The sequence below is a fragment of the Malaclemys terrapin genome, chromosome 7 (assembly GCF_027887155.1).
Source record: "Malaclemys terrapin pileata isolate rMalTer1 chromosome 7, rMalTer1.hap1, whole genome shotgun sequence".
Taxonomy (NCBI): domain Eukaryota; kingdom Metazoa; phylum Chordata; order Testudines; family Emydidae; genus Malaclemys; species Malaclemys terrapin.
The window spans coordinates 73675281-73747369 of NC_071511.1; the positions used below are offsets into that span (position 1 = coordinate 73675281).

The 72089-nt window shown below is 40.9% G+C and overlaps 1 protein-coding gene across 1 annotated transcript; it reads left to right on the forward strand.

Moving 5' to 3' along the window:
• Nucleotides 1-2092: 2092 nt before the first annotated feature.
• On the forward strand, nt 2093-60404 carry CDHR1 (cadherin related family member 1). Its single transcript, XM_054036072.1, has 17 exons — nt 2093-2153; nt 2900-2995; nt 10813-10958; nt 12526-12576; nt 14205-14294; nt 14968-15054; nt 18138-18254; nt 20028-20171; nt 25138-25216; nt 30069-30169; nt 32353-32556; nt 36037-36189; nt 38989-39153; nt 41680-41747; nt 45517-45745; nt 46812-47066; nt 59740-60404. The coding sequence occupies exons 1-17, from the start codon at nt 2093-2095 to the stop codon at nt 60289-60291; spliced, it is 2598 nt and encodes an 865-aa protein (XP_053892047.1). The 3' UTR covers nt 60292-60404.
• The last annotated feature ends 11685 nt before the right edge of the window (nt 60405-72089 follow it).

Here is a 72089-nt window from a genome sequence, read left to right on the forward strand (position 1 = left end):
TCTATGCGTTTGTGGACCAAATCCCCTGCTATTTCCTTGAGTGGGATGGGGAACACTTACTACCCTCTATCACAGAACAATATAGAAGGAACTCTCAGTCTGATCCTATAGGAGTCTTTCCAATGACTTCAGTTGGCTTTGGATCAGGCCCTGTGAGTAGCAACTTGCAGATTTTCCTATTTCTTCTGCAAGAACAACACACATGGGGGGCAATTTAACCCTTTGTTCATTAAACCAAGCCTGGAAGTTCCAGGTGACAAGCTGGGCCGAACCCATGGCACTGATATGTTTCAGGAATAATTCATGTGCTTTTCACCCACTCATGGGACCACATCCTGCACTCCTTACTCAAGCAAAGATCCCACTGAAGCCAATAGGAGTCTTGCTGAGTAAGGAGTCGGGGTTTGGCCTGTCTAAAGCAGCTGGAAAGAACAGAAAGCTTGTTCCAAATGTTTAGTTAATAATAATAATAATAATAAAATGAATGGAATGATCACAAAAGTGCTGACAAATGGAGTACATCCACTGGGGCCCAGTCTGCAGCTGCTGCATGGTTGGGCCCTCTAGGACATGGACAACACAGTGCAAATTATTCCCACCAAGGATCAGTCCTACTCACATCGGCAATGGCTTCAATCCAGCAAAGCACGGAAGTGTGTGAGTAATCCTAGTGAAGGTAAGCACGTGCGTAAATGCTGTGTTTTGGATCCAGACCACGAGGCATGCTTTAGAGGGAAACTACCTTTAGGAAGAGAGATATTATTTCATTCTCCATGATCAGTCGGTATTCTCTGCCTTTACTGAGAGCTGCTAGCAAGAGTGCCTAGATAGTGCAGTTGTGATAACGGGTATGGTGACGTGGCTACCTGTCCACTGGAAATTGGACTGATCTCACCAACGCCGTCACTTCCAATTCACATTCAGTCCCAATGTATATAGTTCATGTCTGCCAGAAGAAAAAGTAACTTTGATCACACCTGAGTAGCAGAGTGGTTTATTTAAAAAAAAAAAAAAAAATTCTGGACAAAGAGAAAAAGGACTTGTGTTAATTTCTTGCTAACTTCTGAGGGGGTTATTTTTTGTGTGTGTTCTGTAAATTAAAAAATATCATTAAAATACATTAGAGCATTCTTAAAGGGAAAGAATTCTGCATCAAGCTGACAGCTAGAAGGCTGCTTAAACATCTCCCTTTAGGAATTATTACCATTTGCCAAGTTCCTCTTATGTTTTGTTTATATGCATTTTCCAGTGTGGGTTTCTTTCCCCCTGAATTTACTGAATAGATATATATATTTGTGTACCATGAAATACACTTTTAACTGTATGAAACAGAAAACAGAGGAAAAAAAACCCTATTTCATTAATATTTTCTTTGGAATACTTTTTAAAAAGTTTCAGGATGTTAATTATAAATTGTATACCAGCTATAAAAGATGCATCAAAAACTTAACTGAAATCCAAACATTTAAAAAACAAATCTTTAGGCCATCTCATGAATAAAAAAAAACCCATCGCTGGCTTCTGTCTGATATTTTCTGTTGTAATTGATGACTGGCCTCCTTTAAAGTACTGATATTAAAGTATTGATGCTTAATGTACCATGCATTTGTTTTGAGTTCCTACCCCCTTGTTTCTCAAAGAAGCCAAAATCTAAAATAAATAAAAATCCCTCTTAGTTCTGAAAAGCAGAGGAGTAAATTAGAGAATAAGACATATTTTTAAAAATTCAACTTTACCTGCCTTCTGGCTTCTATATTCGAGCAGTGAAGAGTGGTTCATTAGGCAACCTAAACACAGTGCAAACAACCGACCCTGTGAGAGTGATGTTGATTCCTCCCAACCTTGTATCAGAAATGAGTCCCACAGCTCCTTGCAAAGTAATTGGTCTAATTAGATGGTAGGAAGGAGCTTCTTTAAATTCCTCAGAAATTAAGACGTGTCATCCGCTTAACATCTTAACATCTGTTACTGCCTCTTGCACATTTCACCACCGCACAGGTCTGAAGGAGACTTTGCAAGTCCCTTTAGACAAAAAAGCAAACAAACCAAAAACCTTTGAAACAGAGAAGAAATTAGCCTTTCCTTCAGTGGGATGAAGCATGTAAGGCATTTCGCCCCATCTTTATTTCTCAATTTGGTGCATGTTTGCCTGGGTGAGTACGGCTTTCTCTTTGTTAATAAACAAAGAGAAGGACATGGCATATCCTATAGTAATCCTTACTGATGGGATAATGTGGTCCTGAATTGTTTCCTGAGAGATTGATCACTGTGCACGTTACCCCCTCCTCCTGTTTGCATATTTTCAATTTTGTTTCAAATGGGCTATTTTGATTTTTAACTATGAGTGATTAGAATGACAACTAACTTGCTTTCTTTTTTTTTCTTTAACTTTATTGTCTGGCAGCAAGTAAGTAACTGTTTAATTATGGCTTATTGCTCATTCAGTAGGTGTAATTTAAAAATATGTTTAGAATATTGATTAGGTTATTACTTAGCCATTGGCCAGGTGTCAGACATACACACACAGAGTGTATGGGAGCTGTATACAGAAATGGTGAATGGTCGTGAAGGTTACTTTGCAAGACGCAGCTTCTGAATGTTTGAGGCTCTTTAAATATATCCTGTTTAGTTCTTTTTTTCTACACTCATATTCTTTAAATGCTGCTGTGCAGTATTTATGTGAATTATTGGTACAACACCAGAGGGGAGCAATTTAACATATATATAATTTAAAAGGTAAAAAGTTCATGAGTGTAATTGGCTATGTTACATACAAACTCACATTATTTCCCAAAGGGCTCATCATTCTTTGTACAGAGAGAGAGGCAGGATAGGAAATCTTGAGTTACTGCAGTTTATGAAATGCTTTTCTTTGGGTTCTGCTTTGTTTTAATTGCAGCTCAGGCAAATTATGCCCCCTACTTCTTTGATAATGGAGCCAGCAGCACTAATGGGAACATGGCACTTCTCAGCCTTTCAGAAGACACACCTGTTGGTCAGTATCACAGTAAATGTGTTTAAATAAATTCTAAAATTGCTGTCCTTTGTTGCCTGAATCATTACAAAGGTATGGGAAAGCATACAATTTATTTTGTTATGGTGTCCATTAACATATGCCCAAAATGTTCTAGTACCTCTGCCTTTGATGCACTTAAATGTTATTCTTTCTCTCTTTATAGACCTCACTTTATTTAAAATGACTTGTTTGAATGCAAACTGCATTTTGAAATCCTTCTTCTTCTTCTCTCCCACACTATTGGTCACCTGATTCACCCAGAGCATCTGAGCATGAGTGTTGTGAGGTCATAAATGATTTGTGAAATTAAGAGAGATTCTTGTCTGCCCAGGCAGATGTTTATGGGAAGAGAACAGAGTTGTTGATAATTATTAATGACAGCTTAACTGTACATTGAAATGAAAATAAGAGAACACACATGAGGTTTTTCTTCAAATAATTATCCTTTTTATGTTTAAAGTAGAAATGGTTGAATATTTACTGCCACAATATTTTTTTTTAATTGAAAAATTTGGATGTTTTATTTCCCAACCAGCTCTACTTTAAAGGTTTTATGGTTTTAAAAAAATAGCATAGCAAATTCCAAATGCAGCACTGGAACTCTGTTTTGTGTTTACTCTTGTCTGGCTATAGTTACTAGCTTTTCAATGAGCCCCATAAAAGATAGGCACTATCTGTTCTGGTTGGAATTAAAGTAAACGAGATTTTAAAAAGTGCTCAGCATTGGCCTTGTTCTGCTCCCACTGTCATCAATGGGGCAACACCATGCTTTGGAAAATCTCACCCTAAAGTTTCTTTGGCATGTTTTGTAACAGGAGGTGTTTGTCATGGTGTGGTTGGGAAAGTATCTCCAGCCCACTCTTGTTTGGAGTGCTATGTACTGGTTGCTTCTACTCCAGACACATCTGCATTTCAGTGGTGGTGAAGATCTAGCCAGTGGAATTTCACTCTAACAAGAAAGGACCAATGTAGCAAAAATGATCCTTCTCTTCCTTTTGGGAGTGATGGCACGGATTCTCTTCAGTTTCTGCAGCTGTAGGTCAAAGGGCCACTCCCAGTGGTGGCAGACTACAGCAACACCAGCCTGAGGTCTGGTCTACACTTAGGTTTTAGGTTGGATCATGAATTTTAGGTTAACATAGTTACATTGCTCAGGGGTGTGAAAAATCCATATCCCTGAGCGATGTAGCTATGCCAACTTAAACCCCAGTGTAGATGCAGGTAGGTCAATGGAAGAATGCTTCCACTAACCTAGCTACCACTACTTGAGAGGTGATGGTCCTACAGTGATGGAAAAACCCTTTCCGTTGTTGTAGGCCATATCTACACTAAGAGATTATGGCTGCATAGCTATGGTGCCGTAGCTGTGCTGCTACAGTCCCCATAGTGTAGACATGGGGGATCAGAGTTTCTTCTTCAGCTCTTCCCACCAATGGGAGAGTGGCAACATCAACCAGAAAAGAGGGGAAGGAATGATAATCCCTTGGAATGCACCATTTAGCACATAGCTTATCATGTTAAGGGATGCATTTTCCAATGGAATTAGCTCAGCTGGAGCCTGCCCGTGGTGACCCTGAGTTTCACTATAAGCAGACTGAAGCTGCAGTGCCAGTGGGAATTTCCTCAGACTCCAGCAAACGAAGGCCAGCACCAGTGTACCCACACAAAGCAAACCCCCCAGTGCAGTCAGGAAAGTTGTGATTTGCATCCGTGGATACTACCCCTGACACTCAGGTAGATCCCAGCTTTTCTTGTCTACACTTGGGGTTTGTTCTGGGGAAGCTACATCAGTGGCTGGCCAGTGACTACTGGAATCGAGGCAAAATCCCAACACAGACCAAGCCTATAAGAGACTGAAAATCCATTAATATACAATGAAGCAAAATGGGACTCTCATGCCATTTCAGGCTGGATGAAATTCACCCTGATGCTAAGGGTTCACTCAAAAATAATCAAATCACTTAAACCCCAGGCAGGGGCTGCAGGTTGGTAGGTGGTTAGGAGCAAGAGAGGGAGAGGGGTTTTTTTTGGCTTAGATCTCAGGTGGTCTCAGACTCCCAGCTAGAAGTGTCTCTCTGATAGGCAACTAACTAGGCTCAGAAACTTAAGAAGATGCTGGGCAGCTCTCATAAGGGGAGACATGGGATTGCTGTCCAGAAGCCAGGAGATGGTGACCCTGCCATTTAAGTGCTTCTCTGAGCCTCTTTGGTCTGAGATTTCCTTGTCTGAGTGGGCTGGAAGTAGCGTGAAAACACCTATTCTGGCAGTACTTTGGTATGTTCCTTTCCAGTCTTGCTTAGAACTTGGATGTGCCTTGAAGAAAAATGAGAAAATAAAATCAGAGTAAAACAAATTTACCTGCAGGCCAATTCAATGCATTCCTCTGTTACTAATTTAACAGGTAGTCTAGATGTGTAATGGGTTTAAAAAAATCTCAGAGTAATTTCAATGGTTCACTGTCAAACAGGAAGGAAATATCTAGTGGGGTCGCGCAGGGGACTGTCCTATGTCCAGTGCTAGTCAATATTTCCATGGATGATACCAAGCTGGAAGGGGTTGCAAGCACTTTGGAGGACAGGATTAGAATTCAAATGACCTTGAAAAATTGGAGAATTGGTCTGAAATAAATTAGATGAAATTCAGTAAAGACACGGTCAAAGTACTTCACTTAGGAAGAAAACATCAAATGCTAACTACAAAATGGGGCATAACTGGCAAGGCGGTAGTACTGAAGACAAGCATCTGGGATGATAGTGGATCTCAGACTGAATGTGAGTCAACAGTGTGATGCAGCTGTGAAAAAAGCAAACGTCATTCTGGGGTGTATTAAGAGTATCATATGTCAGACACGGGAGGTAACTGCTCCCATCTCTTGGCACTGGTGAGACCTCAGCTGAGTACTGTATCCAGTTTGGGGTACCACACCTTAAGAAAGATGTGAACAAATTGGAGAGACCAGAGGAGAGCTACAAAAAATGTTAAAGGTTTAGAAAACCTGACCTATGAGGAAAGGTTGAAAGAATTGGGCATGTGTAGTTTAGAGAAGATAAGGCTGAGGGGGGACCTGAAAACAATCTTCAAATATGTAAAAGATGATTATGAAGAGGAGGGTGATCAATTGTTTTCCATGTCCACTGAGGATAGGACAAGAAGTAATTAGCTTAGTTTGCAGTAAGGGAGATTTAGGTTGGATATTAGGAACAACTTTCTAACTGTACTGATCCTATAAGCACCTGAACAAGTTACCGAAGGAGGTTGTGGAATCCCCATCACTGGAGGTTTTTAAGAATAGGCTGGCCAAACACTTGTCGGGGATGGTCTAGGTATCCTTGGTCCTGCCTCAGCACAGCAGGGGCTGGACTAGAAGAACTCTTGATGTCCCTTTCAGCCCTACATTTCTATGATTTTTTTATTCTAAGGCTCCCCCAAGGGAAGGATCCATGTGGGGCAGCTGCTTCAGTGCTAATGTGCTGTTTATTAAGCGCTGCCTGTGTGCTGAGTGCTACACTAAGCAAAGATCCCTGTCCTCCAGGAGGTTGCAGCTAAAGGGCCAAATTGTGACATTATCAGTTACTATTGTATTTTCCCTTGTCCCTATATGAATAATGCTCTATTTGCTTCTGTTTATGACTGGAGGGGGCTGTTTGCTTGTACCCACCGATAGGATTTTGGTTGGATTTTTAATTTACTACTTTTTCAGCAAGTGGAGTCAGCGTGCCTAGGATAGCTTTTTAATTGGCATTAACACTGTGCTGGGAAGTGTTCCCAGGGCGTTAATGATATGGAGAGCTTGTGCATTCAGATATAACTCATCCAATATTAGGAGCTGAGACCGAACTGGAAGAGAAATTGCAATCAAACAATTCAATTTCAATGGCACATTAACTGCCCAGTAGTCACATAGCCAAGTGTATCAGTTATACCCGGAAAACCAGCTCAGGAAACAGTAGGGCATAAAGATCAATGAACCCCATTGTTTCCTATTGGGAGACCTCAGCAATCTCAAACTTGACATGAATGTCAATGTTTCATGTTACTTTCAACAGAAATTTCCTGCTACCCTTATAAGAAAGTCCCTAAAAACTGCGGCAGGTAAAATGCATCAATTACCATAAGAGATTTTTTTATATGACTAGTGCATAGGCTTGCAAAGAAGATGCCAGATTATATGGCTAATATTTGATTTACTGTGGTGTTCCCTCCACGCAGATCCTCTTTTCCCCCCATAAAGGATGAAAACTGCAAAGGATGAAAACCTTACTGGGTTTTTGATCACTCGGTTTCCATCCTGCAGAAGGTTCAGTGGGTAGAGGTGGATTTGCACAAGTTCAAGTTGAAATATATTCTCACACACTTGCATAACATTCTTCTTCTGTAGCCCTTATGCTGCATTGTCTACTGGATGGTTATGTGTTTCTTGGGAGTGATATTATTATTGTTATTTATTTGTATTGGGGCAATTCCTAGGAGTCCTGATGATGGCACAGGGCCCCATTATGTTAGGTGATATACAAACACAACAAAAAGGAGATCCCTGTCTGTAAGAGTAGTTAGTGTATAAGACTTGGAGCCAGGATTTCTAGGTTGCCACTGGCTCGCTGTGAGATCTTGGGCCTCTTTGACTCAGTTTCCCCATCTGTACAATGGGTTTATTATTTGCTGCTCAGCGGTATTGTTGGGCTTAATTAAAGTGATTTGCTTTCCATAGACGAAAGGTATCACATATTGCAAATGTCAAGTGCTATTTTTATCACTAATGTTCATGGCATCTGAAACTCCCAGTATAGCTTTTTAAACAGATAATACAACTGGAACAGCTGCCACAGACAAATGTGCTAGAAACCCACAGCAGGATGTCTCAGAGAGGTAGAAGAAATCAGCTGGAAGGCAGAAAAACAGTTACGCATTTGGAGAGGAAATAGACATGATAGAGATATATAAGGTTGAAGAGACAGAGAGTGAGAAATATAACAGTGAGGCAATTAAAAAGTGGAAAGTTATAATGACATAAAAAGAGTGAGAAAAAGACTGCATTGACATTGAAGTCATTGGAGTTAATCCAGATATTTGCCTGTATAAATGAGAGCAGAATCTGGCCTGAAATGTGTATAACATCAAGATAGATTTTCAGAAACAAAAACATTTGAAGTCAATGGGAGCTGCTGGATGTTCATCTTTTTTGAAAATCAGTTCCCTTATATAGGAAGCTAAGTCAGGATGTAGACACCTCACTGTGACACCCCATTTTTTGAGAAAAATCTCAGACCAAGTTTTTTCTTTTTTCCCCTTTTATTTTATTTTGCAGTAAAGCAAAAATAACTTTGACTCCTCTGTGCCTTTTCCTAGTTACTTGGTGAATTACAAAGTTATATTTATAATTTTCCTGGGAGTTTTTAAATGGAAAAGCCTAAGGAAAACATTATTTGGTTTGCAATTTTGTGCGCCTGTTTTCCAAACTCTACATACTCACTGGGGATGGGTTAAGCTGGATCTTGGCAGTGTGTACTACCAGCATACCTCCTGTTCCTCTGTTACTCTTTGCAAAATTTAAACTTTTACTTTAAGAAAATACTACATATTTAGCACTTCCAATAGCAGAGGTTGCCATACAAATGAGACCTGATGCAGTGCAGTCTGACTGAATCTTCCAATAGCCTCTCAAAATAATCCCTCTATCCTTGCGGATAACCAAATATGCTGAGTGTCCGCTTCAGATGCCATGTTGCTTGATGTTCCATAGCCCTTTAGCCCTCTGCTCCATTGTGTTCTGCCTGTGATAGGTTTAATTTCTATATCTGAAGAGTGAGCAAGTGATCTTTGAAAAGCTTTTATTACAAAACCTGAGAAAATACAAGAAAACATTCATGGTGCATAGTTGCTACTGACAGCACCACAATCCACAGCACATCAACTGTAGTTAGGGAGCTAGTAACCTGCAGCAGCATTGTCTATCTCTGCTGCTAAAATAACCACATGTGCTCTATTACAGACATCAAAAAGATATTGAACCGCTGCATGATTTTAAGCTGCTTTATAACTTAGGGTGAAAATCTTGCAAAACTCAGTGTTTCTGAATGGTTTTAACCAGGAACCAGGCAAAACTTGGTGGTTTCATCAGACAATACACACTAACCTTGTGTGAATCCTTAAATCTGGAGCCCACCTCTGCCACGTTTATTTTGAGGAGAGCACAGTTCACCTCTGTGGCCTGTGCTTGGATCATTCATGCTGCCACTGACAGAGCCAGGAAAAAAGATCTTCCTTCTAATCACCTTGCCACACAACTTCATCAGCCACGATCCTTCCTTTAGGAGAAGGAGCTATGACTTTTTGTGGGCTGTCCGTGGTATAAGCAAATTTCACTGTTCACCCAGCCAGTAGAGTTACTCAGCTACAATACTTTTGCCACAATGTAAAATATAAGTTTCCATAAGCGTGGTTTTGTGTATTGAACCCTCAGAATTTCAAGGGAGAAAAGTTCTGAGCATAATTTTTAGAGTTGTTTGTGGTTCTTACTAGAAAGAATGATCTTCCTAGTGGTTAGAGGATTGGACTGAACCTCAGGACTCCTGAGTTCTACTTCTGACTCTGGCACTAACTTGTCGTATGATCCTGGGTAATTCACATAACTTGTTTGTGCTCAGTTTACCTACCTGTAAAATGGGGATAACACCACCTGTCAGGCCCAGTTAATTGATGTTTGAAAAATATTTTAAGATCCAGAGATGAAGGGTGCTATATAAATGCAAAGTAGGATAATGGACTTCCAAGGATTTTGCCCAGTAAATGCCCCACAATGTTTTGAAAATGTAGTTCCCTCAGGAAATGTCACTTTTGATAAAAGGAGTCAATTCACCACACAAGCTGGAACCGTCTTCTCAAGTATTTAAAAATAGAAATAATATCTCTTTTGACCATCTTGTAGGTGAATTAGACTGATTAGCTTATAGGATTTATTCATTTGTGTGCGAGTGAGTGGATGGTTGGGTGTGTTGTATAAAGAATTTAAATGAAGGGAAAGCTAAGTGGAAGAAAGGAGGTTGACATTTATTTAGTTCTGAGACTGGGTAAGCCTGTGGTCATTCTGACATCTCTGTCAGGGGAGAGTTCAATAGTCCAGGTCCAGCTCTTGTGGAAGTTGTCTTCAACATTCACGGGACTCCACATATTGACTTACAGTTCCATTGTTCCAATGAGGCATAGCTGTCCTGTGAGGATGGGCAGCAGTCTTCTTGTCAGCTTCAGATGGAAGTGGGCATTTTAATGCTCTCATGGCTGGCTGGGCATCCAATAGCATTGAGGATCTCAATAGTGTGGACGATCTTAACAATCTGGGCAGTTACCCTCAATAGTGGGGAATATTACAGAGGATACAAATCATTCAGAGCTCTTACTTCTTCCTACCAGCATCACCTCAGCCTTGCTTGGGTTCAGGATTAGTCAGCTACTCTTCATCCAAATGAATTGTATGAGGGAAGAAGATTGAACTTTGTGGTATTCTGCAGCTGAGGGCTCTGGAAGGGAAGGACCCGTTGCCCACACTGATTATCTGGGTTTAACCAATAGGCAGAAAATTATGAATCGTAACTATTGAACTGTATACTTATGATCTGGTGTTTGCTTCTGACCTTAAAAATCTGTGACTATGAATACATTCCTAGAAATTGGAGCTGGTTTACAAAACTTCTCTAACCATAAAAAGGAGCTAAATGCATAAGAAATAGTTCATTGAAGACATATCCTGGTTGAAGTTACCATTGGGAAGTCTTGTGGAATGACTAAATCTATCTTTTCAGGTACACATGTGTACACTCTGAATGGAACCGACCCAGAAGGAGATCCTGTGACCTACGGAATGACCTATGAAACTGGGTCAAGAAGTTACTTTGCCATTGATGCAAATTTTGGAAATGTCACCTTGATTGAGGAGCTTGATAGAGAGGTAAAGCACAATGAAATAGTACCTATCTGCATGTTTCTATAATGGATTCACGTTTTTAATTTGATTAGTAGTTTTAAGGGAAAGTGTCAATTCAGACCATGGTGTAAATGGTAACTTGAAGTCTTTCAGTCATGATTTGAAGACCTGAATTACTCAGTCAGAGGTTATGGGTCTGTTACGGGCATAGGTGGGTGAGGTTCTGTGGCCTGCAATGTGCAGGAGGTCAGACTAGACGGTCCCTTCTGCCCATAAAGTCTGAGTCTATTTGGCCTCCAAATCATGTAAACTTATTCTGCAGTCTAATTGTATCCATATTAATATAATGCAGTATATTATTGCACTTGTCACCTCCTTTTCCAGTTCATTTATAATATTGCTTCTACTACAGAATCTTTGAGTACCCAACTGTTAAACTCTTAGAATCACAGAATATCAGGGTTGGAAGGGACCTCAGGAGGTCATCTAGTCCAATCCCCTGCTCAAAGCAGGACCAATCCCCAGACAGATTTTTTGCCCCACATCCCTAAATGGCCCCCTCAAGGATTGAGCTCACAACCCTAGATTTAGCAGGCCAATGCTCAAACCACTGAGCTATCCCTCCCCCCTCTTGCCAAATAGAAAATTCACTGTTTATTCCTACTCTGTTTTCTGTTTAGTTCCTGATGCAGCTAAGCTTCTCTAATCCTAGGAGATGGAATCTGAATTTCTTTAGGATTCTCCCAGATGTAGGATGAGTTGGGTTCTCTGTAATTATTTTTCAAGGACAGATTGTTTATGATACCAAAAATGAATATTTCTCCGCATATATGCTCTTTCCCACATACACACAAGCATATTTTCTTAGGTGTCGGACCCTCAGTTAAGTGCCATGCTGCCACTGTTGAATTTCCTTAAATATTTCATTTGGGACTGATTACAAATAATGGAAATAAAAGTCACTAAAATGGGTTAAGAAACATGTATCCAGTTAAATGAAAGCCCTTCCTGTCAGCTCAGGATAGTCCCACCAAACATGGCATATTAGGCAACCTTGTTCCAAGATCAGATGCTCTAAACTCCTAATTTGACCTGTTTTCGGGGAAAATCCTTTTCAGGTGAGACTGCCCAATGTTTATTAAATCCCTTAAACCACTGTATACCAATGAGCAGAAGTTTCACACAATACCTTTTTAGTTAGTATTTTCTTGAAAAATGCAAAGGTTGACTTCCAGCAACTCACCCATAGGAATTGCTGGATCAAATTGCATGGTCCCGCTAGTCCAGCATTCTGTCTTCAACAGTGGCCAACACTGGATGCCTCAGAGGGAAATGCAAGAAATCCCACAAAATGCTGATGTGGGCTAATTTCCTCACCCCACCCCATGAAAGACTCATCCTAATCCCTAATAGTTAGAGATCATTTTATGCCCCAAAACATGAGGTTTTATTTCCTTTCCAATACTCACTTCGTTAGTGTTAACTGTTATAACTCTGGGTATTCTTGCGATCCATTTAAATACGCAAACCCTCCTTGAATAATTTTGCTAAATACTGGACCTCTGTTTAAATGAATTGCCTTTGTTTGCAGAAAGAAGATGAGATTGAAGTTATAGTCAGTATTTCAGATGGCCTGAGTACAGTGAGTATTCACATGTGCCAAAGCTTGTCAAGCTCACCCTTTCTGCATTCGCCACCTTTCATACTGTATCTTGTTATATAAGAAAACATGGTAAAAATGAGGGTCTTATGCTACTTATGCTCTTTGATGAAATCACAGTAACTCAGACCTAAATCCAACTCCTTGCAGTCATTTCAAACTGATTTTGGATTCTGTAGTCCAAGGCAAAAGTCTGACTCAAAGTAGGCTGTAAAACCATGGTATCTTTTCATACAAGGTGTCACCTTAGGCTGAGACAACAGTAGGTCTCAAGCCCAAAGAAGGGTTGGGCCTGGTAAATTTTTGGAGACCTCTAATGAAAAATTCAGTGTTGCAGGAATTAGTGTTGGAGAGTCAGTAGCTGGTGTTCCTCCCTTTGAGTCACTAGTGAACTTTCATGGTATGGCGTTGCACTATGAAGCTCTGTTTTGCTTGGGGTGCTGTTTTTGTTTGTTTTGTTGTTTGTTGTTGAAGCTCTTATTATTAAGGGCCTGATATCATTTTCACAAGACTAATTGAAGTGACTGCACCAATATCCTGACCTAATTCCACTTGAGACCCATACATTTCCCTGTTGTTTTTATTTGTTTTAAAGATAGGAAGGATGGTTTTATGATTAAGGCACAGGACTGGTGGTCAGAAAACTTGGGTATTACTTCTGGATGTGCCACAAAACTATCCATGGTAACTTGGGCAAGTCACGTAGGCCCAGATCCTCAAAGGTATTTCAGCGCCTAACTCCCATTGATTTCAGTGGAAGTTAGGCACCAACATACTTTTGAGGATCTGGGCCTTAATCTCTGTGTTTTCATTTTCTCCTCTGTAAAACTGGAATAATGATTCTCTGCAATGCTTCCTTACTCAGAGGAGCGTAGTGAGAATAAATGTTTAGGAGGCTCATATATAATGAGCAGTGCCATAGAAATCTCCTTAAATAAAAGTATCTGGATCAAGTATACATCTTTACTTCACAAAAAAAGTTGCACTTTTGCTGGGAATTGATGTTAGCTACTGCATTCCATCCCAGAAGGGGCTCCTTTATGTTGGATGTCAGAGTGAGTTCTCTAGGTATAAATGGGACCAGATTTTCAAAGTTAGCTGCATGCATTTGCAAACACCCAATTAATGCACACTAAAACCAGTGGTATCAAATGAGGTATCTGTGCACATCATAGCCAGCTAAGCACCTAAGTAGCCTTGCCTATGCACAGATATCTCATTTATGTGCATGCATCAGGTATGTTTTGAAGCTCTGGAAGAGTCTAGTAAGTGTGAAACTAACTTTGAAAATCAGCCCCATAATCTGTTGTTCATAGCGTGCCCTGAGACTTTTGAAAGTCATAATATACATCAATAAATAATACTCTCAGGGAGAGCTTTACATTGCCTTTCTTTTGAGGGGGGGCAGGGGCAGGAAATTCTTTAAGAAGCCCATGATGTTCTCTCTTTCCATTTTCCTACTGAATTATGGTAGCTTGAGGACATTCCACAACAAAGCAGTTTTCACTGCTATTGAACTCCTTAGCCAGTTGGGATCATAGTGTGCAAATGAACAAGCATATGGTATAATTTAGTTTATTTCAATAAGTGTTTATCATATTCCACTCCAGGTTGCTGAAAAAGTCCGAATCCTTGTTACAGATGCTAATGATGAGAGTCCAGAATTTATCAACACACCTTACATAGTCCAAGTCCCAGAGGTTGGTTGAGGGTTTTTTTTCATGCTATAAGTAAGTTTGAATGGGGAACAGGGAAAAGAAGCGAATATGTTTTCTGTAACATCCCATCACTAATGTGATTAACTCAGTGTTTAGCTGGTTAGGTTTTGAGTATCACTAAAGTGTACGGTTAGTGAGGAAGTCATGCTGTGGTGTTCTCCACTGTCTGAATGCATGAGGTCTCCCATGGGAAAGCTGTGATGCTTATTTGCACACTGTTTTCCACAGGAAGCCTGCTCCTGCTCCCATTGAAGTCAATGGGGATTTTACCACATCATAGAAGAAGAAGATTTCTCTGTCTCCTTGACCCCTACACAGACATTTCTCTTTTCCCGTTTCTGCCCCAATCTTTCCCTTATTTTTAATATATTTTCTTCCTCTTTCATCCCATAATTTCCCTCACTTTCATCCCCACTCATACATGTGCCCATTCACTCTCCATCACATTCTGTGTTTCATTCTCTGCTGACTTTCAGTCGCTTTTCCTTCTACCTTTTGAATCCCCTATTCCCACCTGCCTTTCTATTTTTGGTTTCTCATTCCTTTGCTGCTTTCCAGCCCTCTCTCATTCATTCCTCATTTCTTGCCTCTCTCATCTTTTATCTCCCATTACTCTGCCAGTCCCCCTGATTCTAGTAACTGTTTTGATTCACAGAACACTCCCTCGGGGAGCAGTATCTTTAAGATCGAGGCAGTGGACAAAGACACGGGTTCCGGGGGAAGTATCACCTACTTCTTGCAGGTATGGGCATTACATGTATGTTTAAAAGTTGTCTCATTTACTGAGGTGTTCAGGCCTCAGGAGGATAAAAACAAGGCCATGGAGCTTGTTAGAAGTGTCACCATAACAGTAGGAGTGATCCCAGAAAATACATGAGATAAATAGATTCTAAATTAATATGCACCTCTAGGAAAAAGCTAGGGTGGTTGACCATGGCCTGGGAATTGTTAGCATTCAGCTTCAGTTCAGGATTCAATCATCTTCAGCCCTACTCCTGCCTTCTCTGATCCCTCCTCAGCCTCCCTCAGCTGCACGTGGTTCTCTGCAGTGCTTCAGCACAACACTCCTGCTTCTCAGTGAAGTCAGGGTCATCTCTCCTGGCTACCTGTTAGGCCTGGTCTACATACGCATTGTATAGCAATATAGTTAGTTGGTTAGGGGAGTGGGGATTTTTTTGTTTAGTTTTTTTTACTGTAGTAGTTCTACTGGTACAACCTCTGGTATAGATGCAGTTAGATCAGAAAGAGGTACCTTAGACCAGTATAGATTATTTCCCTTCCTGCATGGAAATAAGCTAAACCAGTATAAGTACATGTACACCAATATAACTGCATACACAGCAGGGGTGATGTACCACTGTAACTATGCCAGGATAACTAAAGCAGTGCAACTTTTATACTAAGTAAGGCCTTAGTGTGGGAGGAGGAAACACGGCTGAATTATCAGGTGGGTCAGAAAACCTCTGTTGCACTCCTGATAACTCTGGATAAGAGTCAGACAGCGGAGAAAGAACTCTCTTGTGACTGGTCCTGCATTGTGATCTGATAGGGTCCATCAGCTAAATATTTTTGTTACCTCCATCATATATATTCACACGTCCTTTCATTTTCGCTGCTCTCCTCCTGCTCATACTTGCAACACTGATTAACTTATGCAGTGTTTTAAGGTTCTAACAACATTTGTCTCCTGCCACATCACTGGCATTCTCATATTTCCTGCTTCCTTTTCTGTTCCCCACTTATTCTCTCTCTTGTTTATCGGGAGCATAGGCAAGTAGCTACTATCACTTTTGCACTATCTCAGTGAAGAGAAGGACAAACAAGGGTACTGCCTTGAGTGAACTAATAACAGATATTTAATAGGCATGTTTGAAAGGGTTGACCACGTTCCCTCGTCAAGACAATCCTGTAAAGAAAAGGTGGCTACAACCTGAGCTACTGTTGCTAAAAGCTTAGCCTGCCGCTGAATAATTTTGATTCTCCCCAGTAAGAGGAAGTGGTACACATAGACTAACTCATTCATTACAATATCTACTTAGACAAAAGTGAGTGCAGGATCAATGTCTACTTGAGAAAATGCAAATATTTATGTAGGATTAAAGCTAATTGTCTTAACATGAGATAACTGAAAGAAAAAAACATCCTAAACCAAATACTGTAATCAGCCAAAAAGACACAAAAAGCAAACACAATGATCTTACTGCAAAGGAAATCTAACTCTCATTTAAATTCAATGCCACTTACAAATCCACTCTGCAATTCTGACAAGTCCCTCAGATCAGGTCACTCTGTGAAAACCCATTTCTCTCACAGAAATTGAGTCTTTTACTTTTTTTTCAGTCATTTTTGTTCTGCGTTTTGCCACTCTATTCCCCTCTTGAGATGCTAGTGACCCTCATTTTCTCCTTAGCAAGAGGCAGAGCTAGCAGACAATATGTTGCATTGTTTAATGTCACCCGTAGTCACTCACTGAAGAGGCACATTATCTACAGAGCATTGTTATAATACCTGGACAATTTTCACAGGCTGTGCTTTTGTTTGACAGTACATTTCTATCTGTCCTCCTATCCCCTTGTTAGGAGTTGCTCATTAACTCCTAAAACTTTCATCTTTGTGTCAGAAATTTTCTAGATTTGTGCTCTTCCTGAAGGCAATTTTTGTTAGTTTGAGGAAAAATTGGTTTTGTCATTTTTGAATATGAGGACACTGAACAAATGTATTTTCCCATTGTAAAAGAATGATTGCAAACTTTTTGTGAACAGTGCTAGATGCAGCCAGGTTAGATTAATGTAGAAAATTGAAATTTGGCACAAACGTAGCCTTACTGTTAAGAGAAGCTTTTGGGTGCCCTATTGAAATTAGCTTTTGATATGACCAAGTCATGATCCTTTGAAAATCTCATACGTAATTCATTTTGCATAGGGTTTTTCACTAAGCTTACAAAATGTGCAGCAAAGAAGGCCATGCCATACATGTGTATATATGACTAACGTATCAGTCTAGCAAAAAGTCCACTTAAAGTGTGCATTGGTTGAAGCAAAAGGCTCCACAAGAGCTATTGGCTCACTCCCTGAGAGCTCCCAAGTATCACATAACAGGGACACACTCTCTCTCTCTCAAGTGTTGGCTTTTTACAATGTACGGGATAGAACATTCTAGTAGTGATGTCTACTCAAATATGTCAAGATTTTCAAAACAACCAGTGAATTTGGTGCTTCAGTGTTTGGTGCCCACCATGAGACACCTTAAAAAGCCCTGATTTTTCAGAGGTTAAATGCTCAGCACGTTATCAAAATCAGGCCTCTTTAAAATACTTCAGATTAGGCATCCAAAATTCAGCAATCACTTTTGAAAATCCTGGCCAGTGTTCCAGATAATGGAATGTACATGAACTATTGCCAGTTTTTTGGAAGCCAGTAGAATTTTGAAGTCCTGAAGAGGGACACAACTTTTTTGTGTGTCACAGGGAGGAGGGGGGAGGGTCATCTTTTTATTTTCTAAAACAAAAAAAACCCAACTAATTCCATCCAATAAACTATGTTAACAGAATATTATGGCTACATAGTTAAATATTAAAGGCTGGGAAATGTCTAAGTTAAGGTTGCTGCATTATTTTGAATAATGAGAAAATTGTGACCTGTTCATAAATTGTTCCTGAACACAAAGAGGTGAAATTAATCACATGAATTATTCATTACATACTATTTACCCACCTCTGTTTATTATTCTAGTCTATATCTTTAGCAAGTTAAATAAAATATAGTCCAAATACCAGTCTTGTTTCCATACCAGTAATCTTTCACCACTTCTCTTCTTTTCTTCTAGAACATCCGTACTAATAAGTTTACCATAGACCGACACAGTGGTGTTCTTCGCATCAAAACAGGGATCACTCTAGACTATGAAAAATCAAGAACCCATTTTGTCACCGTGGTAGCAAAGGTATCAAGCTCTTTCCTGAAAGAAGAGGCAGGGAGGGGAAGGACTTTAACTGTGGAAAGCCACATCTGAGAATGGACCAAAGAAGAATGGGGAAGAATTAGACGCAGAGGAGTATGCCTTCAGAGTTACTCTCATTCTGGCTAGTGCAGTAATCAGCAGTGTGTGCGCTGTAAGAGGGAACCCACCATTATGAAGGCATGAAGCAATATCTAGGAGTCGGAGTTATCAGCACATAAAGTAGAGTAATTAACTGCAGTACTGGCAGTGTTTGTGTGCATCACTGCTCTTTGTCAGTACAGCAGGTGGAGAATAGTCACGCTGCAGAACAAAGGTGACATCGCTTCTCCAAAAACCATATATTTTCTTCCCTCTCTTATGGACTGACTAATGGGACATAGTTATTCATATCCTTTAGAGGCAGCTGCACATTCCACTCCTCTCCCCACTGCTATAAATCCTATGGAGTCTGTGCTTGTGGCACTGCTGTAGACTCATAACAGACTGTCAAACTATTGAGTCTGAGGTGCAAAGACTTGCAGAAATATATAGGACCTGTAGTTCTGACAGACACATTTGGGCAGGTGCTATGAGGTGACATGACTTCTGCTAGGCCACAAAGAACATTTGTGGGGACCTACTAGGGTGACCAGATGTCCCTATTTTATAGGGACAGTCCTGATATTTGGGGCATTTTCTTCTATAGGCACTTATTGCCCCCCATCCCATGTCCTGATTTTTTTCACACTTGCTGTCTGGTCACCTTAGGACCTACAAAGTGCTCTTGTGTTTTGTGAGAAGAGCTCGGCCTGGGTGTCATTTAATTTTTTGGGGCCAGACTTGAATCGGGGAGGAGTTTATGGCAAAATGTGGTCCAAATTCACCTGTCTTTGTTATAGTGCAGATTGGCTGGGGGTGGGAGGGAGTGGACATATCCCTGCATAAAAGTGCTTTATTCTTGTTACAGTGGGGACGCAAAACTATTCACTGCTTTAATAGTCAGCATAATTACTAAAGGGTTAAAATCTTCTCATGTATTGAGTCGTCTCTCTAATTGGCTCTGTCGTGTCAGTAGCACAAACAGAGTTGATTACACCGTGGCCACTTAACAATTCCCAGCTTTATGCTCTTTCACACCTTTGACTGTATCACAAGAGTCCCTAGGAGACTTTGATCACATGCAGAATTTAATCTTCCCCAGCAATGCACTTCCTGGAGCAGTGTCTTTTGTTATGCCCTACATTTAGCATGAAAAGTTATAGATGTTCCTCCAGATTTGGCCTCTTCTTCTCACTTACCTGTTTCCTGCAAAGACTGGTTTTCCTCCCTAGGTGGCATTGATAAATAGGAGCTCAAATGCAAAATACTACATGTGATTCCATGTATCAGTACAACCACTTTTAATGTTAAAAATGACTCCAGGGAGACTCAGGGCTGTCTGCTTAATCAAAGAGGGAACTAAACAAACCAAAAATAGAAGGAATAGGACAGAGCAGAGTTTTCTATAACTCTTAGCATTCATTGATTAGCTCTAAAGCTCTCTGTTTAGTTGAGCTGTTTCCACCTGTTATTGACCATTTTCTTGTTAAGATTAGAATAAATATCTCCACGCATTCTTGTTCTGATGATTCTGGCCCTGTATGTATTGCAGGAGATGCATTACTTTTGGGAGTGTACTAATCAGGAGTGTGGGGTTCTGTGAGCTGATAAATCTCCAATCAGGAGTTCCAGTGGGTGAATTTCAGCATAATGACTTGACAATGCGTTCTGTTGTAGGACGGTGGTGGGAAGCTCAGGGGAGACAACAAGGTGTTTTCAGCCACAACCACAGTCACTATCAATGTGGAGGATGTTCAGGACACCCCTCCCATGTTCATTGGGACTCCCTACTATGGCTATGTCTATGAGGACACCCTGGTGGTGAGTATCACTTTCACCTACAGGAGACCCAGAAGCAATGGAGAAACCTTTCAACATGACAAACCAGTGGGGCCAGGTATCACCAGCACCAGCCTTACAATTCTGGAGACCTACATTCAAACTCTAACTTGAATCTTAAGTGAAATGAGTCAGGTAAATCTCATGCTGGTACTTATTTGTGTCCATCACAAAATCACAGAGAGCCTACTCCAGCTCTCTTTGAAGTCACAGGGATTTTTTACGTGTACAAGTAGGATCAGGATTAACAGCCACTGCATGGTAGGGACTTACAGTGCTTCTGAAAGTGTTTTGAGAGCTCAAATGAGCAACCCCCATTAACCCAGCCAGCCCTGCAGAGGCCTCTGACTATTGCTGCAAGTGGAGATCTTTTACCCAGATGAACCTGTACTTACCATCTGAGAGGTCTGTTTTGGAGCCATCAGCTAGGGTATGGGCCAAGGAAAACTCTGACTCTGCTCCCCTACTGCCCTATAAGATACCAGATCCCAGGCATCATCTCCCTTAGAGTCACTAGGGAGGAAGTGCCCTGACATGCCAGTCATGTTGGATCTTCTCTGCTGAATGATGGCTCTGGAGATGGAATGGGTCAAGTGGCCTGTCATAGTTTCACCCCCACTCTGGACTTTAGAGTACAGATATGGGGACCTGCATGTGAACTCCTAAGCTCAATTAACAGCTTAGATCTGGTCTGGCTGCCACCACCCAAATAGTTTGAGTCATTTGGGAAACTCTGTCTTTCCCCCACCCAAAACCTCTCTCTCCCTGGGTAGCCTTGAGAGTCTTCTTCACCAATTTCCGGGTGAACACCAATCCAAACCCTTGGATCTTAACACAAGGAGAATTTAACCATCCCCCCTCCTTTCTCCCACCAATTCCTGGTGAGTCCAGACCCAATCCCCTTGGATCTTAAAAACAGGGAAAAATCAATCAGGTTCTTAAAAAGAAGGCTTTTAATTAAAGAAAAGAAAGGTGAAAGACAAACCTCTGGGAGAGATTAGCATACCAGCTACTCTCACAGACAACAGATTCAAAATACAGAGGATGTTCCCCTGGGCAAAACTTAATTACACAAAAGAATACCCAATTTGATTATTTTCCTAATTGCAAGACAAGTTACAAAAAGAAAATAAACAAAACCAATTTATTCCTTTTCTAATACTCACTACTCTGATAAGAACTGATTCCTTGATCTTTTCCACTCCGGCCAAAACTGAAACTGACCCAGACAAAGGGAACTTCCCTCCTTCCTTTTGAAACATTTTGTCCCCCCCATTGGTTCCTCTGGTCAGGTGTCAGCTAGACTAGGTGAACTTTCTTTACAGGTAAGAGGTATTAACCCTTAACTATCTGTTTATGACACGGCCTTTACAGCCTGCAGAGTCAGCTGACAGCTCTGAAACCAAACTGTCAATCGGGCAAATAACTCGCAGGTGGAGACAGGAGGTCAGTGGCTACACAGCAAGTACGTGGCTGCCGCGAGGAGATATCTCCATCAGGTTCCATTTCTATTCCATGGCCACAGAGCCCAGGCAGACTGGAGCTTCTGAGTGCTCCATGATATGGAAGAATCCTGAATAACAGTTCAGCCACATGTAAACAGAAAGGGTATTAACCATAGCATATAGTCCAAAGGGTATTAGCCATAGTCATAGTCCATCAAGTCCACTATCCTGCTTCCAGCTGTGCCTTATACTGGATGCCTCAAAGGAAAGTGAAACAAAACCATATCTCTAGCTAATTGCTATATATGAAGGAGGTGGAAATTCCTCCCTAAGCCCAGTGCAGACCTGCTTTCATTCTTAACCATGAGATTTTGATTTACCCTCTCCTAGCACATATCACTGCAAATGGTATTATTAGTCATAAAGTTACGGAGTTGTAGACTCTGACTTCTAATAGCAGTGTGGCTACATTCTGTCTACCTAAATTTCCCTTGCCGTTTCAGTAGACGCAGTTTTCTTTACTTTCTGTCCTAAATTATAATTTAGCATTGCTGTATGCTGTTAAATAGTTGCTGTAGTTCTTTGCCTAAAGTGCTGCATTTCAGCAGGGTGGTGAGGTGGAAGGGATTACTGGTAGTGGGGTACTGGTAGGTAGTTTTTAAGGCACTTCGCAATCCTTTGGATTGAAAGAGGCTTTAAAAATATGATATATACTAATTTACTCTATGTAGTTGCCAAGTGATCTTGAAAGACCCATATCTATCAAGTGCACACAGTACATGGTATTTACTGTGGAAACCATGGGTTAGTAAGTATTCATTACGTCCAGTCTGAGCCCTGCAATTTACACTATTATGATGATATAATGATGGAAATACTAGTGTCCTTCGCAGCCTGGCCTCAGCCATTACAGCAAACTTCACACAGAGAAATGCACTTGCTGCTTTCACTCTTATTTACACATTCAACTTTAGTTCCATGAAGTTGCTACTTTTTTTTTTTTCCCCCCTGGGTGGTGCTTTCTTGGAGTTAACATTTTTAACCCATGACAAAATGCTCTATCTCTGTCCAAGGGACTGCACTGGAGTTCTTCCAGTAGCCATTCTTTAAATCCATCTTCCAGCATAAAAAGTTAGAAATAGAACACTGATGTTTTCTGTGGCTATTTATCCATCTTTTTCTCTGTGAATATGTTGTTCATCAATATGGTAAAGAAATTAAGTAACTCTTTGAGGAAGGGTTTTGCCAGCACATACTATAAACTGTGTAATTGCTATTGCTCTGACAGAACCTTGCCATTGTTTGAAGTATACAGTGGTTGTCATGGAAATATTTCCAATCACTATTTGCAACGATTTAACATTATCTCAGGGTTCCCTTGTTCTATGTTGATGTAGACTGAAATTTACAAAGGGGCCTAGAATGTGCCACCCTGGCTCATTGTGTTGAGTATTTTTACTCAGGGAGCAGCCCCAGTTCAGTCAATAGGCCTACCTGTGTGAGGAAATTGTGCAAAACTTATTGATGTTGGTGACCATCTAGCCTACAGCAATGTTAATTAGGCAAAATGAAAGACTGTAAAGATTTTAAAGACAGCCACAAATGTTCTTGTTGTTTCATAGCACTTACCAATCACATTGCCTTGGGATCCATAGATTGCTTCTGCTGTCTATCTTGATTTTATTGTAGAGACCAGAAATGACCATCTGCTGCTTGGTGAATTACGTGGCAATGAGCCATTGCAATTCCAAGCACTGGAAACCTGTGGAGTAGTTACCAGTACATACATATTTGAGGTCTACAACAGTTGAGTGGCATTTCCAGGATCAAATCAGAGGACTTGAGCCTGCAAGGTTTTGGGCATTTCAACTCCTTTGATATCATTAGGAACTGAGAAAGGACCTTGTAAGACAAGTTCTAAGTGAGGAGTTTTAGGAAATGAAGGTACCCTCATTTAAATGAATATAACGTCTGTATGAGGAGAGGACAGAAGAAATAGAGCTGACTTCCTCTGCTTAAAATCGGAGGTGGACATGAACCAAAAATCTTAAAACTGAGTTCTCTCAAACTTTTGGATGGCCAGGGAATTCCAATCTACACCTGAATTTTGTAAGTGGCTCCAGTCTTTGCAATGTCATGAGCCTAACTAAAACCTAGAGGGTGAACACTCCCAAACTGTGACTTAGAATCTTTCATCCAAATGTATGGCTTGTGCTCATCTCTGGTTCTTTTTTACCAGGCTCTGTCCACTTACCATGGTGGTCTGTTCCCTGGGAAGTAAAGAGCAACAGTATTTAAAACCATTGCAGAATAGAATTCACTGCCTCAGTTTGGGCTAATGTACTCAGCATTGCCATGAAATGCTCACATGGGTTTAGTAACCATTCCACAGGGGAGCAGAGCAGCATTCTCTGATTCCATAGCTGCTCATAAAAGGCTGTGTCGGAAAAAGTAGAAGAGCAGGTGGGAAAAGGACAAGTCAGCACAGTATTTTGGCAACAGAAAGGATTAACAGTTGTGAGCCAGAGTTACACTTTGCAACAACTGTGTGACCCACAAGCCAGAAAGTTGCTTCTGCCTTTCCTGAGGATCCTTACATTTTGCTGACACTAAAATGATTGGCATGATCTTGGCTCAGGATGCTGCAGTGAGCATGCTCCCATTTTCAAAGAATGGCACAGATGGCACTGAATATAATCATAATCATCATCACAAAGAAAACCTAAAATAGGCCTTGTAGCAAAGGCTAGTTGCAGCTGATTTCCTGAGCACAGGCTATCCCTTGTTCCAACTAATAATTAGGACGTCCCCTAGGTCTCCTTCAGTCGATCCCTGAACTAACTTGGCCTTGGTCAGCTATATTGCCTGACCAGCTAACATAACCCATAAGCCAGAAAACATTCCATCTTGGTAACGAATAGTCCCAGGTCAAGCGCTTGCAGTCCTGCGACATTCCCATCTCCCATTCACCAAATTCAATAGCATGGACATCCCCCATTTTAATCGCCATTTGACTCACACACGAACTGACCTGTCAACATTCAGCATTTCACACTGAGAATTTACTCGACCTTCCATATCAGCTCCCTGTGCAGAACAGGAAAGAATCTACAAGCAGTACAGGCCTCACAATGGCCTGGAACAACCAGTCCCTCTGCTGCAGCACATGGATGGGCAGGTGGGAGTTTTACTGGTAGAAGAGTAGAGGCAAAAGAGCCCCAGATCCCTTAACAGGGGGAGGGTACCCATCCCAAAAGCTAATCCTGAGCACACTCCGGGCCTGTAGATCAACCAGTCAAATGGCCTGATACAAAGTCAAGCTGTGACTTATTTTCTGGCAGGAGCATAGGCCCCTGCTGTCATCCTCCTGCAGCCACAGCAAGAGCACCTATCACCTGGTTATAGGGGAGGAACTGGCTGGAGTGGATTTTATTAATATTCGCTAGCAATTTAACTGCTCTTTGCTCTCACTACCTAAGCTGTAATTCCTCATTTCTCCCTAGGACTCTGAGGTACTAACAGTTGTTGCTCTTGACGGTGACCGAGGAAAGCCTAATAATATCCATTACTGTCTTGTGAATGGTGAGTAGACACAGTTGGCATGAAATCCTAAGGGATGTCAAAGCTAGACATGACATTAAATCAGAACGTAGCATGCTAGAGTCTAGTAAAGCTGAAGATACCTCTCATGAAATAGGGTCAGACACCTGAAACTATTCCTGGCTCTTGTCTAGCTGGGAGCAGCCCAGAGATTATTCACTGAGTTTTAGTGTTTGCTTCATGGAGCTACACTGCTCATCTTGAAATCATTTATTTTGCTTATTTATAGTTTAAGAACCAACATTGTGCCTGGCACTTTACTAGACATAAATGATCCTGCGCTGAGGGACTTTCCTATCTAAATTGGTAGCCAACAGAAGAACACACTGGGAGACCCATGCAACTTCAAGGCCAGCACATTTTATTCACATTTCCATGTACATTGTAGTGAGATTTCACTAGCAGGAAGTGTGGGAGCAGAAAGGAGAGGAGGGAACCAATCATGGTTCTGGAGTGGGAAGAGATGGGGACTATTCCGGCCACTCAAAGCCCTGGTTGTCATGGAAATATTTCCAATCACTATTTGCAATGATTTAACATTATCTCAGGGTTCCCTTGTTCTATGTTGATGTAGACTGAAATTTACAAAGGGGCCTAGAATGTGCCACCCTGGCTCAATGTGTGTATTTTTACTCAGTGAGCAGCCCCAGTTCAGTCAATAGGCCTACCTGTGTGAGGAAATTGTGCAAAACTTATTGATGTTGGTGACCATCTAGCCTACAGCAATGTTAAGGTGGGGGAATAGGTATGGGAGGAAGAACACTGCCTTACTTCCCCGCACCACCATGCAAACACTAGCCTCAATCAAGAGAGGCCCCTATTCTACACCTTGAGTTTGTGCTGTCAAAATGCAAGGAAACCATAACATGCTATTGTTAATTATTTATGAATAGTAATTATTATTACACTTTTTGTTTTAAAATCACTTTTTTGTTTTAAAAAGGAAACCCTAAGCTTCAAAATATGCTGTCTTACAGAATGTACATAATGTCACACTCTGAGTTACCAGTTTCCCTATGGTAATTGGGCAATATGATGTATCATTGCTTGAAACAACTATTGACTTCAGCTTCTTCTCAGTCAGGCTTTACTTTTCAGGCTTATGAATCTTAATGATTTACTGCCACATACGTCTGGATCATTCAATGTGGTGTCTAATGAACTTTAATGAAGTTGCAGGTATTGCAGATATTCGCAAAACAAGGCATTATTGGACATTTTAAAATGAGCATTAAAGTCAAATTAGAGAGAGAGAAGAATGACTGGGCTTTCATGTAATCAGCCTTTATTTCTGAAGAGGCAACTCTTCCAGGTTTGAGTTTTCTTTTCTTCCTACTACATGCATCCGATGAAGTGGGTTGTAGCCCACGAAAGCTTATGCTCAAATAAATTTTAGTCTAAGGTGCCACAAGTACTCCTGTTCTTTTCAGTTTGATTTTCTTGCAGCAACAATGGACCTGTCCATGAGTGCATGGGCTCTGCCACAAAACCCAATTCATGGCCAGATTTCCAAACATGCTGCAGGGCAGGGAGAGAAATATCCAGCGTAAGTCTCCCTTTCAGACTAATGAAGTATTTGCAGCCAAGCTCTCTTCCTGTGCCTTCATTTCCTACCTGCTTTCTTCATGCAGCAGGCTACCTTTATCAGAGGAGATGGGGCAAAGATGTGGGCAGCAAGCACCCAAGTGATTATTATATTTCCAGAAGCTGCCTTCTGCTTCGCTTCGCGAATTAGCCATGTCAGAAAGGGAGCATAGTACAAATGGTGCAATTGATGCTCTGCCCAGACACATGGAAGAGTGGGTTTGCTGAATCAGTACACAGCCATACCAGCTCCATCATCCAGATTCTGCCTGTGAGCCTCAGCGGGTGTTCAGGTCAGAATTGACCCTATATCCACAGAAGGTTTTTTTACACAGTATCATCTTTTAGGAGGTTGAGTTTTTAAATGCCCAGACATCTAAGGCCCCTAGAGATACATGCTGCACAAGAAATGACTGTTTTCTGGTTAGATTGTCAGACTTCTCACTTTAGCTGATATTCGTGAGAGCGATTCTTGTTTTTGCAAAGGCATTATTAAGTATTTGCCAATTAAACTGAGAAGGCTCATTTTTATTTCTGTCTGCACATGAAATCAATATGTACAAAAGTGACTGGTAATTTTGAATATCCAACTTCAGATACCTTAATGGAAACTGAATTTCAGCACTTTGTGAAAATCACACCTTTGTAAGGCATTGCAAACAGGGAGCCCAAAATCAACAGTATCCAAAGCACAAATCACTGTTGAAAAATGTGTCCAGTGAATCCCATTCCCATTTTATCCCCTCTTTCTAACACAGAAGTACTACCTTGTTGAGATGCCTTGTGCATCTGGAGGATAGTGTTACATAGAAGGAGAAATGCTGTCGACCTTGCTCCGATCTCCACCCTGATGTAGAATCCCTTCTGTATATTGTGCATATCTCTCTGATCTTTCTTTTGCAAACTAACTATTAGGAACCCCACATCCCTTTGAAAACAGATGGCACAGTTTTGGAAACTTTGGGAAATATTTAGCCCCAGGTGATATATTTTATGCATTTTCCTCTAAACTTTTGCCTTTGGTTAAAACAAGTCTGTAGACACAAGACAGCATGAGCTTATTTGTACCATGTAACATATCAAAATATTTGTTAATATTTGTAGAATAGACTGATTTGAGAAGTTTGTCCTGTCTCCTATTTTATATTTTATGAATATTGGCTACTGTCCAATGATTCCTGCACCAGCAACTGATGTTAATACAGTGTACACTATGATGAAATAGCTTCAGGGTATTTCCCTCTCTGATCCAAAACTGGACCTATGGTGTGTATCATGAAGCGATCTCCTGCAACACTAAGTTGATTAAATGGAGGAATTAACATGAATTTGATCATGACCACCTTCAGATAGGAGGCATGCATCGTGCAATGAATCTCAAGGGTGATACAGGCAGTCTGATGCAGGCAAGTGACATCCTTGTGGAAGCAAATCTCTGGTGTTTCAGTCATCAGCCAGGCTCTAAGAGTGAAAGTATATAACCGTGGCATTAGAACTCACAAACTTATGAATAACGCAATGAATGGTTTGAAATGGATTGCAGCTAGAGATTCCATGAACAATGATGTTCTCCCAGAAGATGAGAAGAGATGCTTCTTGGAGAAAGCTCCAAATGGATTGAAGCATTTGAAGATGTAGAGAAGGCACACAGAGAAAACAGTGGAAACACTGAATGCTCTGGCAGGCAGACATCGTGAACAGCTTCACCCTTCTAGCTCATGGATACTTACATTACCCAAGGAAAAAACTGTTCAGATAGTTTTCCAAGAAGAGAAATGTATTTAATGGATTTCTCCCAACTACTGATGGATTACATAGCAGCAAAGAGAGAGAAGATAACATGTCCATGTAGCTTGAGATATTGGTAAAGATTTTTCCACTTGACTTCCAGTATGGTCATGTGAATTATTCTAGATATGGTTGTGTAAATGTAGCAGAAGACAGACTTCTGGAGGAAGAGAAGCCAGATATATACTATAAGCTAATTGATAATGGGGGAGCAGTATACCGGACTGCCAAACTCTTTAGTGTTGTATGAACATGACATGAGCATCAAGCAATCACTCAACAAGCACTGTGGGAAGCATCAGCATCTCTGCACAAAAGATAAGGCTCTGAGCAAGTATTATCTGACTGCACATTTGGGTTTTCCCCCCCCCCTTTCTTTCAGTGTTGTTGTAGCCATGTTGTTCCCAGGGTATTAGAGAGACAAGGTGGGTGAAGTAACGTCTGTTATTGGATTAGCTTCTCTTGGTGAAAGAGAAAAGCTTTTGAGCTACATGGAGTGCTCCAGAGTTTGATAAAGCCCGAGGGGGTGTTTCATTTGACATTCAGGAGCTCATAGTGTTGTGTAGGGATTACATAAGAGTACATTATTATACTTTTGTAATTCACATGATATAGTCATACAAGACATTCTAAAGCCCTCTTACCAAGAGTCATTACTGTTATATAAATAGTTTACATGTATCATCATTGTATTCAGTGATTGTAAAAAGATAATTACATTTGTATCGTGGGTGCTTTAGACTTATGCCTCTGGGCAAGCAGATATCATCAGAAATATATGTTTTATAATTAGGGGGTAGAAAGTCTTATCTGCAAAACTTCGCAACTCAATCCATTGCACAAATAATGACAAATATTTTGCTGTATTACATGGTACAAATGAGCTCAGACTGTCATGTGATGAGCTCATACTGTCGTGCTTTAATCAAAGGCAAAAGAAGTATGGGAAAATGCATAAAATATAACCTGGGGCAAAATAATTCCCAAACTTTCTAAAACAATACTATTTTTGAGTACATACTTGCATTATCAATTGTATTTAGAAGCTTTCTGCCAATTTTGGTTAAAAATTAAATTGTTTCTGAGTTATGGCCATTTGTATGATTTTTTTTCTCAATAATATTTAAACATTACATGATCCAGAAAAACTGCACCACTTCAAGCATCTACATCCACCCTGGTGATGACCACCAGCTATATGCCTAAAATGTGGTAGCAATGTAATTTTTACCTCTTGCTATCCAAAGTGAGTTCAGGCCGGTAAGTTACTACTCCTTGTAGAGGCTGCCCTAGGTGCCCTACCTCACAGTCCTTTGTCACTTAGCGGCTAGATAGGAACTACAACTTATTTTTTATACAAAACACTGTACATTTTACTGCTCATGTTTTTTTAGAACTCTTCTTTTTCAGGAAGTTGGAAAATGTGATCACCATAATCAAATGTCCCTTTCTCTTCTGACAGGAAGTGAAGGATCTTTTGAAATAAATAATACGACTGGAGCTATTTCTGTTATAAAAAACCCAAGTAGACTAAAGAAAGAAGTGTATGAACTAAAAATTCAGGTATGCTCCATAGTTTCCCTGTGCCCGTGATCTACTAGCCATGAGTGTCAATCTGTGTTAAAAACAGGTAACATGAACCAAGTCCTAAATGCTACATGTTGTATTTGTATGTTCAAAGGTCAGATCATCACCTCGTGTAAATTAGCATAATTTCCCATTGTTTGTCCAGATATTCAAAGTGCCCCCAATTTCCTCTTGGAAATAAAATCTAATAGTCACAAATTAATTCCCAGCTCTACAGTCTTCTTTCTCTTAGGTGATTGTCTGCTCACTCTCTATTTTCAATTTTTATTACTGAGTATGAAAATTAATGAATTATTAAATCCATATCTGCTGGAGTGGATTACTATTAAATCTATAATCATTGAGCGGGTTAGGATAAATGATGCTGAATAGTGGATCATAGCTATTAAATCTATATCCACATGACTGGGTCTCTAACACAACTTTGACACACACGTCCAAAGTTAGAACTGGAAAGAGAACAGAATTTTAAAGAGACAGGATATGAATGTGACATGCTGCCTAAATTTACACAGAATTCTAACGATCAACATTTTAATGGCTCAGGGTCACATCATTAGGCCCTTATCAATTTTTCCTCACACAAACATGCATTGAAAGCAATGGCAATTTTCCTGAATAAGAACTAGATTAAGTCTTTAGAAGGGCCTTGTGACTTAGCCCAAAGATAAATAAATAAATGCTGAATTATTTTATACTAAAAACAATAGTAAAGGGCCAGATTCTTAGCTTGTGTAAATTGGTGGGCTGCTATTGACGTCAAGCTGAGAATCTGGCTCTACATGCTCAGAGATTTAAGACATAAAATCCTCTAGAGAAATTCATGTTAAAATCATGTTGCATCATGCTGTACCATCAAGTCAATTTGATGCAAGTGGAACAAAGGTTGAAATATTGGGCCATAATTGGTGTTGGTTTGAAAACTCTTTGACTGAAATGGGTGTACACCAGGGATTAATTTAACCAGTTAGAGTTTGATTCCTCGGTTACTGGTAACCAATTTCTTATATAAAGCAGCAGCCAGAGTTTCCTCTGTAGTGGAAGAAACATCAGAGGCACAGTCAATGAGAAGAGTATTGATTGGGTGAACCTCAACAAGTCTGGTAGTTCAGTTCAGTTTGGTTGCCTGTCCATGGTGTCAGCAAAGCAGGGCTATAAATCTGAAAGCAGTCTCTCCAGAAGGAAATTTCTAGTACTTTCTTCTTCCCATATGCCCCCCAAATACTGCAAAAGCACAGTTCTTCTCACAGTGCTTCAGCACTCATGCCCTCTGCCAGAACCAAGAAGAGCATGGGTACCTGAAAAATAACCTGGAGGAAAAGTCCAAGCTTTTTGGAACTTCAAAGCGTTTTGGGTTCCTGTTCACCTTGAACCTTCATTCTGGGCAAAAGTTCAGATCATCTCTTACTTTATGTCAATTGGTAATTCATCCCTGGAGAGCAGTTTTCATTCTAGGACAGAGGTGGATTGTGGAGCTCTTTTCTGAAGACTTGGCCTTGTGGCCAATGCAGGACCATTGGTTTTGTTAAGCTTTTGGATGGCTGAGCACAAATACGACTTTCTGCAAGTTTGTAGCGCTCTAGAGTGAAATCCTAACCTCACTGAAAGTCAGTGCAGTTTGACTTCAATAGAGCCAAGATTTCCATCCCTAAGGGCACGTCTTCACTACCCGCCGAATCGGCGGGTAGCAATCGATCTATTGGGGATCGACTTATCGCGTCTAGTGAAGATACGATAAAATCGATCCCCCATGGCTCTTCCGTCGACTCCGGAAATCCACCGCGGCAAGAGGTGGAAGCGGAGTCGACGGCAGCGCAGCAGCGGTCGACTCGCCGCCGTCCTCGCAGCCAGGTAAGTCGACCTAAAATACACCAATTCAGCTGTGCTATTCACGTAGCTGAAGTTGCATATCTTAGGTCGACCCCCCCCTGTAGTGTAGACCTAGCCTCAGCTTCAGACCAAGGTTTCTAACACGAATTTAAAGATCTAGACAAATGTAAAGGCATCAGGCATACTCAACTCATGTACAAAATTACCCTTAATATGTGATTTGTTCACACAGATTAAGGCCCTCTGAGGGCCTGAGAGAAGAAACATTTTAATTGAACTGATAGTTCTCCACAAAGAAAGCACTACAGTTTTTCTTTTACCTATCACAGGCATCAGAAATAAGTCTATATGGTGATGTGACAGCATATGCTTTTGCCACCGTGACTATAAGGGTCGTCGACCTCAACAACCACCCACCAACTTTCTATGGAGAAAATGGGCCCCAGAATCGGTTTGAATTGACAATGTATGAGCACCCACCCGAGGGTGAAATCCTGAGGGGCCTGAAAATTACTGTCAACGATTCAGATCAGGTGAGTTTGTGAAGAGTATCTATCTAGTCTGACTAAGGGTTTTCTGCAGCACCTTTCACTGTAATATCTGGGCACCTAAATTTTGGGGAGGAGCAAGGATAGGTTATAGTATTATAATACGATTGCCCATTAACAGTGTTGTGAATGCTTAAAAGAGAGGTACGGTCTATTGGCTTGAACCCCATGAGTTCTAACCCCAGCTCAGAGACTGACTCCTGCTGGGCCTAAGGTCTTGTCTACACTATGTGGGAAAGTCGATCTAAGCTATGCAATTTGAATTACGTTAGTAGTGTAACTCAAGTTGACGTAGCTTAGACCTATTTACTGCGGGGTCCACACTATGCTATGTCGATGGGAGATGCTCTCCCGTCGACTCCCCTTACTCTTCTCATTCCGATGAAGTACAGGAGTCGATGGGAGAGCGATCTGCAGTCGATATATCGGGTCTTCACTAGACCCGCTAAATTGACCACCGATATATCAATCACCACTCGTCGATTTCCCCCCCCCCCCCCCCCCCAGTAAGTGTAAACAAGCCCTTAGACATTTTAGGCCCTATTTACAATCTCAAATTAGTTTTACCACTAGTATAACTCCACTGAGTTCAGTGGAGTTACGCTTGATTTACAATGACATGGGATCAGCATCAGACCCTTCACCTCTCTCACTTAGTTTCTCCATATGTAAAATGAGGATAATACATTCTTGCATAACTCCTAGAGGTAATAGGAGGACTACTTAGCATTTTACAACTTCAAAATGCTTTACAAATAGTAGCTTTATTACTGCTGTCTCCCACAACCTTATGGAGACAATACAGACCTTGCCCCTTTCATTGTTTCTGTTAGTAAAACCTATAACTTATCATTCTTCTGGCCTTTATCCTTTACCATGAGTTGCAGTGCATGGTTTGATAAAGCTTTATACCCCAAGAAGAGCATCCGATAGCCAGACAAGGGAGAAGAAGAAAGACTCCATGAAGCCCACTTGGGACCTCACCCTGTAGTTCTAACCAACCTAAGAAGCACTTATATACTATGGCAATAGTTGCTATAGGAAACCTTAAGTTAGCTACTGACCACTGGCCTCCATTTGAGTTAGCCTGAGGTTTAGGGAATGACAACATCCCAGAACTGTATTCTGTTAACAGCAATGCTCTTCTGTCACTGTACTCAGTATTGTGCTGTTACTATTGTACTGTTATCAAGCCCCATGGCTTCCCCTTGCTGCTCTGCAGCAAGCAGATAAAGGACTACTTACGTATGAGTGCCCAGTCAGTCCTGTCATTGTTGCTGCTGCAGCAACAGAAGGAAGCAAACTGAAAAACTGCTATGCTAGCTTTTTCTCTATTTGGAGTTTAAAAAAAAAAAAAAAGTCACGTAGGTTGCAACCAGACTATAAAATATACAGAAAGCATTTGTGCCTATATCGAATACATTTCTGAACATGTTTACTGCTGCACAGTGTCACACAATGGTTTTTTTTTTCTTTTAAAGGCCTAAAGCCAAATTATTCCCCTTCTGCACACACACTCATTCAAGGCAAAATGTAAAGTAAACAATGTATGCTTAGTGGTGGCGTGGGATGGAGCTGGAGGTACAGCCTCTAATTTCTGCAAAGCCTGAGGTGTATGGAGTGGAAGCCCATCTGCTCTACACTCCACGCCTCTTCTCACTATAAGGAAAGACAGCAGCCATGCTTCCACTGGCTCTCCTGACATTCCTGTGCTCTGTGATTGTCCAACTGGGCTCATGGAACATGGGTTGCTCTGACCAGAGGTGGGTTCTGCTAAATTTCCTGACAGAAAGTCACTCAGTTTTGGGAGGAAGCAAACTATGCAGAGCAGCCATCTCCAACACAGCATGGTCCCCTGAAAACCTGTGGAGTCCCATGCATAGGGGATCTTTGCCTGGCTGGGAAGATAGCATCCCACATTGCCACTGCTCTTACTCATTCCATGCACATCAGTCATGTCCAGCTGGTATTTGAATGTGTCACTCCACTCTCCACTGCAGGCAAAAAGGAGCCAATGGGTTACCCTTTAATTGTGGGAGTTTGGATTCCAGTGCAACATAAGCCGCTGAGCTTGAACCTGAAAATATTCAGATTTGTTTTGGGGATTAACATTGGCTTTTTTCCCTTTGAGATGGGCAAGTACTGAAGCAGTGACTGCCCAGGCTTAGTCCACCTATGTGTACATCAGCAAGTGGGGGCTGTCCCGTTTCTACATCACCACTACTAGAAGTACTGCATCCTGGAGGGCAGGGCCGGCTCCAGCATTTCTGCCGCCCCAAGCAAAAAAAAATTTTAAAAAGCCGCGATCGGCGGCGGCAGTTCAGCAGCAGGTCCTTCGCTCCTAGAGGGAGTGAGGGACCTGCCGCCCCCGAATTGCCGCAGGTGCCGCCCCTCTCCCTTGGCCACCCCAAGCACCTGCTTGTTAAGCTGGTGCCTGGAGCCGGCCCTGCTGGAGGGACATCAGCATCCGCCAATCAGTGATTGTGGCTGGTGGTGACAGTTGGGAATCACCAATGTTGAGAGATTGGTACCTGCTATTAGTTAATAAATCACATTCAGCTCATCTTGCCCCATCCTCTATAGGAACGCATAAATGTCTGCCAGATTAATGGCTAAAACGGCTATCTGTATGAACCTTCCTTTTTTTTGCCATTCCCCTGCCGTGTTCAGATAAAACTTGACAGAATTGTTCTGGTGTCCAATAGCTTGATCCTTTATCACAGTGCATGGCAGAATGCCCCAAGTTGATGCCTTTTATATATTACTATTGTTGTTTTCCACTGTTCCACCACTGGGTCATCCTTTACCTCCAGTCACCTGTTCTCTGCAGGTTAGAGGGAGCTTCCTAAACCAAAAACAATGAGACAAAGCAGTGCAGCACATAAAAAGCTTCATTGCTCTATATACACATACCTACAGTACTGACTAAACTCACTAAGTCCTGTCCAGCAATGCATCAATCACACGGCAAAGCGCAGGATGGATTTTCTGGAGACCCTTGCTTCTTTGGTTGTTATAAAATCCTGGTCAGGAAGATGGAAGGGATAAACCTTACTAGAATCACCAATCTATGTGCTCCTGGTTCCTTGGAACACAACCAGCTTAAGGGCCTTGAAGCTTAGTCAAAGCCTCTTTCTCACATGAATTGCCCACATAGCCAGCCCTAGTGTAGTGTTTTTCCATTGTAATTGGAGGAGTAATTAATCTTTTTTTTTTTTAAATAAAAAAGCCACGTGTGCCCTGTGACCAGAGCTGCAGCGATTACTTTAGTAAGCCTCTTAGCACTCTCTTACCCAGGAGATAGAGAACAGAAGGTTCTAAGCAGTCAGACACACATTCTAATTATACACATACTGAATAAAAATGGAGCCTATGCCATGCAACAGTAAATGCAGCCTTGCTGCTGAAAGCAAAGCAACATCACTTTGTACTGCTTTTACTTTCATACCTATGCTTTGTTCCCAGGGGGCCAATGCTAAATTCAATCTCCGGCTAGTTGGACCCGGTGGCATTTTCCGAGTTGTTCCCCAAACGGTGCTGAATGAGGCTCAGGTTACCATAATAGTGGAGAACTCTGCTGCCATAGATTATGAGAAGTTCCAGTTGTTAACCTTTAAGGTATAGTATGTTCCTTGCCTGCTCCAATTAAAAGGTTCATATACATGAGGGTTTTTGACTTCTGGTTTCGACTGGGGCCGTGTGACTGAATGCAAATGCTGTTATAGCCCTGTAAACGAAGCTCACCAAGTCAAATTCTTCCCTCAGGTCATTGCTGTGGTGTTTAATGAGTGTAACTGAGGACCATAGTCTATCTTTGGCCCAGTGAATGCAAGGAGTTCTAGCTGTTACATTTGTATAGAAATTTCATTTTGTGATGTTTCTGAAGCACTGTGGGCTATGCACATCAGGGTGACTATTTCACTTATGCCAATAAGCTCATTGGATGCAATCCTGGCCCCACTAATTTTAGTGAATCCAGGATTTCACCTACTCAGATTTAGGCCATGTGGCACATGGTCTTGCTTTAGTGTTATTGCTGGAACTGGTGGAAGACCCCAGCTGATGGGTAATTACTTTTCTATTGCAGCTCATTGCCTTCAGCACCTTGTTACTCGTAAAATATTTTATCCAAGTTATAGTTCGGTACTAATGGGCTCTGCATGTTTTGTATACAAAGAGGCAGTTTCTGTAATGATTAGAGGGAGTGGTGTGGGAGTCAGATTTCCTGGGTTCTATGCCCAGGATTTGCCATGTGACCTCAGCAAGTCACTTCACTGCTGTGTCTCAGTTCCACCGTTTGTCGTGTTTGTTTGTAAAGCACCTGGTGCTCCTTAGATTCAAGGTGCTCTAGAAATACAACATATTATTATTGTATTCAGATGGAAGCTTCATGACCAATTATAAAGCATTGCCCAAATCAGTTATAAGTAGTGCAGATTTATTCATGGTAAGTTACTATAAGACCACTAAAGAAATCACTCAGCTCAGGAATACCTTGAATTCTATATTGAACCAACCAGCTCATGAACACTGAAAGCTGACTGCTATTGCAATGATCACCGAAAGTTGTAATTACAAGTGAAGAGGATTTTTTATTCCTTATGAGATCTCTCACTCTGTTTGGATAAAATGATTTGCACAAGAGTTTTAAAATGAACTGCACAGATTTTGCTAAAAATACAAAGTCTGTTTCTAAATTCCCTATTGGGAAAGGAGGGTGGTGGGAAAATCAGATATCCAGGTTTGAAATATGCCAATTTTTTTTTCAAACAATTCACTAGCTGTCTTGTATACTTGACAAGTTCAAGCCACTTGCTACCCCGACTGCCAGAGTGAGTTCTTTCAGTTAACATTTTGGACAAGATTTGGGCTGGTTTCTGTTCTAATGCCTATCCCCAACAGTTCATCAAAACTGTCATACCGTCCCTAATCAGTGATTAACTCCTTCCCTGCTAGTTTACTGTTGCCCATTAGCATACCATAGAAATCAATGAAACATTAGTCTGCCCTGAGTGTATACAGCAGCATGCCAGGTCCATTCTCCAGGATGTAGGTGGAAAGCATGACACCCAAGGAGTGATCTAGAATTATTTGACCAGAACACATTCTGAGGAATTGACAAAGACAATGGCTCAGTGGAGATCTTCTGCCCTCCAGTTATCACAGTGATTCACCCTTTTGCTAGATTCCTCAGTTCTCCTGGATACCCAGTTAGCACCACAGTGGCCAGAAACATCTTTTGTTTTCAAATGACCAGACAAATGAGCCCACTTCTCTAGGCCTGGAGCCCATTGTATCTCAGGCAACTGACACCTCCAAACTGGACTGTTACAATTTAAATTTACAGTGGCTAATCTAGAAGGCCACTTAGCAGCTCGATCAGGTGCAGCATGCAGCTGCTTGCCTCTTCAGAGGGCAGAATGATAATATATCGCACTGACTAGTGCTCTGTCTAGCTGCCCTGGTGCAGTAGTTCATTTCAACATGGAATTCAATAAAGTCCTAATTGCTCAGGCCCAGTAGTCACAAAGTCTGTCTCTTCCCCTAAGCTTCACCAGGACACCTACACTCAGAAGGTATGATTCAGAGAGGTTGAAGCTCAAGGGAATTTGGGCTAGGAGTTCTCATTAGTGGAACCTCTGGAATTTGATCTTGCTTTTAAATACATGAGTCCCAGCCTGGCTGTGTTTATAGCGAGATGTAAAATGCATTTCTTGGTCTAGGCTTTTCAATGACACCAGGTTCTGCAGGCTCTGATATTTTATCTAGTAGCTGTTGTCTCCCATCCTGAGTCCATCCAAGGAAGTTAAGTCACCTTCTGTGAATAGCTGCAGAACACTGGAGTGGTACAAATAATCTGATTAATTTAGCCTCTGTGTCTGCAAAATGTTCACCAGCAGATACATCATTTTATCCATCATTCAAGCTAATTCAATGTTTGAATTATTTGAAATATTTGAGGTGTTTTTAAAAAAATCTGGAATAGTTCTCTGCAGATATTTGATTTTCAATATGCACCCTCTGAGCTATGCTGGAAACTGTGATTAGTCAGACAGTCAGGCAAGCACTTCTACTGTAAATAATGACACATACAGATTTAAAATTTGGTTTCTGCACATTATTGCAGAGACAAATTTGAAATTCCCTTCCCACAAAAATTCAAATGGATTGCTCAGACTTTCAAGGAAAGCAAACACAAATGGGCACGGACATGGCTGAAGTTTATTTTAAAATGTGTATCAATTTAAAAAATTAGTTTGATTTTTTGCATGATTTGCCCAGTTACACAAAGCATGCTTTCCTTCTTGTGGTGTTGGTTTCCATTCTAACTGGGATAAAATGCACCTAGGCATAGTGATAGATGCCTCCCAAATACTTGCAATAATAATAGTAGAATTCACTATTTTATCTTCTTAGCTTCTTGCCATAGAGGTGAACACTCCTGAGAAATTTAGCTCAACGGCGGATATAGTGATACGTCTCTTGGACACCAATGACAACGTCCCAAAGTTCTCATCTGACTATTACATTGCCAGGATTCCAGAGAATTCCCCAGGGGGGTCCAATGTAGTGGCTGTTACAGTAAGCTTTATTCCGTCTTCCAGAGATGTGTCTGATCTAACTATCTGTCTATGGAAACTGCCAAAGCATGTCAGTGGCTCTGTCCTCCTAATAACTTTTTATTCTTTATAAGCTCTATTCTACTCTCATGCTGAAGTCAATGGGAGTTTTGTCATTGACCTCAACATGGGTGGGAGTCATTCCTATGTTTGTTGGCTACTCACCTGCTGAAACATCTTTAAATCAATGAGTAAAAGAAAACCTGCTCCTGCAGTCTCATAACTAAGAGTATGAACTATATGTGCATTTGGGATCAAGGCCATATGGACTCACAGCTATCACCATACTCAGAGTAGCAGGTATATTAAGCTCTAATGTGTAGAGCCACTCAGAGTCTGATATTGTTATGTTAGCACACAATGCTCAGCAAGGTAGCTGTTGTTTCAGCAAAGCCTTTTCAGACAATGTCTGCAGTGCCATTTTTATTTTATTTTATGTGTTTTTTTAAGCCACAAAAATGTCACACACTCCAGCTGAAAGATTCAGTGATAGCTGAGCGAGGCTGGCATTGTTGTAAGAAAGACTTGGATTTGATTGAGGTTGAACAAAAAGAAAGGAAAATGGCTTCTAGTGAATTTCTAGTCCCATCTTCCATAGATTGCAAAGGTGACAAGATTGCTATATGCATAGGTATGCTGTTCATGAGCAAGACTGTAAAAATTCACCAGATTTGGAAAAGAATGACCCCAATGTAAGAACTGCTTTCGTGTGTTCAGAAATGGGAAGAGTTTGTTTATACATTTACCAATATCTCACACTGTCAGAGGAAGAAAAGCAAAATGTTAGAGACCCTGTGAGCACTGAAGAAACATTTCCAGACCAAAAGGAATGTTATACATTTGTTTAATACAACCACTAGAGTCAGAGCTAGAACCCATAGGTCAGTATGCCACACAAAGCTGAGGCAGTCGACAGCCACGTGTAAATTTGGGAGTGATACAAGATCCCGTAGGGCTGGGCACCAGAGACATAGATGCCTGAGGCAGGATGCTAAGGGAGCCCAAACTAGTCCGTGTGCTGCAGAGGCAGTGAAATGACACAAATGCTACTGAAAGTACTAACTGCAGATCCTAGAGGTGAAAACACTAAACTCTATATAGGGAAGAACATCAAAACTAGAAAGAAGAGGCTCACCATAGGACACACTGGCACCAAGGCAGCACAGCACAGAGATTATCATGTTCCTTACAGTAGTAGTCAGAAGAAGAACAGTGTCCAACACTGAGGTGCTCTGCAGAAAATGGTTTAAAAAAAATTGTTTTTTGCAAAAGCAGCAAAATCGGGCCCTTCTGGTCAAAGGCAAAGAGGACAGCACATCTGCACAGTTCATATTCAATACTAAACATCATGTAGGCACCAGATTAGTGCCTAAACCAGATTCAGAGACAAACCCAGCATGCTGAGATACTGTAGGCTTGGAAAGTAACTGTTCTAGCAGGACGGATACATATGAAAGATGTATTAGAGAATACTAGACATCCCAAGAAAAAATAGCATGCAAAATGGAATCCAGTAAAAAGAACCCAAAGTTATGAGACCTCAGAAGTTGACAAGAATCCATGGTAGTTATCGGGAACCAGATGCACGTCCCACTCCCCACAAGGCCACAGATGAGTTACACTGGTCTTGCATGAGTTTAGACATCAAAGACATTGCTAAAGACTGGAAAACAAGCAAGCAATGTTTAAACAAGCAAATGAGGGAGCCAGTTATACACTCAACAGCACAGCACATCTGCCTACATCAAGTTTCTCTGCATTTAGAGGTAGATGGACAGACATACTGATGTAACAAAAAAATCCTCATAGGTACCAAAGAAAACAGAAATAACTCCCTCTATCAAGTCAACTGCTTTTCCCAACCCTGAACCCGTGGAGAAACTAATAAGAATGCAGAACAAAGTTGCAACATCTGAAGAGATACCTGCAGCGCAACCTGGGCCCACATGCACAAGAATGATCAAAACACCAGCCAGATTGAAATATCGTTATGTACAAATATCAACTAAATATACCACAGTGGAGAGTCTTTTTTTAAAAAATCTCTGTGCTGTTTAAAAGACAGTTTTGGCCAGGGACACTGCACTCATATTTAACTGATCTCTAGTAAAGGTTGAGAATGAGTTGTTTGTTTAGTAATGCACTCCTTACTCCTATGAAAGAAAGGATGTTACAAGATAATGTCAAATGCCTAAGAATGGAGTCACCCAATAAGCATTATAGATTTTACTGCTTATGTTCATATAGAGTGCTTAGGACGTGGTTGTATGAAAAAGCTTTGCTGTATCGCCTATTACCATTTGATTTTGTAATATTTTGCAAACTTCCAAATGCAAATTGTTAATGAAAGTTCCATAAATATACTGACAAAATATTTTAAAAGGAGAAAAATCTGTTTGGCTTTTAGTGTGCTGTTATTAGGCACAATAGGACAATACACTTTACTACAGGTTAATAAATCAGGACTCCTTTGAATTCTTTTCTTAAGGCTACAGACCCAGATTCGGGACTCTGGGGAGAAGTCAAATACTCCATATATGGAACAGGAGCTGATCTGTAAGTAAAAAAGTTAACCTTTGAATACATTAAAAAGAGAAATCACTACTGACAAAATAAGAGGGTTAAGACAGCGGCTGGCATCTCAGACAAATGCATGTTGAGATTATCTGAGGGGGAGGCACTTACCCTATGTCTTTTTCCTGAGTTGTTTCTGTTAAAATATTTTCTCCTGCAAAAAACAGGCAAAAACTTCTTGTACAAGTCTATGGTGTTTTACCACATGCCCCTAAAGAAACCTAGGGCAGCTAAGTGACAATGCATAGCATCTGTTCAAACTATCATTTAAAAAGTACTTTTTGCAGGAAGAAGGGTTGTTTGTGCTGGTTATTGCGAAAGTTCTGTGGACCCCACACGCCCCTGTTTAGCTGCAAAAACAATGCCATTTCAACACTCAATCCAATGTACAGAAAAGACCAAAAATTCATGGGAACCATATCTAAAATTTTCCACAACATTTTCTGAGGTCTGACACTGTTGGCACTTCTGGCATTGGTGACTGGCACCACTGGATATTAGAACTGTTGCTTGCATGTAACACTAGTAGCAGCAGGGCATGGAGGAAGGGAACAGGATGTTCACCAGATCTCTAATAGATACTTCGCTCCTGCTTCCTGTTGTAGGATAGATGAAAATGAGCACCCATTTGATCAGCTCTCCAACCCCACCCCAGTTATTGCAAATGTAATAATTGGCTGGGGCTCCTAGCCATCTCGAATATGGCTGGTCATCTCTCACGATTCTGCGGAACCTCTCACCCCTATGACTTAAGAGGTTGGAGAGAAGAACTTGCAAATGAGTATGTTGTCCAGACTCTCATCCCCCTCTCCTGCAAAATTTTATTTCTTCTAGTAATTCCCCACCTGGTTTTAAAGCTCTGCTCCCCACTTTGAGTAGGATGCTAATTATGGCATTCAAATCCAGAATTTCAGGGGTTTATTGGGAAACATCCAAACAAGGGCGCACATACAGGAGCTTCTAAATCACGGCTTATTTTGAGCTTCTCACTAAATCCTCAAGCAAGCTGTTAATTGGGTAGAAGCAAGCAAGCAAAGGCCATCTGATGCACTCAGACCTATTAAGTTTAAAATGTAACAGCTGGTGCCAAAAAACTTCTGAAGGCTTGGGGAAAAAAAGATGTTGTGTGGAAAAAAAAGTGTGTGCAAATTTATTCTGATTCTCACACTCCTAAAGCTAAAATAGAATTTAACCAGGGAAATGAGGCTGCTGTGAGGTTTTTTGTTTATTTTCCTAAACATGGAACTTTTTTGGTTAAGGCACTGGATTGAGACTCAGGAAATCTGGGTTGAATTTCCAGCTCTGCCATAAACTTCCAGCATGAGCTCAGGCACATCACTTAGGCTTGCACTGCATGCAATTCTTGTACCAATTTAACTGTTTGTTAGGGCTGTGATGTTTCTGCCAAAACAGTTAAATTGGTACAACTCCTAACATGGATGTAGTTATACTGGTATAAAGGTGCATTATACTGGAATATTCCCGCTCCCAAATAGGAATAGCAATGTCCATATGTGAAAGGGTCGACTCACCACTGGCACCTCCTCATGGCGGGGTGTGGCATAGCAGTACTCTGTCCACTGGGGTCTCCTGCCAATGGCTGCTCTGCCTCTGTGGTGGCCTGCCTCTTCCTGTGACTTAGCCCTCTGGCCAGGTCAATTCAAAGTCCCTCCCCTTCCAGGGTAGTTGGTGAACAAAAAGCAAGGAGAATTAATGCAAATAAATGAAGTTAGTAAAGGATAGAGGGGAGTGACTCCACCTCAGCATGTATCCAGATCTGTCCCTCCCTTCCCTCTGGCAGGGACCATCAGGCAGTGGTTGTCTGGGAAGCTCCTGCCTTCAATCAGCCCTTTCCTTGGGAGCTGAGGGTTGAAGATCTGTTTCTTTTCCCTGGTCTGCCAACAAGTGAGCTGTTCTGCCCCCCTTTTAAAGCTCCTTCTCCAGCCTGTGCCTCTCTTGCAGGTGTGGCCAGGCTGGGGTAGCTGAGCCCAGACCAGCTCCTTAACCCCTGGTTGTCCAGTGTGGGGTTTATCTACCCTATCACACAGTATAACTCTGCCTTATACCAGTATAACAGAGTCCACACCAGGGTGCTGAACCACTTTAACTATATTGGTATAGCTAAAGTGATACAATTTTTGTGTGTAGACAAGGCCTTAATCTCTCTGCGCCTCAGTTCCCCATCTGTAAAATGGAGATAATAAAACTACCTTTTGTAGTTCTTGTCTTTTTAGATTGTAAGCACTTCAGCACAGGGACTATCTCTTTCCATGGATTCGCACAGCACTCAGTACAATAAGGTCTCAGTCTTCATTGGAGTTTGTGGGTACTATTGTAATACAAACAACTCATAAGCTTAGATAATAACAATGCCAATTTTATAATAATTATATATTAAGCTCAAAATTGGAATGCACAAAAATACTTTATTTTATTTTGCATTAAATACAGGATACAGAAAACCTTTCATTTTTACAAAACCTCCATTTTGGGGCCTAAACTGACAGGGTCCTTTGAAAAGACAGGAGGTTGGCATCTTTAAGAGAAATTCAGTCTTTTGCCTGTCACTCTTGACAGTGGCTCAGTAATTAAAAATGCATAGAATTGAACTCACCCTGGATAATTCTGAATACCTGCAACCTCCCAATACCAGTTTATAAAACAGTGATTAGTTTTTGGAGGACTCAATCGCTCTGCACATTTTAGGGGGCTTAGCAGAACCATTTAGCTTACCCATTCTGAGACGCTAACTAAGAGCCAAATATTGTATGCAACACACTTTCCTCTGCTATTCAGCTGGGGTCAATCAATCTTCTTTTATTCAGGACACGATCTAATACATTGTACTTATAACCTGAATAAATATGCAGTTCTCTAATGTTTCTACACAAAGAGATCACATTTGGGAAAAAACCATCACACTGAGCATTGCATGAGTACAAAAGCTTCTACGAAATACAACTGAAAGGGCTAACACACAAAGAATACCACATAATAATAATTCTGTTTTTTCAAAACAAAAATGACAAGCAAAAATATGTAGGGTCGGTGATTTGGGATCTGTCAAGTTTTAGGTCTGTTTTCAGAACAGGAGAGGCCTTGTATAAGGCTCCCGGCTGCATAAATTCCAGCATTATACCACTACCCACATCTTTAAATACTCATCTGCATTAGACCATAACTGAACTGTACTGTACAATAGGCTCAGTTGTCAGCTAGGCAGAGTTTACACTCAGTGCAGCTGAGAAGAAGGTGGAGGAAAGCTGTCTCTAGTCCACCTTTCCACCACCTCAGTCCTGGGCAGAGGCATCCAGCATAACTTAGAGCAGTGGCCAAAGATCTGGTGAAGTGTCATGTACTGCACCTTTTCTGTGTCTGGTGCGAACCCCCACCCCCAACAAAGCCCTGCCCATCCCGGATGCACCACCCTGCATTGCAAGGCAGGGAAATGGGTGACATAGAACAAGCTATGCCAGCTTTGTGCCACACAAGCTTTCCCAATGTCATAGGAAAACCTCAACTGCTTCTTTAGGGGGCCTATGTGTTTGTCAATTGACTGTTTAGCCTTTGGTGTAAGCCGTGTGACATCACTGAGCCTAGGCAGAGCGAACAAGACAAGATGTAAATTAACTTGAGCTTGCATCTGTTCTGGGTACCAATATCTAACCTCAGCAGTTCAATAATCTAGACTAGGATGTGAGCGTCCACAATTTAACACTCAAAATGCTTGTTTTTCATGTATCTCCTCTAGATTTCTAATCCATCCATCAACAGGAATTATTTATACCCAGCCATGGGCCACATTAGATGCTGAAGTCACTGCAAAATACAACTTCTATGTGAAGGCAGAAGACACAGATGGGAAGTATAGCTTGGCTGAGGTGTTTATCACTGTGCTAGATGTTAATGACCATTCTCCAGAGTTCAATGAGAACATCCAGGAAAAGACCATGATCATTGGATCACCAGTGAAAATAGAGGTGAGGAATGAAATGATGTCCAAGACTTTAGTGGACGCAGAGTTAGCACAACACCAAGTGCTTTGAACATTCTACCCCTAAGTGTGCATACGTGGGATGAGGGTGAACAAACACATTTGTTTCCCTCTAGTATGTTTTAGTTTGCCCGTTGGGTGTGGCAGTGTAGAACAGAGATCTAAAACATGGACTGATAATATTTTACATACTGTTCAAAAGGGTAAATGCATCAAAAGAAATGTAATTCTGTAAAAAATAATAAACCCAAGTTACATCATTTAAATTATCAGTTTGCACATAGTGTGCTGTATAGTGCTAGATTTAAAATAAGTCCATCACCATTGGCACAGATAACATGGAGTGAGTAAATGTGCATGGGGATTGAAACCAGGCTACCCTTCAAAGCAGAGATCAAGTCCATTGTGTGGGGATACTTGCATCTGTCCATATAGTTACATTGGTTCTGTAATGAGAGGGCTTCAGTTTCCAAGTAGTATATGTAATGCTGTGGAGTGGAATATGAAAAAAAAAATGCAGATGTCATGAACAGTTAAATGAGAATCTGCCTAAAATATATATTAGCAAACATACATTAGCAAGTCTGATGACAAGAATATACATATGGTTAGCAGAAGTAAATATTGAAGTATAACAACAAAAACAAATGTAGTTTAGTGGTGTACAGAGCTAGCTCACTGTCAAATTGTTTTCTATCAACTTCACCTTTAAGAGTAAAGTATTCCTTCTAGTCTGGCTGCAGGGAAATACCCGTTAAATTAGTACAAGATGCCTGCTATTATAAAGTGAATCATTTATAACCATCACGTCCATGGATACATAATACCTGGACTTTCTTTCTTGTTTACTTTAATCTAAAATAAAAATTGTTCAGATGGAAAGGACTACTAATTTTGTCGTCTAAGGTCACACAGTAATATCTCAGTAATCTCACAGCAGATGCTTTGACTATCCCTAAAGTGGGCAAATACATGCCCAGGAACTTTTACATTCTCCCTTCATCCAAATTCATCAGCAATACGTGTCTCTTTTCAACATTTCTCCTGAACAGGCTATAGATCAAGATGCAGAAGAACCCAACAACATTGTAGACTATTCTATTATGCAAGCAGATCCAGCCAATGTATTTGATATAGATCAAAGCACTGGGGAAATAAAGCTGAAGTCCTATATCAGGTCCCTGGATATCATTCACAACATCACCAAGAACAAAGACTGCATATGGTCTGTGGTAGTTCAAGCCAAGGACCGGGGTTCCCCTTCATTTAGCACGACGGCAGTACTGAAGATTGATATTACAGAAGAGGTAAGCAGATATTGAACAGAAGTGACCAGCCTTGGGAGATGTTTGGGTGGAACCAAAGAGGAGTTTCCACTCACACCATTTCTAAAGAGCACTGTTTAATGTTTCAAGAGTTGATAATAGCAAAAAAATAAAATAAAATGCCAGCCATCAGAGTTTTCCCAACAGATTTTTGATAGCTCCACCGTTTAATGCCTTTCCAGAACCCTGAGGCCCAACCAAATTCTGTGGACTCAGAGGCCTAAGAAAATCCTGATTGGAGGAGAGGCGAAAATCCTGATTGTGGCGGGAGGGGAGGGGTGTTAGAATCTGGCTGGGAGATTAGTTCCTTTCATCTGATGTCAGACAGTTAAGGACCTATGTGCCCCTGAGACCAAACTTCAGTCGGACAACTACATTTCTGAGCTGTTGGTCAAGAGAGATGAAAGGGAACTGGACCAAAAGTTGCCCTACGGCTTGGAGAGCAGGCGATCAGAACTGGGATTGTGGGGGCAATTAGGTCAAAGACTAACTGCAATCCATTTCTCTCCCCTGTGACAGCAGCATGGCCATCTGGGTGTAGTAACCTCCACAATCTCAGTGTGGGTAAAAGAGAGAGGTGAATGCATAGAAGGTACTTGAGAAGGCAGAAAACTCATAGAACCTTCTCCCAGCTCCTCCAAGGAGCTCCGCACTTAGCGACTGCTGAAGGGTTATTCCTAAGAACTTTTAGATACCACATTTAAGTTCTATAAATATATATTAGGATATATAGAGATCAATCTAAGGAATATCTGTGTGGATTTCCTATGACTAAAATATTTTCTTGATCTTAAAAAATAATGCAGTATCAGCAGCATTCTAAAAAGTAAGCAGGCACCTGCAGCAGAATGATCTTCAGAGCATGAGAACCAGAAAATGTTACTGATTGGAAGTTGACTGGAGACAATTAAAATGATCCAGTCTAATTTCATTGTTCAGCAAAAGTGAAATGCAAAAAGTAAACGTACAAATGCATGTTAAAAACTAATTTATTTTTAATGTATTTTAATAATCCTCAGTGGTGTTAGTAATCAAAACAGAAAGACTTTAAAATATATTATGCATTTGTTGGCAGTGTCCCTTCAATCTGACTTGTTTATATGTTAAAATCAGGCTTAAAGTGTGTTTTCATGTATTCTAAACCCCTTTTCCACTGTACTGGGACCTTTTAAAAGGGGTGTCAGAGAGGTGCAAATGGGCTTTGATGCAAAAGAGACAGACCTCTAGCCTTTTACTATCTGGACCCATCCATGGGGCATAAATGCAAATCTCTTCATGCTAACAGTGACTGGCCTTCTCTTGCTTTTGTCCAAAATGCAGCCAAAGTTCTGTATCCTTTAAATATTAGCATCTCTCTCCTTTTCTCATTTTTTTTTTCTGTTTTCCCTCTCATGTTCCCTTAATATCAGTCACCCAAGGTAAAGAGATTTGTGCACTACCGGAAGCTCCCTGTGCACATATGCTGAGCCCATTGATTGTTATCCATCTCCTGACAGATAAAAGGCTTCATCAGAGAGAACTCATTTTAACTGTCACTTTAAAAATGATGAGCCAGATTCTGCTTTGAGTGATACCTGTGTAAATCTAGAATAACTCTACTGATACTCTGAATTTATACCACTTCCACTCCTAGAAGAATCTGCTACAACATGTCAGATGTTTGACTGTTTCTGAGTTGTGGAGTATTTCTACAGCAAACAGGATAAAGTGCTCAACCCCCCTGAAGCAAACTACAGTATGTGGCAGCTTACTGTTGGTGATAACCTGTGCCTTCATTAGAATAAAACATTCCACTTCCACATTTAATATTAGGTGACATGGAACTACGTAATATTGAATTTTGAGCCACCCATTAATTCTAAGAACATTTCCAGTTCTTCTAATTGTAACATAACCATTAACCCATCCTTTCACACAATTTCCAGCCATAGAGTGTGGATGGACTTAGCTACTGACCTCACAGTAGTGTGTGCCTGGCTATTAGTCCAGCAAGCTACAGCTGCTGAGCAAGAGACATCACCGAAATCTGGGCCTTGACATCAGTCAGCATATTGGAGGAACCGAGTCAGTGAGCTCACAGGGGCCTATGATTTGTCATCAGCACAACAAGCTAGACAATCTGAGCGGGATTAAAAGAAGGGGGAATGCGCTGGAGAGCAATTCCCCCTGCTCTGCTAAAAGCAATGGGAGAGTTCCCTCCTTTCTATCTTCTGGAGATGGGGCAGTTGAGCTCCCCCATTTCCCCTGTCCATCTCCCTCTCTTGAACTTGGGGAGGCCAGCTCCCCAGACCTCCCTATTCTTCTCTCTGGTCACTGGCTGGCAAAAGGAGGACTCCTCAGGTGAGAGAAGCTGATGAGGGAGTGGCAGGAGAAGCTGTTGGTTGGCTGGTTATCTAAAGGTTCCAAGAATTCCTGCCAGTGGGTGAAGAAGCTTTGGTTCCTAATAAGAGAATGTGTCCATTTGGGAGTTCCCTGTCTGACTTCTGCTGAAAATATCGGTCCCTCAGCAAGTTTCACCTCCCCTCCCGAGGTGCAGAGAGGGATGGAGAGAGCTGCCTGCCACTTCCAGTTCCCCTGCCCCTCCAGGAGAAAAGGCAAACCTGCCACCAGCCTTTTTTGCCCTGGGCAAAATGCAGGGGCAAAAGAAAGGTCCTGTGAGTGTCCTCTCCCCTCCTGGAGTTCCCTAGTGAGGAGTGTTGGCTAGCAGAGATGGGGAAAGTAGCTGGGAAACCAAGAGATGTTCTGTGTATTTCTACACCGTGCATGTGCTCATGCTCTTTTGTCTGCTCTGGGACTCGCACACCTTTCCAATACATTTATTCCTTCCTCCCCATTCTCTTTCCCATGCACCGGCTCATCAAAAAGTTAATGCACTGCCACTTCCCCAACCATGATGATACAATCACCAGACTTGAGGAGCAATCCTTCCTCCTATTTTTTTCTACATTAACAACTTCCTGCTAGTGATCTGCTGATATTGTGTACCCTCCATTCAGAGAGAATGATTTTCAGTGTTCCCTCTCCCAAGCATTGCATTTATGGACTTCAGTCCACTATATTCCACTTAGAATCATAGAGTTGGAAGGGACCTCGAGAGGTCTTCTAGTCTAGTTCCCCTACACTCATGGCAGGACTAAGTATTATCTAGACCATTCCTGACAGGTGTTTGTCTAACCAAAAATCTCCAATGATGGAGATTCCACACTCTCCCTAGGCAATTTATTCCAGTGCTTAACCACTCTGACAGTTAGGCAGTTTTTCCTAATGTCCAACCTAAACTGCCCTTGCTGCAATTTAAGCCCATTGCTTCTTGTCCTATCCTCAGAGGTTAAGAAGAACAATTTTTCTCCCTGCTCCTTGTAACAATCCTTTATAACAACCTTCATAATTAGCCCGCTCAGGCAGGAGCTACAAAACGAATCTCGTAGTATGCCCTACAGAAAAATCCTTGCACAGTGCTTGATCACTTCTTACATCACTTGTAGTTTCTCAGTGGTGTCCAGAGTTACTTGCAAAAAATACTCTCAGATTCAGCCTGTGGGGGAGATTCAATTTCCAAATACTAAAATCTGCTGTGGCTGCAGGGCCGGCTCCAGGCACCAGCTAAAGAAGCAGGTGCTAGGGGCAGCCAATACAAAGGTGCGGCATTCCGGCCGCTATTGGGGCGGCACGTCCGGGTCTTCGGCAGAAATTCAACAGCGAGTCCCTCTTTTCCTCTTTGAGCTGCTGCCGAAGTGCCGCTGAAGAGGAAGAGAGGGAGTGAAGCCCTGCCGAACTGTCGAAGAGTGGAGCGGCGCGATTGCGCTGCTTCAGCTTTTTTCTTTTTTTCCCCCCTCCGCTTGGGGCAGCAGAAAACCTGGCCCTGCCCCGTGTAGATGGGTTCTCATTCTCTTTCTTTATGACCACCTCTAAGTGTCTGTCCTGTTAGCACACTGAAGAGTCCATCTGGGTTGTCTCTTTTGTCTGAGGTTATAACTGGTAGAAAAGAGTCCATATAGCATCTAAAATCTAGTCTGGACAATACAATCTTAACCATGTGAAGAAAACAGTCTTTTGTTAGGATCATGTACAAGCCACACACAGGCTATAGGTGAATGTGTCTTTTCTCTCTCTTCTCTGTGCATATACCATCTCTGTTGGTTAGAGTGCTGTATGCTGAGTGGTTTTTTTTGTTTTTTTTTTTAAACTACTCCCTTCTGGATGCAGAGCTTTTCTGACAGCATAACTAGAGGTTTCTCACAGTGTTAATCACACTGAGTAATTAAACAGGCATATTTTTCTGATTAACATTTAGCATTGCAATTAGTGCAGGGCTGTGCCCTTTGTGATAGATGCCTTGAGGCTAAGTGCGTCAGTAGTGCACATCAAAAAGACCTTTTGCTCTGTGAATAATACAGCAATAAAAAATCCAGAAGCAGTTTAATTTAACTGAGTCTGGTTTTATGGAAATTGGTATTGATTGGTGGCCAATGCTTTTCTTTATCTCCTATCCTTGCTCGACAAAATAAGAAACATGCTGAAGAAGCAACTGTTTTTCCTTTTGTTTTCTTCCCGATATGTCCTGCTTAAAATTTATTCCAATATTTTCAAATGTGAGTGACTAAAGCTAGGCAGCTAAGGCTCCAGTTCTGTAGGGTGTTCCACATAGATGGATCCCTGCATACACACAGAACCCCATTGACTTCACTGGGACTCTGCAAGTTTATGGGGCTATTTGGACACAACTATTTGCAGGACTAGGCATAAGTCCATATTTAGGCTCCTAAAATCAGTGGTATATTTGGGCATTCAGCAGCTTGGGCATTTATTTAGACTTCTGAAATATAGATGATGATGACAGAACAAATATATAATGGATAATATGAAAAAGTATAGGAGATAAGCATATACATTAGGCATGAAAGACAAGACAGGGTGTAATAAGGTAGAAATTTAAAATGGAAACATTTTTATATAGGAATTAAGAAAGGGTTTTTTTTAACACCAGGATGATCAGGGAAAGAGAGAACCTGCCACAATAGCTAGTATTAGTATTCATAAAGAAGTTCTTAAAATCAGTTTCCACAAATGTAAGGTGAGACTAGCAATCAATGAATGCCCAGTGATTTCTCTCACCTGGATTGACCTTACCTTTGGGAAAGGCCACTTAGATTGTCCTTTGGAAATAGCTTTATGATGAGTGGTTATTATAAAGTGGCATGCAATGAGATTGCTCTTGAACAACTCATTTGTCATAAGGCATGTTATCTTTTATTTCTCTGTGCTTTATAACACACCCTAGGCACCTTTATCCAAGACTAGTTACCACATTCTGAATGTGTCCTATTGCCTGGGGAAACTGGCAAAGAAATTGCATTGAAGCTCAGTGATGCCTCATCCACCGACGAGTTTTCATCATGATGAGCAAGACTATACATGCAGTGTTCCCATTATTAAAATAGAGATGGGTCTGAACTAGAACCCAAGATATGAACTCTCCAAAATTTTAGGGAAGTTCAGATCCAGATGTAAATTTTGCTGCTCAGGCTCATCTCTGTGTCAGTGTGCATTTAATTGCCCACACATGGAAAAAATTCTACCCCTGAGTTACTTAACTGTAGATGAAAGCCTGATGAACTAAGCATCAGATAAACCCTGCTAAGTAGTACATGACCTGAAATGAGTTCCATTAATTATGAGTGTTTGTCAAAATCAATTCTGTAGCATGACACTGAAGGTGTCCCACAGTACAGGAACAACAAAGGGAGACAAATTACATATACTGAAGAAAGAATGAGGAGTGCTTGTGGCACCTTAGAGACTAACAAATTTATTTGAGCATAAGCTTGCATGGGGAAATAGGTTTTACTTTGTGTAATGACCCATCCACTCCCAGTCTTTATTCAAGCCTAATTTAATGGTGTCCAGTTTGAAAATTAATTCCAATTTTGCAGTTTCTTGTTGGAGTCTGTTTTTGAAGTTGTTTTTTGTTGGAGTCAGGGCCAGCTCCAGGGTTTTGGCTGCCCCAAGCAGCCAAAAAAAAAAAAAAAAAGCTGCGATCGCGATCTGCGGCGGCAATTCGGCGGGAGGTCCTTCACTCCCAGGCGGAGTGAGGGACCATCCGCCGAATTGCTGCCGAATACCTGGACGTGCCGTCCCCCTCTGGAGCGGCCGCCCCAAGCACCTGCTTGAGAAGCTGGTGCCTGGAGCCGGCCCTGGTTGGAGTATTGCGACTTTGAGGTCTGTAATTGAGTGACCAGGGAGGTTGAAGTGTTCTCCGACTGGTTTTTGAATGTTATAATTCTTGATGTCTGATTTGTGTCCATTTATTTTTTTGCATAGAAACTGTCCTGTTTGGCCAATGTGCATGGCAGAGGAGCATTGCTGGCACATGATGGCATATATCACATTGGTAGATGTGCAGGTGAACGAGCCTCTGATAGTGCGGCTGATGTGATTAGGTCCTAAGATGGTGTCCCCTGAATAGATATGTGGACAGAGTTGGCAATGGGCTTTGTTGCAAGGATAGGTTCCTGGGTTAGTGTTTTTTGTTGTGTGGTGTGTGGTTGCTGGTGAGTATTTGCTCCAGGTTGGGGGGCTGTCTGTAAGTGAGGACTGGCCTGTCTTCCAAGATCTGTGAGAGTGAGGGATTGTCCTTCAGGATAGGTTGTAGATCCTTGGTGATGCGCTGGAATGTTTTAGTTGGGGGCTGAAGATAACAACTAATGGCGTTCTGTTACTTTCTTTGTTGGGCCTGTCCTGTAGTAGGTGATTTCTGGGTACTCTTCTGGCTCTGTCAATCTGTTTCTTCACTTCAGCAGATGGGTATTGTTGTTGTTAGAATGCTTAATAGAGATCTTGTAGGTGTTTGTCTCTGTCTGAGGGGTTGGAGCAAATGCAGTTGTATCTTAGAGCTTGGCTGTAGACAATGGATCATATGGTGTGGTCTGGATGAAAGCTGGAGGCAGGTAGGTAAGTATAGCAGTCAGTAGGTTTTTGGTATAGGTTGGTGTTTATGTGACCATCATTTATTAGCACCGCAGTGTCCAGGAAGTTGATCTCTTGTGTGGACTGGTCCAGGCTGAAGTTGATGGTGGGATGGAAATTGTTGAAATCATGGTGGAATTCCTCAAGGGCTTCTTTTCCATGGGTCCAGATGATGATGTCATCAATGTAGTGCAAGTAGAGTAGGGTGTTGGGGGACGAGAGCTGAGGAAGCATTGTTCTAAGTCAGCCATAAAAATGTTGACATACTGTGGGGCCATGCGGGTACCCAGAGCAGTTCCGCTGACTTGAAGGTATAAATTGTCCCCAAATCTGAAATAGTTGTGGGTGAGGACAAAGTTCAGCCACCAGGTTTGCCGTGACATTGTCAGGGATACTGTTCCTGATGGCTTGTAGTCCACCTTTGTGTGGAATGTTAGTATAGACGGCTTCTACATCCTTAGTGGCCAGGATGGTGTTTTCTGGAAGATCACTGAAGAGGTTGCTATTTATTCTTTCTTGCATTAATCCCATTAAATGGGGTCCACTCTGAGACCACTGCCTCCGAAGTGCTCATTCAATGCCATATCTTCTGTCATTCCTCATGCTAACATATCTTTATGACATCCCACTACTTCTTCTCGGGTCAGTCTCTGTCTTTTTTTTCTTCAGTCTTGTTCTGTTGGACAATCTTATACACATAGTTGTCAGGACTCCACTTGACTTGACCAAGCCATGTGAGATGAGACATTCCTCATTTTTTTTTCTTTCTCGATGTTACTTTGAGCACGTCTCAAACATACACATTCCTTAAATGATCTTTCTTGCTTACACCATGCATCCATCTCAATATTTGCATTTCTGTGGAATAGATCATTTGCTCTTGTTTCTTCTTTGTTGCCCAACATTTAGTGCCATGCATTAAAAATGCACAAACCACCATTTTAAAGACTTTCTCTTTTAATTTTACCCGTATCCTATTGTCCCATACTACACCACTTATCTGTTTCCATTTGAGCCAGGCATTTATTATCCTAGCTCTAATTTGGTCCTCTGTTTCCCCAGATCCTGGAACCCATACTTCTGGATACTTGAAAACTTTGTATTTTTGATATTGTCTGTTCAGCTAGTTTTATGGATAATTCTTCAGTGCTCACAATATTAAAATAACATAACATATATATACATACTCTGTTCTTCCTCTGGTTAGTTTGAGCCCATTTCTGTCCAACACATCTCCATTTATCAAGAATCCTCTTCTAGACTATCTATCATCTGTAAACAACATGCACTAAGCTATGCGCCTTGTGCAGGTACCCAGCATGAGGCTAAACAAGAAAGGGCTCACTGTTGATCCCTGATGCACTCCCACCTTTCTGATAGTTCATCTGTTTTACCATGGGGAAGTTTGGATCCAGATGTAAATTTTGCTGCTCGGGCTCTGTATTATCTGAAAGTCATGAATAAATGGGATTAGCCAGCACTATCTATGTTAGCAGAACAGAGCTGTTCCAGGGGGATACAACTTAAAGATGTAATTGCTTAGATTCTGTCTGCATGGCAATATAGCCTAGAGTTCTGTTAGTAAATATTAACCTTTTTAGACCACTTTTTCTTGTATGTTAAATGTATTTGCATATTAACTATTATCCCAGAATCTTTATATTAGCAAAGAGTGTGTTTAAATTTTAAGGCCCAGAGCGTTGGTTCTTAACATGTGAGTGACCTGTACTCAGGATTTTTTATCTGATTAAGTGCTCAGCTGTATCTAATTATGCTCAGCATCTCCAAGTCTGTGGAATATAGGTGTCCAGGGAAAAGACCCCCTCAAACTAATAAAAGTATCTACAGAAAAGTTTGTTATAAATAAAACTGGGAGATTGATAAGGGATATTTGTTACGGCAGATGTTTTCTGTAAGGGACTGGGTGATGAATATGGAATTTTTTTTTTTTTTTACAGAAGGGTTCTGAAATGGGTGAACCAATAACCCACTGAAAGATGTTTTTAACTCATTAAGAACTGTTGATTTCACAGCAGTTAGTAATAATGATTGGGTTAGAGATTCCTTTTTTACTCATCAGTCAGATAAGCTGAGGATTATGAAAAAAAAATCCATCAGTAATTAGGAAAACAGAACACATGATAAAAATTAATAATGGGGAAGTATTTTCCCTCCAAAAAGGAGTTTCTTTGTCTCATACCCTATAAAAGGACAGAGGTTTGGGGAGTTAGACTAAGAATAAACCCTGTCAGAATTCCACGAGGTACAGTTACAGGGACCAAACTACCCTCTCTTCACCATCTACAGGGTTATGTCTTCTTTCTGTATTCCATATAGTGCAGTATTAATCTTTGAGCCTATTTGACAATCTCAAATAATTATTAAATTCAAATACACAACAGTTCATGTTAGAAGATTCAGAATTTAACATCCTAGAACTGTCTCCCATCTCACTGAATTTGGGACCTGTTTAGAGCGTTCATATCTATAATAGCTTGCTTTATGCCAAAACTAAAACATCACAGGTTTAATCAGATTCAGCTTATATTGAAAATATTTTCTTTCCGAACTATTTGTTATATTCTTCATAATTTGTATGATTTAAAGTACATATGAGAAGATGGATTTTTCTAATTTCATATTGAAAATATTATGCATTTTGCCACTCTCATATGGTACATATACATTTTGCCAGTGTCAGGATATTTACAGGATACATGTAAGAAACAACATGTAAAAATATACTGACATGGAATTCTCAGCCAATCAAAATGGCATGACTATAATAGTTGGGGTTTTAACCACTTATATAATCAGTTGTGATTTGCATAAGCACTCTGGCCCAGTTTGTGTGATTAACATACAGGCCAACCTTGGGAGTGGTATGGAGCTACATAACCCCAAGGGGAAGGTCAGGAAACATTTAGGCCCTGGGGTTTAAACATTTTGGCCTCAGACCCATCCAGCTCAGATATGATTATTAAACATGAAACATCCTCAAGTTGTTATACTGGAAATGAAATGAATTGGCCAATGAAAACTGGCCAGCTTTTTAATACTTTGTAGATCAGCACATAGGAATGGGTATGAAAAATATTACTTCTCTGTAATTTCTTCAGATATGAATATTAAGCAATAGTATGGTGCTGTACACATTAAATATATTCATACACAGAATTTAAATAATTCTAATCCCGAAAGCTTCTGTAGTATTTTCACAAACGTGGATTGTTCTGCATGTTTAAATAGCCCAGTCTTCTCAAGTTTAAGTAGGAAGGAAGCTAGCCCTTAACAATTCTTTCACAGCACATCAAAGGAGTTAAAACACCAATTTTAACGGGAGAAGATTCTTTGATGTCTACTGCTGTGATTTTCACAGTTACAATGAGAAAACTAGCCAGTGAGGAGCTGTGAATAATTATAGGGCTGATGAAACATGGCAAAAGTTTCAAGGTTGCTAAGTGGTTTATAACAATTTTAAAGAATAGAAAGCCCAAGCCTGGAACAAGGTTTACGTTGAAAAGAATAAATAAGCTGTTAAGAATGACTTCTATTGTTTAGTTATTATCTACTTTTCCCTACTACCTGTTGTGCTGATGATTCGTGTACTGCCCAAATGTTTTAGAAATAGTGGCATAGCCTATGTCTGCCAATGACAGTTTAGGCTTGAGTCACCTTCACAAGTCTCAAATGATAAGGAGTATTAACAGAGAGACAAAGTGGATGAGGTGATATCTTTTATTGGACCAACTTGTGGTGGGGAAAGAGACAAGCTTTTGAGTTTACATGGAGCTCTTCTTCAGGTCACTGAAGTTGATCCAGTAAAAGATATTACCTCACCCACTTCATCTCTCTAATGTCTTGGGACCAACACAGTTATAACTACACTAGTTGTACAACTAAACAAGTATTATTAGTAGTCTTTTAGGTTCCATATTTGAACAGTGTGTATGGTGAAGATATACTATTGTGATGTACCAGGCTTTTTCTTCCTGTCCTTTCCTGTAGCTGGGTAAGTCTTTAATTAAAAGAACATGAGCGGGCCATATCAGATTAATATGGCCACTTACAGACTAAAGTGTGAGCTAATTTTCTTGGTGTTTTTCCCTATGTGATACTTTGCCCCACACATCCACCACTCCTGGTCATTTTAAAGGGAATTTGATTTTGTCTGTGCACCAATATGAAGTTTTCTAGCTTGTGTAGAATGATATTAAGGAGAGCCTGGTATGTTTTTGTTCCATGAGTTTGTATATGATGTAGATATTTGTATGTTTATGAGCAACTCGGACTTTCATTCCAAGGAGCACTGCTCTTATTTTGTTAGGCCTGTGAGGACACTCAGTAAGCCCTCACCGTTATGCAGCTGTAACTGTTGTTGGGGAGCTGGGGATCATTCAGATCACATGAATCACCAATTGCATGATGCTCTCCCATGAACATTTGCCAATGCTAGGGAAGAACATGAACAATGGAGGGGTGGGAAATAATCCGACTGCTCTAAAACAGTGGATAAGAATCTTTTGTGTTCATCATCTACCACAGTTCTCCTGGCTGTGGAGCTGGTGAGGGATGGGCAAAATGTAGGATTAGTTCACACAGTTGGCAATTTTTATTTTAGCTTGTATGTAGGATAAAGATTTACATCAAACATGGTTATCTAAAATTAGGCATTATGTGTCTCCAGAGTACTATGCCCATATTTACAAATTGCTAGTTTCTTTGGAATATAATGGTGCACAGGTTGATAAGTTCTTATTTTTGACATTTCCAGATCAAATCAAGGGTAAAATCCTATATTTTAGGCCTCAAGAAGCATCCATGGACAATATTTGGAATTTGCATGAGTGGCGTCCTTTCCACCATTTCTGTAACAATGGTGATCTCCACCATCACATACTGGAAAAGTGTGAAAAGATCCAGACTTCATCCTCAGGGCAAAATCCGAAAAATTATACGGGGACCTCCAAAGCGCTCAGTGTGCTAAGCTGCAAAATGAACTGTTCATTCATTTGTCCTTAATATGCCACATATAGTGCACATTAGCTCTTATTTAGTTTTTTTTTTTTTTAAACAAAAATCTTGGTCGACTCAGGTCCATTACCTCAAACAGTTTTGTTATGTCTGTAAAAGAGTACTAGAAAACAGAATGCAACACAGATCTGCTAGAGACTTATTGTGTACATTGCAATTAAAAACACACGGTTGCCTCAAAATATCTTTAATGCCATATTCAGTAACAGTCCCATAAACTGTATCATGTGCAGATCTTCTCAAAAGATTATGTCCCACTTATTGGGATTCAACAGTATTGTTCTTTCTTTTAAATTAATTCTAAAATACAGCATAACAGTTCAGCTGCATATTGCAGAGCTAATTCTTCTCTTAAATACTCCAGTATTACACAGGATTGATCCAAATCATTGCAGTAACATCACTGTAAGCTTCCGTGTTTGGCCATTACAGTACAGTACTGTAGGGATTTCTTTTTGTCCAGTTTGGTATTAAATCTAAATGACCCAAATTCAAAGGTAAAATAATCAAATTGGTTATTTTATTTATTTTTTTTTACAAAAAGACAACTTATCTTGGTCAACCGTCATAACTACATATTTTGGACAAATGAAATTATAGAATCTCTGTCTGTCCCATAGAGTAAGTCACATGTTCTCTTTGTACTCTTTTACAGACTCTTCACAAAGGGCCAATGGCCGCCTTTTTGATGCAAACTAAAGATAACCCCATGAAAGCCTTAGGAGTGCTAGCTGGTGTCATGGGCGTAATGGTGGTGATCACAATCATGATCTCTACTGCCATGTTCTGGCGCAATAAGAGATCCAACAAAATCATGCCGGTGAGACGGATCATAAAAAAGAGACAGATCCATCAACCCAGGACGGTCAGGATGGAGTGGCTGAAATTCAAGTGGTCCAGCAATCCTGCCGAGAAGTTTGCCATTGAGGATGACACACAGAGTCTGCAGAATGAGAACAGCAACAATAACGTCCAGGTGCCCACTCTGCCACCTACTGCCCCAGCCCTGCCCCCTCCCCCAGTTTTAGCGCCCAAGATAAATAGCACTGAGTGGAGAGTGACCACAGTGTCAGGCTCCCTAAGCCCCAAGTTTATAAACAAGCCGGGGAAGAAAAAGGGCCCCGGCAGCACTCACCATGCCCTGGTGTCAGAGCTCAAACAGAAGTTTGAAAAGAGGAACATAACCAGCAACAACCCCCATATTTAGTGCATCTGCAGCAGCCACTCATGGAGATCACATAGCCATGCAGTGTATGGTGAGAGGTGCATGGTGTTATTGATCTTTTCCATTTGTTTCAATACAAAATGAACTAAAAGCCGTTCCCCACTGCTAAAATCACCTGTTACTTTGCACAAGTATTACATGCTAATATATTTTGCAATGGAATTAGTTCACATATAATATCTGTGTCAGTTGCTAGAATTTTATTCAGATCATTTCTAAAAAGTAGTTTCCTCCCTGCACTGTATGACCAAGGTGCTAATTGTCCTGAGGTAGGCCATAATTTTCAGGAGGGGCCAGTGATTTTGGGGGTGTCCAACTTGAGACTTTTTCAAGAGACATGATTGTCAGAGGAGCTGTGCACCCCCAACTCCAGTTGATGTCAATCCTTATCAGGGCTGGAAGATAGCCACCATGGTGCCTAAAACTGGGCATTTAAAATCACACCACACTTGAAAATGTTGACCTTCTTGTAGAAACAGCAACATTTTAGCATAGGAGGTTATTTTTTTTTTAATTTAGGCAAGCTGTTATTCTCTGAGTAAATAACTTATAAATGGATACTTACACTCTTAGGTGTACGCCACATTTTGCAACAGCTTGTGAAGCGATGTGCTTAGAACTTAAGTATACTTGATCCCAGATATGAACAGTCGGGCTTTGAGAAGTTTTTCGTTTTCATGCAGCTTACACTGGATTTTGCCAGAGCAGCTTTGACATAATGCTTTTCTCCATTTCTCAGCCAAACATCCCTGCCAAAGGAAAGTCCCACTCATTCTTTCCAAAAAGAGTTGGTGATGGGTCCAAATATGGAAAGTGTAGCATCTGCAGGAGGTGGGGCTAGTGCTAATTCAGTGCTGCTCCCTGCAGGTAGAGCACCCAACAATGGGGGAGAAGCAAGAAGTGATTAAAGCAGGAAGACTGAAATGTAAAAACGGAGCAAAAAAAATAGACATGAAAAGTACGAGGAGCCTCCTGGAAACTGGGTCAGGAACGTGTCTTTAAAAAAAACTTTCCATTTTGGCCCAAAACATTACTGTCCTAATTATGCTGCAATTAAAAAGCTACTCTCATTTGCAGCTGAAGCACCTATTTTTTTTTCTGCACTTTGTAGCATGGCAATAAAGGGTCTAATCTAGGATTACCCTCTTTCTTTAATATTGTTAAAGGAAAGCTCTTTACTCATTTCTGAATGGGTGAAATTAACAATGCAGAAGGGAGCAGGTAAAGCTGTTTTTCTGTATTCCTGAAATGAGCACTGACTACAGTCTGGCTGCTTTGGATCAATCCAGCAAAGCAGCTGTAACTGCAGTTTAACTAGCAGCTTAAGGCAGGTTAACAGTGCCTTTGCCTCACTGATTTGTTAAAAAACAGTTGGCCGGTATTACTGAGTGTAGCACCTTGTTTCCAACTCCAAGGATGAGGCCAAAGGTGACACTTTTAAAAGTTTGCTCTCCCGGACACAGTCATTATGTGGGACATTGTACCACAGTGTGCTAATGCTATGACACAAACATCACAGTGTCATGTTACATTGGCCCCAGAGATATTTCAGACTCCTCTTGGTGTCACTGAAGCATACAGGGCTATGCCATGAATATCAGGATGGGTGGCAACCCCAAGCCAGAGGAAGGTGAAGTATTCTGAATAACCATCTCTCTTCTAACCTACTATTTTGTTGGTTATATTGCATCAGCTGCTGACCTATAGCCCTGCTGGACCTATTGGTCTGACCTAGTTCTGGGTCCATGGATCCCTCCTTAACTTCTTTATCCCTAAACCATCATATAGTCCCTTTTCTCTACATCTGTCATCCCTGCATGACTGCCCATTGCATCACATTTTCTCCATCACGGAAGGTGAGATGAGCCATCTGCCCTAGGGTAATGTCTATGCCACGCCTGAAATGACTCAACAGATGGTGTCAAAGCACTGCAGTTCTCTATATGTTTCCTCCTGTCTGCCCACATCTCTCCCACCCCATCAGCTCAAAAACAGCATGGCTTGCAGCCTGCAGCTGAGCTCCCACAGTCCCTAAAAGGATTGGAATGCGTTCCCTAAACTAGAGCCTCAAATAATTGTAAAAAATCTTGGCCCACAATTCTTGGCAGCAGTACCAGGAATTATAAGTGAATGTGTAATCTTCAGTAGGCTATTCCTATAACCACACTTCACTGCCTGCTTTTAGGCCCTGTTTAAAGCCACGTATTCTTTTCAGCAGCACAATTGAGGCCTGTCTCACTAAGTTTCAGACCTTTGTAAAATAGCCATTTGAAGTCACTCCGTTGTAGGTTTGACAGTTGGGTTCAAGCAGGTACCCTGAGACTTAGCTTCGCTTTCAAAGTTTTCCCTTTGGGTCGATCTGTCTCCATGCTAGAAAAGACAAACAATATGACAGATGCTTTGGCTGAAGCTCACAGCCGTAGATATGCACGATAACCAGAGAAAGCAGTGGCACAAAAAAACCCTTTTGAAATGCACTTAGAGCCAGTTTAACCAATTCCCTTGCAAATATATTATAAATCTTGGCTGTGATTTCCACCCATTTCCATCAATGTGACGCCATTGGCTAGCGCCTGGGTTAGCCTGGCAGGCAGAGAAGCAGTTCCATCCACACTGTGAAGGCTCCAAACTCTTACTACTACTACTAATTTCTGGATAAATTTCTCATAAAAGGAGGGAATATTTTATATTTCACTTTTTGACCTGAGGCAAGTGGTATTTCCAAAGGGCTAGAGATAGGTATACAATATACTGTGAGAAATTGCACAGTGACGTACACAGTACTTTGGGACTATGGGCCTGAGTCTCTATTCCATTATATCACTACAGCGACACTGACCTAAAACTGGTGTAAGAGGCTGAAGAGTCGTACCTTCTATAAAAACAATGCGGAGTCCTTGTGGCACCTTAAAGACTAACACATTTATTTGGGCATAAGCTTCCATGGGCTAAAACCCACTTCATCAGATGCACGGAGTGAAAAATACAGTGAGCAGTATAAATATTACAGCACATGAAAAGATGGGAGTTGCCTTACCAAGTGGGGGGGGGGTCAGTGCTAAGGAGGCCAATTCAATTAAGATGGAAGTGGCCTATTCTCAACAGTTGACAAGAAGGGGTGAATATCAAAGAAGGAAAATTTGTTAGTCTCTAAGGTGTCACAAGGACTCCTCATTGTTTTTGCTGATACAGACTAACATGGTTAACACTCTGATACCTTATATAGCAACAAAAGATAGGATTTCTGCCTATCTACCTGCAAAGCAATTGTTTACAGCCACCAGTGTACTAATTACTGGAGCTATTTCTGTTTGAATTCTTACATTGAAGGGTGTGGGGAGATTGCTTCATTGAAGTCTAGAAATGAGGATTACAAAGTACCGAGGGATACCAGTGTGGATGTTATATTATGCAAAACAATTAAGAAGCATTTGCTGTGCAGTAGAACTGTGCAAAGAATGGTTGAGTAGGGAAAATGTAACTTTGAAACACTTACTTGAAACAGAGTTTAATTGGGCTTTTGCTATTCCCCACTAGGCAAATTTATAGAACTGGAGCATGTTTTAAAAGAAATAGTGGCTTGTAACAGTGGTGACGACTAAGACTCATAGCACAAAACACTACAGGCAAAATTCTCTGCTGGCATCCCTCCACTAAGTCAGGTGGCAAGCCTATTTTTTTTTTCTATTCAGCTCTGGTTGCTATTGTCGTTGCTGTTGCTTCTGGCAACTTTTCCCCTGGTTCTTTCATTTCTTCATCTTTGTTATCTTGCACAACGCACAACAGTATGTTGTTTGCTCTTGTTCTTTGGGTTCTGCCTAGACTTGAAGGACCAGTTCATCAGCTTGTGTAAATCAGCCTGAGTTCAGATGAGCAAGGCCAGTTTACACTACCTGAGGATCTGGCCCCCTGTTCTGGACAATTGCAACCCTATTTCTTCAATTTTTGCCTAAATGTTCAGCTTCTTTAGGGCACCATTTACTAAACAACAGTGAGCAGCGTTTGCACAGCTCTACTCTAGAGGCCAGGCCCCACCCCCACAAATAGTGAGGTAACATCATAACCGCACAGGGAGGAACACTCTGTATTGGTACACAAATGTCTGTGATGACTTGAAGTAATGATCTGTACATTTCATTTGTTATATTTCTGAATCTGTTTATACAACATTTCATAAAGTACCAAAAGCTAATAACTATTGTCTGGACCCCTGTCTTCATGATGATGTATTTATAGCAGTATTTATTGTTCATTCTAATATGATGAAGCCCTGTAAGGACCATTTAATTAAATGAGACTTAACAGGAAATATAAGATAATAGTCTTAAAGAAACATTTAAAGAAAAAAAGATGGTTTATTATATATTGTGAGACTTTTTTTTCCCCAATGAATACAGGTATTCTTACCAGTTACACTGTATTCCAGATCTTTTTATTAATAAAATCCACAAAAGGTACCCAACGATTATGGCATCAGTGTTTTCTGTTTCTCTTGGCAGTGGCATCGTTCCTATTTTTTGCTGCTTTTAGCTTAAGTTTTAGGACACTATAAAAAAGGCAACAGTGTGGTTGTCTTTGTGCAGCTGCAAGTCAGACAGTTTTCTTTGATGACAAAAAAGAGGTTGGGGGAGGAAAGGGTTAACTCTGCAGCACCATTCATAGGAAAGTGGTTCTCTTCTGCTGCCTGTCAACAGCAAAATTTGCAGGTTAAGCTCCATGTTGCAGAATCTTTTCTGCAGGTGATAAATAGGAGGGTGAATGGCTTTAAAAAGCTAGCTGAATTCTAAAAGGCAGACCTGGCAGCTAGGAAAAAAAAAACAGCTCTTGATGCAGACACTGAGCAAATTTGATACAGAAATGAAATTACTACTATTATGTAATTATATTTGGAACCCCACTGCCTATGTACTTGTGATAATAGGTGCGTGTGGAGGTCCAGTTTCACAAAACCGGTTTATTTCTTTAAAAGATGGATTTTTTTTAAATATTATTTTTAATGACCTAGGCATGAGTTAATGGACTTTACTCAGTGTTTATTACTGTTTCACCTGTCTCAAAGTGGAACTTGATAAATGGTTTCGAAGCTCTCTATGAGCTAAGATCAAGCTCTTTGAGCTGTGGTCAAGTGAAAAATTCTCTAAGTTTTATCTTCTATATATCCCTCTGTACCTGTAGTATTTCCTGTAACCTCCTACACTAATATTGCACTAATATAGCCTACATTTCCCACAGTAGCATAACAACAGAGGGTCTGTTCTTTGGTTTTGGCTGCGAGACGCCATCATCCAAAGAGTTAACTGATGAAAAGGGCAGAAATTTTGGCGGTGCTGCAACATCACAAGATTGACACTGTAGGCCCAGAGCCTGCCTTCAGCAGGGTTTAGCGATCCACTGACCAAGTACAGCAGCAAATTTGTAAAGACATATGTAATATACTGGAAATTGGGATCATTAAAGGGTCAGACAGTTCATGGATCTCACCACTTGTTATGGTGCTGAAGAGAGACAGGACTATAAGGTTTTCTGTTGAGTATATAAAACTTAACGGTTTCACGGTACTTGACACCTATCCTAGGCCCAGAATTGTTGACATGTTAGATGCTTTAGGCACTGCAAAAATACCTCACGCACTGTGGCCTTGATCAAAAGCTATTGGCAAATACCTTCAGTGATGCATGGAGAAAATCCACTTTCATTACTAATAGGGACTTTGAGGTCTTACCTTTTGGGTTAATTAATGCAGGGGCCACCTCTCAGTCAAGTGCTAAATGCATTACAAGACTTTGCGTAGGCTTATATAGTGTGTGTGTGTGTGTGTGTGTGTGTGTATGTATATATATATTGCAATAGTTGCAATGATTGGTCAGATCATAAAAAACACTTGGGAATTGTGCTACCACTACTCAAAGATTCAGGTCTTACTGTAAGGGTATCAAAATATAAAATAGGAGCTGCCAAAGTTCCTTACTTAGGACATTGGTACAGGGATGGCCAATTTTTTCCTGCTCCCTGGAAGATGGAATCTATTGTTAACTGGCCCAGTCTTTCATAGGTTTGGTTAATATTACCACCAATTTGTACCTGGTTTTAGCAACATTGCTAGCACAAACTTGTGCAAAAAAATGAAGACAAATTAAATAGTAAAGACAAAGGTGTGTCAGGAAGGTTTTGATAAGGTAAAGAAAAGCCTTTCAGAAAAACCTGTTCTAGCCAGGCCAAATTTTGACAAAATGTATGAACTGTGTACTGATGCCTGAGACACTGGTTTGGGGCAGTACTCATGCACTCAGCGGGAAGTAACAAAAAGCATCCCATTGCTCTCGTGAGTAAGAAACTGACACCCACTGAACAGAATTAGTCAGTCATAGAAAAAGACTGTGATGCTGTGGTGTGGGCAGTCAATCAGTTAAGGGCCTCTCTAGTTAAGAGAAAATTTAGGGTCCGGACAAACCATTCTCCATCGAACCAAAGGTACCAATTCCACACTGTTACACTGGAGCACCATCCTCTAAGAATGACATGGGAATTCTGCATATTAAGGGGAGATAAGGTAGTAGCAGATGCTTTAGCCAGACAAGAGGGTTATGAACCAACGCTCAGCCAGTGGCTAACTCTACCGCATCATTGTACAAGGTGAATGAAGTAAGAACCCCTCAATATTAACTGGCAAACAGTTCACTTTGTAACAGCAGCTCCTATCAGGCCTGACAAATTCATGCTACCCAACACAGTGCTGTCATAGTATTTATCTATAAAGAATGTTGCATGAGATCTTAATCGAAAGCCAGGATCATGCTGGCCATTAACATTATTGTGACTGTATCGTATGTACTGATTACATTTAAATAAGGCGTGTATATTTCCTGAAAATACATCCTTAATAGTTTGTATCACAGTGTTATTCCCTAGCAGAGGTAAAGAGCTGGTTTTGCCAGAGAAAGGGGTGTATATTCACATGTTTAGGATCATATGTAGATTAAGCATTGTACATGAAAACATAATGGCTGCTATATTTGCATTTCAAGTCAACATGAAGCTGTGAAGACAACATGGAGCCAACATATTCGAGAACAAACAGTGCAGTGCCATCCTGACTCTATGGTAAAAACAATGAGTTTGGGCAACGTAAGGAGAAGCAAAAAGCCATTTTGTTACCTATTTGCTCAGGAAACCTCTTGTAGGGTGGGAAAACATTCATGAACACTTGGATCCTGGTTTTGACTGAAAACTCCCTCACAGATTGAATCCTCGGGAGAAAATCTTCTTTATAAAATAGAAGAGGTAACCTTTAATAAGCGTAGATGTAGGATTGCATTTTATGTTTTATTTTCTAAACCAGTTGTGTTTCCACTCATTATCCTTTTTCAGCATCTCTTAAATCTTAAGCTTTTTGAATAAACTTAGATTTGCTTTAGATTACAGTGCTGTGTTGCCATAAAACACCTGATCCTGAATTGTACCAGTCAAGCTATGTGTACACTGTCTCTTTGGGGACCGCTTTCATGGTAATTACACGAAGTGCCCAGTGACAGGTGCTGGGTACTACAGAGAGATGCTTCTGAGGAGTTCAGGAGGTGGGGTACACCAAGTGTTAACCAGCAAGGCAAAGTGGGGCAGAACAGAGCCCTGAAGAGAGCACTTGAGTTGCTGAAGGGCTGGCAGTGTCAGGGAGCTGACAGCCAGTTACTACAAGAAAGGGCCTCTCTCCCTAGAGGCAGGGAGAGGGTGTAACATGGTGACTCACAGTCCTTTACACCCTAAGAAAGTGTCACAGAATGCTTTTAAAGTGCAAAATTCCCCTTTAAAATGTTTACATTGAGTGCTTAGCCCAACACATGGTGACTTGGGAGTTTTGTCTGCATAAGGACCATGCTCCCCTACACAGAAAGGGAGGAGAACATTTTTGGTCAAAACCAATATCCACAGATGTCCATGGGAGTCTTTCAACTGATTTCAATGGGAGGTGGATCAGGCCTTTGCATCTGAGTTAGGTCTGCAGGATTTGAACTTAAGGCACCTGCAAGTGAGTAGAGTAGCCAGATTAGAATTGGGTACCCTCAGCTAGGCCTCCAAGTGTGAAAGTTAGACCCATGGTTTAATTTCAAGACATAAGGGCTAGATTGCACATTTTGGCACAGCCCCAAGAGGCACCTTTGTGAGGCACAATTCTCTTCCTGCTTTTGGAGGTAGTGGTCTGCTAGTGCACATACTAGCAGAAATTACAGCATAGCCAAGGCACAATGTACAAGTAGCCTATGCAGAAGCAAAAGAGGAGTTCTTAATCCTCTGCACAGCGGTGTAGGTCAAGTCACAAGCTAACCCTTATGGAACAGCTCATCATTAACTAGCGTAGGATTGTAACATCAAGCAGAACAGACTTGGTCATTAGCATATTCCACTGCATTGGCCAATGTCTCTTTTGTAAGAGGTTAGCTGGTCTCTGTCCTCAGGAGGGAGGATTACTCATTTTGCATTAATTTTAAGTAAATCCCCTTTTCAAGACATATTTTGTTACATGTGTCAATGAGACATTAACAGTCTCAGTCATTTTTTAAAAGAACTCCATGTGACAAGCTCACTTTGGTATGTGCTCTGTGCCTCAGTGTCCCTGCTCCATCTCCAGGCACTTCAGCGGTCCACTCTTAGATAGGCAGAGTCCAGTGCTGTTTAATGATTTCACCCTCCAGCCAAATAATGAAGTCCACTCCAGGGGGTAAATGAAAAATCCCACACAACAGTCATTCAGCCACCTCACATTGAGTCTTCAGTTCAAATGCCACGCTCATTGGCCTTCATTCCTCATGTGTTCACACTTGCTCTAAGGAAACCCAGGCCTTCTAACTCTGGGTTCCACTCCAGGGACCCCATCACAAGCAGCAATCCACCTGCTCAGACCCCTTTGTTTGACTACCTGGACCACTTCCTATATCAACCTGCCTTTGGGCCTTTCCCCCAGCAACTTCCAGGGCTCACTACCTCTTCCCTGGGCCCACTAAAGAAAGCCTACTTGCTCTTTCTGCAGCTCATCTTCCTATGGGTCTCATGGTTACTGTGGATCTCCTGTAGACGCCTTCCTCCCAGCAAATCCCTTTTCCCACCAAGCTAAGCAGGCTCACTCTTAAAGGAAACCTCAATGTTCACCGCCTAAAGAGAACATTACCTTGGTGGAGGTGGGGCTGAGCCCAACCCCTTTAAATGGCCAGCCCATCCTATGACATTCTTTCACTCATCAGCTGTGCAGTATAGATGTTACAAGTTGACATATAGGATCTTTTGGTCAGATCATGTAATATGATCTTATTTAATCACTGGCCATACAGGTTTCTTTTCAAATATGGCAAGTATATTAAAAAGACCAAACATGCACAGGGAATGGGTAAAACTTTGGGTATTCTGAAAATCAATATTTTATTTTAAAACCATATTTTACAACTAAGAAGTACTTGTCAAGCCTACAAAACCACTTAAAACAAACTGGAAAGTAAGAGTCGATAAACTAAACAGTTATAGTTAAATATTTGTACAATAAACTATTACATTAATTAGCATTAGAGAAGAAAATGTAGCCCCCATATAAAAAAACCTATGAAAGCATTGTTTACTTCTTGTTACTAAAGTATTACCATAAAACCTAGGAGACGACAGAGTGAATCTCAGCCAAGCTTATTAAGATCCATCTAAAGCACTGTTGTCAGCTCTACTTTGTTTTCTGAGGACTTCTGCAGCAACCCATTTGAGTATATACCAGCTAGCCATATGCCTTGGCTATCTTTTAAAGCAGGAGGCCAAAAATCAAGGTTCTTCCAACTCCTGAGAAACACAGCTGTAATTACACTGTTAGAAGGTGTGTAACTGCTTTTTTACACTGATTTAAAGGAAAAACTTTAATTTTCAAATGTAAGGACATGCATTACTTGGATTGTAAGCTCTTTGGAGCAGGGGGCCATCTTTTTGTTCTGTGTTCACACAGCACCTAGCACAATGGAGGTCCTAGTGCATGACTGGGACACTCATGTGCTATCACAATACAAATTAATATAGATGCATTTCTTTGGGACAGGAGATGTTTTTCCTCCTATGTTCTGTGCAAGGCTGCTCATACAGTTGGGCCTCACTGTATGGATAACCATAATTTATAAGTTAAATGATTCCCCTCCCCCTTTTAAAAACATACTTTGTTTCAAAGATTCTGCCAGGAATACAGAGCTGCTTCAGTAGGAACAACCACTATTCTTCTAGAAGTTCCAAGAGCCAGCAAACTCCTGCAGTCTGTGGTGTTTCTGACTCCCTTTCTGTAAGTGCAGTGAAATAAAAGAGTGTGATGTCGTTAATAATTCCCTGCCTGTACAAGTACCATGGATAGCTGCACAGTTGGAATTCTATTTATCCATTCAGAATTGAAGTTGTGAGCTGGATTGCACTACCAGACTAGTGTAAAGGGGCCTTAATATAAATGAGAAACAGATTCTGTAGGAGAAATATGGTCCCCGCTGAAGTCAATGAGAATTTTGCCAGGATTTCCCTGTGTATTTCAAATATAATTTTTGTGGATGCATGTAGGTTTGTATATGCATACAAAAGGAAAAGGAAAGTGGGGGAAACCTTACCTTTAGCAACCTGGACTTTTGAATAACTGTCATGGCTGAAAACACAATTATTTGCCTAAATAATATTGCTGGATTTGGTCCTTAATAGAGCTGGCCAAAAAATTTTCATCAAATCTGTTTTTTCAGTGAAAAAAATGGCTTTTTGAGAGGAATGAACATCTTTGTGGAAAATGTAGATTACTTAAGGTTTGGGGTTTTCTTTGGAAAACCATAAAAAATGTGAGAAATTTCAGAAAAACCTAAAAAAGATTCCTACATAAGACAACTGGCATTTTTGTACCAGCTTTAGATTAGATCTTAACTAAAAAGACACATAGGCCCAGAGTCTCGAAGATACATACCTTTGAGGTTCTGGATCTTAGTTAGTACACTAGTTATGCAGTTGTTGATGTAACCCAATAATAGCACAGCTAAATATTTAACTTAACACTTTGTTTCAGATAATCAGAGACTATTCCTCTTTGAGGGCTAGCTCCATGTGAGGTTTAATGTTACAAAGTGCAGCTGTTTTTCAATCATCTATGTGCAAAATAGTTCTTTAATTTCCTTCAAAATGGAAAAAAAGTGTTTATTTTCACATGGAGATAACTCAAAAACTGTTAATATTTTTTTTGCCTGTGAACTTACCCCCAACAAAAAATAACAAAAACATATCAATTTGCACTAAGACCAAAGCTCTGGAAAGTTATAAGCAAGTGAAACAGGGTTGTAAGGAAAGTCATCTTGAAAGCGCTAGTGTTCACTGTCCCCAAATGCTGCAGTACATATGGATACTCCAAAGAGCACAGGATAAAAGCATGTATTTAACAATGAGAGAGCAAAAATAATTCTTTTCCACTTCTGAAACTCTCTGGTCAATTAAGCTATGCAAGTGAGAGACTGACTAAATTTAATTTCATCATTGGATATCATTTTGTCTCAGCATTAAGCTGCAGTAAGGGCTGAAGGAGCCATTTTTGTGGCTCAAATAGTTAATAGGATGGATATATATATATATATATATATATATGTGTGTATGTGAAAATACTAGAATAAATTTATCTCAGTAATTTCCCCAAGGGTTGTCCATGTATAAATAATTTGTAAAGATTACAATGCCATGTATCTGTCCTCTATTTAATTGAATTTCCCAGGTAGCTGGAAGTATGTATATCAGCTCCCCTGCCAGCAATG

Coding starts and splice junctions, on each gene's coding strand:
- CDHR1 (XM_054036072.1), top strand. CDS start 2,093: ATGAAGCATGTAAGGCATTTCGCCCCATCTTTATTTCTCAATTTGGTG. Junction 12,577..14,204: donor TTTCAGATGGCCTGAGTACA/GTGAGTATTCAC, acceptor ATTCCACTCCAG/GTTGCTGAAAAAGTCCGAAT. Junction 41,748..45,516: donor TATGGAACAGGAGCTGATCT/GTAAGTAAAAAA, acceptor TATCTCCTCTAG/ATTTCTAATCCATCCATCAA.